General features: G+C 40.0%; 1 protein-coding gene across 1 annotated transcript; it reads right to left on the minus strand.

The window, feature by feature from the left end:
• Positions 1-31,914: 31,914 nt before the first annotated feature.
• AMD1 (adenosylmethionine decarboxylase 1) lies at positions 31,915-55,223 on the minus strand. Its single transcript, XM_027057088.2, has 9 exons — positions 54,792-55,223; positions 38,621-38,707; positions 37,250-37,376; positions 36,577-36,679; positions 35,448-35,490; positions 35,178-35,322; positions 34,756-34,848; positions 34,524-34,679; positions 31,915-34,117 (listed from the first exon to the last, which is right to left on the minus strand). Exons 1-9 carry the CDS (start codon positions 54,899-54,901, stop codon positions 33,977-33,979), a joined length of 1,005 nt encoding a protein of 334 aa, XP_026912889.1. The 5' UTR covers positions 54,902-55,223; the 3' UTR covers positions 31,915-33,976.
• Positions 55,224-62,485: the final 7,262 nt, after the last annotated feature.

Here is a 62,485-nt window from a genome sequence, read left to right on the forward strand (position 1 = left end):
GCCACCCAGGTGCCCCAAACTGAATAACTTCTAAACTTCACCATCAGGTCTAATGCTCAGGTTCATACTTGGAGGTGTTTGTTTTGTCTTACTCACCTTGTACTTTTTTTTTTTTTTTTTTAAGTTTTATTTACTTAATAAATAAAGTCCCCTGACAGGGGCTCAAAAACACGACCTGAAAATTAAGAGTTGCATCGTGTCCTGACTGAGCTGGCCAGGTGCCGCTACTATTCTTATTTTTAATCTCCTTATTCAGACAGTCCCTCTGAGAAATTACTGTCAGTTTTTTAGCTGGAATGTCTTTTGACCTCTCCTCTCATTTCCCTCAGCTGTTGCCCTAATCCACATCTAAACGTCCCACCCTTAGATTTCAACATTTTCTGCGTATGGTGTCTTTTTTCTTTTCTGTAATTAAAAAAAATTTTTTTCATGTTTATTTATTTTTATGTTTATTTATTTTTGAGACAGAGAGAGACAGAGCATGAGTGGGGGAGGGGCAGAGAGAGGGGGAGACAGAATCGGAAGCAGGCCCCAGGCCCTGAGCTGTCAGCCCAGAGCCTGACACAGGGCTTGAATCCACAAACCACGAGATCATGACCTGAGCCGAAGTTGGATGCTTAACCTACTGAGTGACCAAGCACCCCTACGTGTATTAATTTTTGAAGGAGAGAGAGAGAGAGAGACAGAGCGTGAGCGGTGGGAGGGGTAGAGAGAGAGAGGGAGACACAGAATCCCAAGCAGGCTCCAGGCTCTGAGCTGTCAGCACAGAGTCTCACGCAGGAGAGAACACGGGAGCGAACTGTAAATTAATGACCTGAGCCGAAGTCGGACACTTAACCGACTGAGCCACGCAGGTGCCCCTCTGTAATTTTTATGTTTCATATTTTTCATATTGATCTTCTAATTGCATCATCATGCAACACAGGTAGATCTGTGAACAGTAAGGATTCCAGCAACTGTTGGTTAGTGAGGCAGCAACCTAGCCTGGCATTGTCAGTGCCTTAGGACCCCGCTCTGCCTGGATCTTTGATCTCTCTCATCTCGTAAAAGAGGGGCTGAATTGCAATAGATAATCTCTAAGTTTTTTCCATCCAGGACATTGCCTGTACCATTATATTTTGCTTTATCATCTCGATGGCATTTCCCTTTAGCCTATTTACAACATAATACTTAAGTAGCTTGGTCTTATAGAATTAATGTTTTCCTATCAATACGTTTCAAGAAAGGCAGTCAAAGTTCTAAGAACAAAACTGTCATACTTAGGGTGTTACAAGTGTTTCAATTTGTTATGACAGCTGGTTTGGTATCAGAACGTACCATACCTTATCAAACCTCACACTCTTCCTTTCCACCCACCAACTAACCCTTTCGTTCCAACCAAACCAATCTGTTGAAACTCTTACATCCTGCCCCCTTTTTTTTTCTTTTTGCCACAGGGCCTTTGCTAATCATTTGCTCTGCCAGGCTACCCACTGCCCCTTAGTCCATGCCCACTACTCCTCTCACTCCGAGAAACTGGTCCTGCCTAGCTTACTGTAATCTTACATTTATTCCTTAAACATACATTTACTGAGCGCTTAATGTTTGCCAGGTCCTCCTTCCACTTTTCCTATGAGTTTCTGTATGCAACTGTTAAATTTAATTAAACAAGGAGCCCATTAGATTCAGGTGGTTGTAATGAACCCACAACAAGCAAACCAAAATCTAAGCCTGTAAATGCTTCAAGTCTACAAAGTTGAAACCTAAGGACAAGGAAGCACAAAAGCCAAATAGGCTTTAAGCTACAGCCAATCATGGGGCGCCTGGGTGGCTCAGTTAAGCATCCGACTTCGGCTCAAGTCATGATCTAGGGGTTTTGGGGTTTGAGCCCCATGTTGGGCTCTGTGCAGACAGCTCAGAGCCTGGGGCCTGTTCCGGATTTGTGGTTCCCCCTCTCTCTCTCTTCCCCTCCCCCACTCACACTCTGTCTCTCTCAGTCTCTCAATAATAAATGAATGTTACAAAAAAAAAAAATCTTAGGCTGCAGCCAATCAGTGAGTTCCTTGCCGTTCTTCCACCTTCTCTCTCTCTCTCTCTTCCCAGTCCTTGTGGAGCACTCCTAGCCACTTGTGGCTTGGTGTTGTTTGATTCAAATCAATTTTTTGCTCAAATAAACACCTACAAACCTTTAGATGCCTCGGTTTAATATTTCCAAGTTTATTTCTTTTTGAGAGAGAGACAGAGAGAGAGGATCCCAAGCAGGCTCTGCAGTGTCAGCAAGGAGCCCGATGTGGGGCTTGATCATGACCTGAGCCGAAACCGAGAGTCTGACGCTTAACAGACTGAGCCCCCCAGGCGCCCCCTCACATTTAATCTTTTAACACAACTTTAAATCATGTTGTTCACGTTCTGCTTTGCATTTGTTTTGTGTGGGTGGATTTTTTTTCTCCCTCAACTTGATTTTAATTTGGGGGGCTTTTTGGTACGGTATTGTGGGTTCATTAAGATTACTAAATGAATGGATAGATGAATTAAATAATGTAAAACAGCTTTAACTGAGAGGAATTTGAAAGAACTACTTAATTAGAATTTAAAAAGCATTCTAAGTCCAAACAGCTTTGAGGGTTACATTGTAGGTGATTCAGTTGAGTGACCTATCTTTAGACTGTGTCCTCCACCTTAAGCATTTTTTACAGGAATCACTCATTTTTGACTCTTCATCATTCACCATTTATATTATTTCTTCTCTGTCAAAGTTTTAAGTTGAACCAGTGACTAACAAATGTTAAACATTCAGAAGATATTTTAAAAATTTCTTTTTTAATGTTTATTTTTGAGAGAGAGAGAGAGCATGAGAGAGGGAGACACAGAATCTAAGCAGGCTCTAGGCTCTGAGCTCTCAGCACAGAGCCCGACGTGGGGCAAAATCCAGGAGCCATGAGCTCATGACCTGAGCTGAAGTTGGACGCTTAACCAACTGAGCCACCCAGGGGCCCCTGCTGTAAGGATTAAATGAGTCAATACATGTAAGGTGCTTGGGACAGAGCCTGACAGTAGGAATACTGTGTATATGTTGGCCATTATCAGAATTATAAGTATCCACTTTCCAACAAATAGTACATTTCTGTATAAAGCCTGTCTTATTTAAGAAAATCTAACCCACAGAGTTTTTCCTTTCTTTTTCCTGTTCTGTTTTAAGAAAGTAAACATTTCAGGGGCACCTTGGTGGCTCAGTCGGTTAAGCATCTGACTTCAGCTCAGGTCATGATCTCATGGTTCCTAGGTCTGAGCCCCGAGTCAGTCTGTGTGCTGACTGTGTGGACCCTGCCTGGGATTCTCTCTCTCTCTCTCTCTCTCTCTCTCTCTCTGCCCCTCCCCCACTCACACACACTCTCTCTCAAAATAAATAAATAAACTTAAAAAAGAAAAAGAAAAGTAGACACTTCAAGCCAGAATATTGCCTTATTGCAGGGTAAACCTGGACAAAGAAAGCTTAGATCTTTTATCACAGGCTGATGAGCCAGAGATCAGTACTCAGTCTTCTGTCCAGCTTCCCCATAATTAAAATCACGTAAAAAGGGCAGGGATTCAAATGAGTCTGACATGTTTTCTCACTCACCAGAAAGCGTTTGGGTAGCTACAAAGGGCAGCAAAACACAAAGCCTGTTGTAGCAACAATCCCATGGCCAAATCACCTCCTGTCTCAGGTCTGTTGGAGAGCACGTTGACTCCAAGGCTTCTTCTTCCTCTTGTCTCCAGGAGGTTTGCTAGCCTCTGATAGACAGAAAACATTCCCAAGACCGAACCGGAGATTTTATAATTCCCCATTCCCCTCCTTTTATAGAGTGAGATGAGCTTTGGCAACTGATCCCTTGAGGATGGATCCTTGACAGCAGGTGTATCTGGGAAATTTAGGACCACTTTCCACAATGGGCTCCTTGTTGGTGTATATCCAGACTGGATATGATTAATTGACTCGTTTTAAATTAGGCTTTCTTTTTCTCATGTGACTTCTGGAAAGTGAGTTAAAATTTCTATTTTCCCATTTGTAAAAAGGAACTTTTTTTTTTTTTTGAGGGAACTTACATTTAGAATCTTTGTGCTACAAGGAAATATTTTTAAGACAACTAAATATAATTTTTAACTGTTTCTAAAAAAGCTTGATCCAGAGGGGTTGAGGGACTTAAGGTCAAAGAGCTGATAAGTGGTTGGGTCAGGAATAAAGCCTGTAGAAGGTAGATAATTTTGCTACTAACAAAGGGCTAAAATTGAGGAACCACTGAAATCTTTGCTTGAAGCCCAAAAATTTAAATGCCATTGGTATTTTATGTCTTGGTACTAATTATTTCTGACAATTTAGCTCATGAATAAAAACATAAAAAATTATTTTCTAATGTACCTAATGAGAATACAACAGAAGCTTTGCTGTTAAACATAAGATACAGAATTTTCAAAGTTTCTGTAGATACATATTTTTCATAATAATTTGGGATCACAATTTTAATTGATGTTTTAATGAATCAATTAAAAAATTATTTCATTATGGGGCACCTGGCTGGCTCAGTCAGTAGAGCATGCTACTCTTGCTTTCTGGTTGTGAATTCAAGCCCCACGTTGCGTGTAGAGCTCACTTAAAAAAAAAAAAAGAAGAAGAAGTGGGGTGCCTGGGTGGCTCAGTCGGTTGAGCGTCCAACTTCGGCTCAGGTCATGATCTCACGGTTCGTGAGTTCAAGCCCCGCATCAGGCTCTGTGCTGACAGCTCAGAGCCTGAAGCCTGCTTCAGGTTCTGTGTCCCCTTCTCTCTCCGCCCCACCCCTGCTTGTGCTCTGTCTCTGTTTTTCAAAAATGAATAAACATAAAAAAAATTTTTTTAAAGAATAAATTGCAGACATGATGCCCTTCTAACCTTAATTCTTTAGTGGAAAACAATATACCACACCCAGTAACTATAGAGTCATCTCCAGTATCGGTCTTTTCAGCAACACCCACTCAGACAGATCATAATCATTGGTCATACAGCATCATTTTCAATTTGTAGCATCTTCTGACTTGAACAATGGTAGATAAAAATCTAGCTGTAAGAACAATTAATATAGTCTTTGCTCAATAGAAATTTACCAAAGAGTACATCAGCACCCTCGTGGATGAAAGAATAAAACATGTCATATTATGTTCATTTTAGAGATACTGAGCTCAACAAAGATTTCTCTTTCTCTTTGTCTCTCTGCTTTATTTTCCCCTTATACACTGAAGCATTTTCTTTCAGGGTGAGAAGACGATGTAAACTATAAAATTGCATTTGCTTATAGATGAAGGATCAAAACATCAAATCAGAAATCTAAAATGAGCAGTTCTGAACTCTCTAAGAATTAGATGTTGTTTTCAGCACTTTCATTATTGTGTTGGCTGTTTCTGTTTTTGTTGAAGTTGGAATAAAATTGAAGGGTGTCAAACAGGTCTTTAAGAAGTTTCTGTTCTTGCTTCTATTGCACTGTTTTCCAAATTATGTTAACATTCAGTGGATGGTTGTAGTGCTAAGGAAACCTTTTCACCAGTTACCTTGAACACACATTTTAGCCACTTTCCACGTGAATCCCAATTCCCCTGGCATCAACAGGCATAGATTTTGTGAGATCATATTAAGGATACAATGGACAATACAGGTGCCCTTATGTTTAAAACTGCCATAGGAGCTCTGAGTAGCAAAAAGGGGCAGAGGGTCAATAATCATACTTGGCATTTATTTAAGCCCACTGGATTCCAGGGCTATCCTTTGTGAACAAAGCACCCTTGTATTGGAAATTAGTTATCATCACTGTATAGATCAGCATAAATAATCAGAGAGCAAACTGGTCTGCTGTAAGGCAAGCTCACCTCTATGAGTGGAAGAATTTTGTAACACTTTTATTTATGTATTTATTTTTAGCAACAACTAGGCCCTTCTTCTTGGTTTTAAGCACAAACCTTTGGAACACACTTGTTTCTCTTATGTAAGAGGACAAATCTGTGAAAGATGTCTAAGCCTTTATTATAACCTCATCATTCTGTGTACTTGATGAGAAACTAGCAGGGCACCTGGGTGGCTCAGTTGGTTAAGCATCCGTGCTGACATCTCAGAGCCTGGAGCCTGCTTCAGCTTCTATGTCTCCCTCTCTCTCTACCCCTCTCCTGCTCATTCTCTCTCTCTCTCTCTCAAAAATAAATAAACATTAAAAAAAAAAATAGGGGCGCCTGGGTGGCTCAGTCGGTTGGGCGTCCGACTTCGGCTCAGGTCATGATCTCAAGGTTTGTGGGTTCAGGCCCCGCATCGGGCTCTATGCTGACAGCTCAGAGCCTGGAGCCTGCTTTGGATTCTGTGTCTCCCTCTCTCTCTGACCCTCCCTCATTCATGCTCTGTCTCTCTCTGTCTCAAAAATAAATAAACATGAAAAAAAAAATTTAAAAAAAATTTAAAAAAATTAAAAAAATAACAAAATAACAAAATAACAAAAAAATAAATAAACATTAAAAAAAATTGATGTGAAACTAGCTTCTTACCACATTGTGAAGACACGGTCATCTTTCCAGTGCCAATGTGGATTTCGGTGCCAATGTGGATTTTATTAATTAAGGTGTGAAGAAAAATACTTTATAACGTGAACACAAATAAAATGCACTTTGGTCTTGTTGTACTGATAGTCAAGACTACTAGTAAAAATCCCAACTAATCTCATTGCCTGCTGTGGAAATGTAGTGTCAGTAAATATTTATCAAGCACCCTTAGTATATGATACTTCTCTATGTATTCATGTGTGTGGAAATAAAAGGTTGATGATGCAATTTTGATTAGATTGCACTATGATTTATGAGGCTGTGCTTTTTCCACCAAGATAATGTATTTTTTTCCTACTTTGAGTGACACAGGATAGCAATTAGTTAAGGATAAGAGCATCCAACATCAAACAAAAATCTTTCAGGTTACTTTAAAAAAAGAACGTGATTAAGTAGTTGGCATTGGATCTTCCTCTTTGTTTGATCTTCCATCTTTGTTTCACTTCATTCTTTGTTTTTTGTTTTTTGTTTTTTTTTCCTTTTCATTCTTTGTTTAAATGGTGTTTTTAGAAGTGCCCAGGTGGCTCAGCTGGTTAGGCGTCCGACTTTGGCTTGGGTCATGATCTCACGGCTCATGATTTCAAACCCCGTGTCGGGCTCTGTGCTGACAGCTTGGATTCTGTGCCTCCCTCTCTCTCTGCCCCACCCCTGCTCACGCTCTGTATCTCTCTGTCTCTCAAAAATAAATAAATATAAACATTTTTTTTAATAAATAAATAAATGACATTTTTAGGGGCACCTGGCTGGCTCAGTTGGTAGAGCATGTGACCCTTGATCTCAGGGTCATGAGTTCAAGCCCCACATTGGGCATAGAGCTTTCTTTAAGAAAAAAATAAATGGGGGACCTGGGTGGCTCAGTCAGTTAAGTGTCCGACTTCAGTTCAGGTCATGATCTCATGGTTTGTGAGTTGGAGCCCAATGTCAGGCTCTGTACTGACATCTCAGAGCCTGGAGCCTGCTTCGAATTCTGTGTCTCCCTCTTTCTCTTTTCCCTCCCCCGCTAGCACTCTGTCTCTGTCTCTCTCAAAAATGAATAAACATTAAAAAAATTAATAAAAAATTAAAAAATAAATAATAAACATATTTTTTAAAATAATAAAATAGGGGCACCTGGGTGGCTTAGTCGGTTAAGCGTCCAACTTCGGCTCAGGTCATGATCTCACAGTTCGTGGGTTCGAGCCCCACGTCGGGCTCTGTGCTGACAGCTCGGAGCCTGGAGCCTGCTTCAGATTCTGTGTCTCCTTCTCTCTGCCCTTCCCCCTGCTAATGCTCTATCTCCCTCTGTCTCTCAAAAATAAATAAAAGTTAAAAAAAATATATGGCCATTTTATCTTCAAAACATGGGTCATGTCCTCTCTTTTGGAGTAAAAATGGTTCTCAGGATTTAAATGAAGATGCTTTATATTTTAAAATAAGGAGCAAGTAGACTTAAGTAAAAAGAACTGAATTTTAATGTTATTTAAGATTAAGTATACAGAAAGCATCCTGCTCTGAAATTGCTGTTCTTTTCTACAATGACAATTTCATAGAATTAAAAGGGGGTCATTAGCAGCCTGAGAATAGTTGTTTGACGTTCATGGAGTAATTTTTGTGCTGATGATCATAGGTCATAGCAGATCAGCTGTTTTCTCAATCCTGTCCCAAGTATCAACTTCCTGAGCTTTCCTTATATGAGTTGCAAAGGTTCATTAGAAGATAAGAGATCTGTGTTTATTGAGTTCACCACTGAATCCCTACTCTGTGACATACACAGGTACTAATAAATACCTGTTAAATACAAAAACTGAACAAAGAATTTTAAGGCCATCCATAATCTTATCTAACTTCTCACTTTTCCAAAGCAATACTGACCAAGGGTTTATATGCCCTGGAAATCTGAGGGGAATTAAAACATTTAGGAGTGACCTCATATACAACTTTACGATGTTCATGGGCTATAAACAGAAATACTTGAGCATAAGGATATGTTGCTGTCAGCAGCAAGCCCCAAACTAAAGTAGGTGCAAAACATAATCCAAGATGAATATCCAGTATCCATCTTAAAAAAGTGTTAAGGAAAAATGAAATTATGTTCTAAGCATTTAATATGTGTATTAAATCGTCAGGAAGAATATGTCTCATGTTGAAACAGTTCAATAATTTTTTTTTCTCAAATTCCTAGTTTTTCCTCTCCCACTTAGAACTATCTAGTATCTTTGAACACTATTAAGGAATTTTAAAAACAGTTTTAGCTTTAAAAAAGGATTATGTCAAATAAAACACGTGTAGAAAAGGCCTAGAAGGTAGAACCCACTCAGATAAAGAGGGAGGATGTGGCAAGCATTCAGGTGCCCGGACACAAGCCCCTCCCTTCTAAGAAGCCACCATTATCATGGTAGTTAAAGTAATCATCTCCTTCCATTATAAAAAATAGTTTTATCACCCAAATATGCATTCCCTAGACACTTCAGTTCAGTCTTATGCATTTTAAAAACAGGAGGTCTTGTAAGTCTCGTTTTTAAACTATGGGCTCCTCTTTTGGCCCTTCACTTTCTTATAATTTATTTGTGGAAGAATCCAGGCCATCTGACGTGTAGTTTCCCACAGTCTGGAACTTCTTATTGCACACTCACGGGGCAATTCCACATGCTGCTTTGTCTCTGTGTTCTCTTCCAATCTCCTTACAAGACTATGGATAGAGGCTAGCAAAATCGTAAGAGGCACATAATGTCTGGTTATTGCTCTTCTGAAGATCTTAGTTATTTAATGGTGGTTGTAAAATAGTGATATTCTAATTCTTTTTTCATTTAGTAGTTGGAATACTATCATCAAGAAATATCTCCCCTCATATATAAATTTTGCTTATTCAGGTATACAGTTCATATAGGAAAGGTAAGACAAATAATTGTTTCTCCTTTACTAGTTTATAAAATAAATTGCTTCCCTATCAGTTTCCAAAAGTGACCATTTAAAAAATATATATTAACTCACGTATCTGAAGAATTTTAATCTACTGTATAACTATTGTTGAAGCTAAAATTGTCACATCTTAGTGTCTTCAAGTTGGCTCCTATATCTTTTTTTTTTTTAATGTTTATTTTTGAGAAAGAGCACATACACAAGCGGGGGAGGGGCAAAGTGAGAGGGGGACAGATGATCCAAAGCGGGCTCCCCACTGACAGCAGAGAACCTGATGCAGAACTTGAATGCGTGAACCGCATGATCATGACCTGAGCCAAAGTTGGATGCTTAACCAACTGAGCCCTCCAGGCACCTCAGCTCCCAAGTCTTTTTTGACACGACTCAAGTAGTTTTTGATAGTTTTTCTGCTATTTCATATATTCTAGACTCATTCTTGTACATTTCGTGTCCTAGATCTAGAATCTGCGTTTCTCCAAGAAGTCCTGTATTATTTTCATGAGCAATGATCTATCAAGAGATAGCTTTACATACACAAAGTACCTCTTGAGTTCCTGTTGATATCTCCAATTCAAATTCAGGACTACAAAGCTCCTACTTAACTGCTTTCCTGTTTTACCTGTGTCTCCTTTCTTCCACACATAAAATCCTGGCTGTCAAAGACACAAGGCGCGACAATTAAAATATACCATAAATACCTGGTTTGGTTTTTTTTTGACTGTACATTATACGCATAACAGTCTTTGAGTACTAACATTATTCATTGTTACTAACACTAATGACCTGATTGTTGAAAGCATTACAATTTTAATATATGCTCTTCCAGTTTTCCCCCTCTTTTAAAAAAGAGTTGTGCTGTATTTGCCTCATCAGAGCATATGGCTTTTACACAATGCACTCTTTCTAAGCCCTTAGTTTTAGTTCTACAGATACATTTACATTTAACATTTCCCACCAGTCCTTAATTTGATATCTCACCAGTCATTTCAGTTGTCAGAAGTTCATACTCTAGATTTCTCTGAAAGGGGTAAGAACATATTCCCCAAGTTCTTACAAGTTATTAATAGTTCCTATGTGATCTTTTTATATGAAGGCCAGTTTGGCTGTATATAAAGTTAGTATAGTCTGGGGCGCCCGGGTGGCTCAGCCAGTCAAGTGTCCAATTTCGGCTCAGGTCATGATCTCATGCTTCATGAGTTTGAGCCCCACATCAGGCTCTGTGCTGACAGCTCAGAGCCTGGAGCCTGCTTCCGATTCTGTCTCCCTCTCTCTCTGCCCCTCCCCCACTCGTGTTCATTTTCTCTCTCTCTCTTAAAAATAAACATTAAAAAAAATAATAAAGTTAGTATAGTCTGAAGACACGCAAGCAAGGGTATACTAAACACGTTACTCCATCCTTCCCCCTCGCATTACAACATTGCTGTCAAAAAGTCTGATGCTAATCTAATTTTTACTTCTCAGAAGTAAAAAATTTCACAGAGGTGACTTTTTTTTTAAAGGTGTCCCTGTCCCAAGGTTTTTTGTTTTTTTTCTTTAGAAGCCAGTAATTCTACTAGGATTTTCCTTGATATTGCTCATTCTAGGACCCTGTCCTTAGAGAAGTGCTGTGGTCATGTAATATATAGTTTCAAATAATCTAATTTCAGGACAATAAAGAAGTTTCTTGAATTACAGATTTTAGTATTTGTTCGATTCCCTTGTTTTGGTTTTCCTCTTCACAGATTCCTACTGTCCATATATCAGTCGCCTTTCTTCTCTTCAATATTTGACACTATCTCTTGAATTTGTTTTACTTGTTTTCTTTTGGGTTTTAAACTTTTTCCTATTTGCACATTCTATTTCTATTTACGGCAGCATTATGGATTGTGTTTGATGCTACTGAATTCCTTCTAGTTTAGTCTTCGTTGTTAAATAATTTTTTGGTTTATTTTTACATTTTTTCCCCAAGTTTTTCCAAGTCTGTTTTGTTTGTTTTTTCGTGTCTTGTACATTTTTAATTTTTTAAACCTGTTTTGAAATTGTAGGCTATATTTGGGGCGCTTGGCTGGCACAGTTTGGTAGAGCGTAGGACTCTTAATCTCAGGGTTGTGAGTTCAAGTCCCACATTAGATGTGGAGTCTACTTAAAAAAAAATTAGAAATCATAGGTTACATTTGATCTGTCCTGTGGGTATATTTTCTGATGTGCTGTTATCATCTGCAGATATGTTCTTCTATTCCTTATTCTCATAATAACTTTGTATGAGATCAAACCTTGATACTTTCCTATTACTGTTTTTATTTAATTAAATTTTTTTTGTTATGGGGCACCTAGGTGCCTCAGTCAGTTAAGCATGCTACTTCAGCTCAGGTCATGACTTCATAGTTTGTGGGTTCAAGCCCTGCCTCAGATTCTGTGCTGACAGCTCAGAGCCTGGAGCCTGCTTCAGATTCTGTGTCACCCTCTCTCTCTGCCCCGCCCCTGCTCACGCTCTGTATCTCTCTGTCTCTCAAAAATAAATAAATATAAACATTTTTTTTTTAATAAATAAACAAATGACATTTTTAGGGGCACCTGGCTGGCTCAGTTGGTAGAGCATGTGACCCTTGATCTCAGGGTCATGAGTTCAAGCCCCACATTGGGCATAGAGCTTTCTTTAAGAAAAAAATAAATGGGGGACCTGGGTGGCTCAGTCAGTTAAGTGTCCGACTTCGGTTCAGGTCATGATCTCATGGTTTGTGAGTTGGAGCCCAATGTCAGGCTCTGTACTGACATCTCAGAGCCTGGAGCCTGCTTCGAATTCTGTGTCTCCCTCTCTCTCTTTCCCCTCCACCGCTAGCACTCTGTCTCTGTCTCTCTCAAAAATGAATAAACATTAAAAAAATTTAATAAAAAATTAAAAAAATAAATAATAAACATATTTAAAAAAATAATAAAATAGGGGTGCCTGGGTGGCTCAGTCAGTTAAGTGTCAGACTTTGGCTCAGGTCATGATCTCACGGTTTGTGGGTTCGAGCCCCGCATCAGGCTCTGTGCTGACAGCTCAGAGCCTGGAGATTGCTTTGAAGTCTGCATCTCCCTCTCTCTCTGCCCCCCCATGGCTCGTGCTCTGTCTCTCTTTCTCAAAAATAAATAAACATTGAAAAAATAAAAGATTTAAAAAAATAAAATGATAAAATAAATAAAATAAAATGACATCTTGGGGAGCCTAGGTGACTCAGTTGGTTAAACATCTGACTCTTGATTTTGGCTCAGGTCATGATCTCAGGGTTTATGAGATTGACTCCCATGTTGGGGCTCTGTGCTGACAGCACAGAGCCTGCTTGGGATTCTCCTTCTCTCTCTGCCCCTCTTCTCTGCTCTCTCTCTCAAAATAAATAAGTAAACTTAAAAAAATAAAATAAAATGACATGTTTACTATATGCAAGGAATACCACTAAATACTGTCTTAACTTTTTTTTTTTTTTTAGTTTGCTTGTTTGTTTTAGAGAGAGAGTATGAGCAGGGGAGAGGGGCAGAGGGAGAGAGAGAGATTCTTTAGCAGGCACTATGCTCAGCATTGAGCCTGACTCAGGGCTCAATCCCACGACTCTGAGATCATGACCTGAGCCAAAATTAAGTCGGTCAGTGGATGCTCAACCGACTTAGCCACCTAGGTGCCCCGTACTGTCTTACCCTCTTAAGTGAATTCTCTCATGCTCTGTTTTTCAGTTTATATTTATTTTCTCAGATGTTATACACCTGGGTTTTCTCTTTTTTCTTTTTTTTAAATCATTTGTTATTTTTAAGGAGGGAGGTGCTTGCTTCAATACTATAGAACTCCTACAATGATTCCTCACATAATTTTCTATGTAGAGGTCACTCTAGTAGGTTGGGATTGAGCATCACCAGTGGCTTTTCAGATGTCCTTGATAACTTTAGACAGAGCTTTAGGAAGAAGAAAGAATACTGCACTCACATTACACCAAGTTAACAGCATCTATTTATCCTTCATGAACTTGTGTTCCATGAAACACTGTCCAGAAGCTGGTAAACGATTTGAGAGTAAGAGGGCATGTGTCACTTACTATCATGTCCTTCTGGGTCAAGCTTAAAACAGCATACAGTGTAGGATATTGATATACACTTGATGAAATGAAGCAATTCATCATAAAATGCTGGTGTGTACATAAAAATTCAGTACATGAGGGTAAAAAAGGATCAACTTGGGGAAACAAAGTGACCTTAGGTATTCTAATGTTCCTAACAAAAACCGCATAGATTTCTTTCAGAAATATGTTACCAAATCCAACTGGGTGTCATCTAAAGTTGAAGTTTGGGAAAAAATATAAAAATAGAATAAAAACTGAGCCTGGGTGGCTTGGTCAGTTAAACATCAGACTCTTGATCTTGGCTCAGGTCATGATCTCTCGGCTCCTGGAATCAAGTCCCTTGTAAGGCTCCGTGTGTTGACAGAGAGGAGCCTGCTTAGGATTCTCTCTCTCTCTCTTTCTCTCTCTCAAAATAAATAAATAAACTTAAAAACATACATATATATATGGGTGCCTGGGTGGTTCCGTTGGTTAAGCATCCAACTTTGGCGCAGGTCATGATCTCGTGGTCCGTGGGGTCGAGCCCTACGTTGAGCTCTGTGCTGACAGCTCAGAGCCTGGAGCCTGTTTCTCCCTCTCTCTCTGGCCCTCCCCCGTTCATGCTCTGTCTCTCTCTGTCTCAAAAATAAATAAACGTTAAAAAAATAATAAAATAAACATTCAAAAAATTTAAAAAATATATAACAAAAACTAATTTCAAATTTCTTGTGTATTGTTGTGTTTGATATTGTTGATGTTCTCTTGGAGGGATAACAAAGGTTCTTTTCTGACTGGCAGGGAAAGAAAGTATTGCAATGCTTGTAGGGACCCAAGGATGGGCAGCAGAAGTTGCTTAGAGCACTTAATCATGTTGGTGCTAACTTCCTTTTTGCCTTTTTTTTTTAGTGCTAACTTTCTGTCACAGACGACACATCCTGGAGATAGGAAGTTTAAGATATGTCCAAAAACGACAAATTATAGTATAAAACTTAAATATAAGTGTCTTTATCATTAAGGAAATGAATAAAAGAAAAAGCCTCGGGGCGCTTAAGCAGTTCTTTGACAGATGTCAGCTCCCTCCTTTATAAAATGAGAAAACTGGGAGGCGCAGTTGGTTAAGTGTCGACTCTTGATCTCAGCTCAGGTCGGATCTCACAGTTTGTGGGCTCGAGCCCCACATCCGGCTCTGTGCTGACAATGTGGAGCCTTCTTGGGATTGTCTCTCCTTCTCTCTGCCCCCTCCCCTCCTTGTGTGCGCTCTCTCTTTCTCTCTCTCAAAATAAATAAATGTTTTAAAAAATAAAATAAAATGAGAAAATAGGGAGGTGTCTGGCTGGCTCACTTGGAAGAGCATGTGACTCTTGATCTCGGGGTCGGGAGTTCGCGTCCCACCTTGGGTGTAGAGATTACTAAAAAAAAAAAAAAAAAAAAAGCAACTTAAAAAAAAAAAGTTAGATAATACTAAGATCCCTTCTACACAGCTTGCATTTTAATGCTTTTTCAGGAACCAAAGTTCTAGTGGCTGAGACAAGGAACTGACAAAAAACAGTTAACAATAAGAATGATGATGAGGATGATCGAGTAATACATAGTATCACGCTTGAGTAGTGCAAATCAGTGGACTTGTGTAACACTGGACCAGACACTCTGTTATTCACCTGATGTTATCCATGATTACAACATTTTGCCAACATTTAGCATTAAAGGGGCCTGCTGTGCTCTAGAGATAGACTGCCCAACAAGTGTGGTGGTCAAGAAATCTTTGTTCCAGTCTTGTGGTTCCAGTTTTCTTCCTTTCTTTCTTTTTTTTTCCTAAAGGATTGGAACCCTTCATGGTTCCAGTTTTCTGATCCTCCTTCATTCTGCAAGTTGTTGGGCATTTACAAGTTGGTATTCTCCATTGTATTGTAATCTCCTGTGGGACAGGAATCACACCCTATTCATGTCTAAATCCCATTTTACTTTGCCTGTCCTTTGTAGATAGTAGATACTCAATAAATGTCGTTTGAATGATCTGTTTACAAAATAATTTTGAAACTGAGTTTTTAAATGGCATTTCATATTAAAGAATAGCATATTCATATAGTGCCTACCACCTCAAATATTTGCTTTGCCTTATGCTCATTAAATGTTTGACCCTTCTTCAAGGGTTAGATCAGGTTCACCTTTTTCTATGAAGCACTCATTGTTTGTTTACAGCCCTTGAGTATGACTCCTTATTTTTTGTACCACTCAGGTGGCTTAGCATATTGGGTCTAAATCACATTAGATTTTTAGTTTATCACAGGAAAGAATCATTCAGTGTCTCCTTGTATCTTGTAAGCATGGTACTTTCACAACAAAAGTGCAAAATAAATATTTGATAATGATCACAGTGATCATAATGACCGAGAATAAGTGACTTACTGTTAAGGGTTCAGATCAGTTGCTTATAGCAAATTCAAAAAAAAACTTCGACGACATGTTTTGTAGGAGGAGAGTGCTTTGGGAGTAGTGGCTTTGCCATGGTGTTCTTTAGTATAGGCCTTCTTCCCAGACCCCTGAAGCCTGCCTCAACTCATACCCAGGCATAACCTTCTCCATATTTTATTGCTTTAGTTTTTCTGGAATCCAAGGAATATGGAGGAAGATCAAATGTTTAAAAAAAGAAAGAAAAAGAAAATAAAAATGTTTGTCCATGAGTTAATTGTGAACATATTATACAAAGGGTAACAAAGAACAGACATTGTAGACATTTGAATTCACTGTAATCTAATGGGATAATCTGGATACACACTGACAATATGTAACAATGGGGGTGCCTGAGTGGCTCAGTTGGTTAAGCATCTGACTCTTGGTTTCAGCTCAGGTCATTGATCTCACGGTTTGTGGGTTTGAGCCCTGCATCAAGCTCAGTGCTGATGGCGAGGAGCCTCCTTAGGATTCTCTCTCTCCCTCTCTCTCTGCCCCTCCCTTGCTCATGCTCTCTCTCTCAAAATAAATAAATAAGCTTAAAAAAAGAGAAATATGTAAGAATGCAGAGTATAGAAATATAAATGTACTATATCATACATATATAATTGTATCTCTATACGTAGAGGCAGAACTAGTCAAAGACCAGACAGAAGCAGGGAGACAGGAAGAGAGGAAGGAAAACAGGAAGAAGAGGCAAGATGAACATGGCTACTAGGAGGGAGGCATGGTGCTAAGCGAGGCTTTGGGGGGAGTGTGCATGACTTTTGTGTGGTATACGTTTCTGGAATGGAGCTCACACTCAGCAGGTTAAAAAGCTGGTTAAGTAAGGAGGAAAAGTAAATTGAAAGGGTGCCTTAAGACTCAGTGTAAATAACAGACAGTTTCTGAGATGCTTATGATCATCAAAAGCATCATTAATATAAACATTATACAAAATTTGCATGCATTCAAAACAGTGATTGAGAAAGATGGATTGTGCTATACTAATATTAGCAAACATTTATCGGACACTTACTGTTGGTCAGATGTATACATGCAAGTGCTTCATGTATTAGCCCATGGTATCTTACAACCACCTTATGTAGGAGGCACTGTTACTTCCATTGTACAGGCAAGGGAAGTGAGACAATGATCTGTTAAAGTGACATTTCCCAAGGTCGCATTGCTACTGAGTCGCATTGCAGACCTGGAATATTATGAACATGGGCAGTCCTACTCAGAAACTGGTGTTCCCACAGTGAACCAATTAGGCAAAGTCCCTGCCCTTATGGAACGTGCAAGGTTGTGTTATTAGTAAACACACACACGCACGCGCACACGCACACACGCACAAAATAAAACAAAAAAGTTACATATACATAGACCATGTCTAGAAGGAAATAGAACAAACTGGTAACACGAGTTGTTCAGGAGGAGCATGGAAGCAGAGGCACGGATAGCAGGAAAACTTCAGTAGTATGCCTATTGAGTTTTAACATGTTATCTATTTGAAAGTCGTTATTTTTTTAAAACTGAGATAAGACGACTATGTGCTGTGTACCAAGACATATGGGTAAATGTGTATACAGGCAAATATATTGACAAATGTATGTTTGCCTATATGTGCATAGACTGACAGTTCATAGAAGGAAGCGGCAAAACTGGATGTTTCTGGCGAGGCAATTGGGTAAGTAAGTAGGAGAAGGAGAGTGACTTCACTCTATACCCTTTTGTACCATTTACATTAAAAAATTTTTTAATTTTTTTTTAACGTTTATTTATTTTTGAGACAGAGAGAGACAGAGCACGAACGGGGGAGGGGCAGAGAGAGAGGGAGACACAGAATCAGAAGCAGGCTCCAGGCTCTGCGCCATCAGCCCAGAGCCCGATGCGGGGCTCAAACTCACGGGACCACGAGTTCGTGACCCGGGCTGAAGTCGGACGCTTAACCGACTGAGCCACCCAGGCGTCCCTAAAAAAAAATTTTTTTTAATGTTTATTTATTTTTGAGAGAGAGAGAGAGACAGAGCACAAGTGGGGGAGGGACAGAGAAAGACAGAGACACAGAATCCAAAGTAGGCTGTCAGCACAGAGCCCGACACAGGGCTCAAACCCGGGAACCTTAAGATCATGACCTTAGCCGAAGTCACACGCTCATCTACTGAGCCACCCAGGAGCCCCTGTACCATTTGCATTTTTTATAAATTGTTATTGATTACATACAAGTCTTAATTAAAATTTGAGTTTTGAAATTAGCAGAACCCTAGGAATAGAGGTTTTATATAGAATGTAAATCACACAAGTTTTTCATTTTTGTTTTTGTTTTTTTTTTTAGTATAGTTGACACACAAAATGTCACCTTATTTCAGGGGCACAGCATAGGGATTCAACATCTCTGTACATTATGCTGTGCTCACAAGTGTGGCTCTCATCTGTCACCATACAACCCTATTACAGTATCACGGACTATATTCCCCATGCTGTGCCTTTTATTCCCATGACTTACTCATTCTGTTAATGGAAGCCTGTATCTCCCACTCCCCTTCACCCATTTTGCCCATCCCCCCACCCCTAACAATTGTACAAATTTTTAATGTTTTATATACTGGTGTGCTTTCTCTAAGTTGTAGCTTTCACCTAATTTCACAAAGAAAAACTGTGTGTGTGTGTGTGTGTGTGTGTGTGCCCACATGCAGTCTAGGGGGACCCCCTCCCCCCAAGAAAGTTGGTGCTTGTGAAAATAAGAGGATTGAAATATTTTGGCCTTTGGCTAATGTGGGAAAAACTCCTCAGTTATCAAAATTCACTAGATAAGCTTTCAAAAAATGCCCAAGGCGGTTTCACTTCATACAATAGACACACTGTTGAAACAGGTTCGGCGGGTGGCCAACCTCCACCCATAGGCTTCAGGGTTTTGTGCTTTCTTCTAGAACTAACTAAGCCTGACAAGATAGCTTATACTGACTTTAAATCTGAATCAATTCACTCAGTCTTCACCAAACTTTGGACCGTGAAACCCCTTAATCTTTCACAGATGTAGGATGGTGAATTTTGGTGAAATCATGAATAGAAGATGTAGTTTTGTTGCTGATATTACAACTGTCAGGGTTTTTAACAGCTTTATTGTGGTGTAGTTGACATACAATAAATTGCACATACTGAATGTGTTCAACTTGATCAATTTTGACATGGGTATAGCTATACCACCACAATCGAGATAATGAACATAGGCATCACCTCTAAGAATTTCCTCCTGCCCTTTTATAATCCTTCTCTTCTGCCCTACCCTTCCAGACACTTTCCCCTCCCTGGGCAACCATGGGTCTGCTTTCTATCAACAGTAGTTTGCATTCTATAGAGAATTTTATATAAATGGAATAATATAGTCTGTACTGTTTTTTTCTGCTTCTTACACTCAGCATAATTATTTAGAGATTCATCTGTATATGTACCGAGAATTCTTTAAGATTTATTTATTTATTTTAGAGAGAGAAAGAGAGAGAGAGAGCAAGCAGGGGAGAGAGGCAGAAGGAGAGAGAGCAAGAGAGAATCTCAAGCAGATTCCACACTCAGTGTGGAGCCCAATGCAGGGCTCCATCCCATGACTTTGGCCTGAGCCAAAACAAGAGTCCGATGCTCAACTGACTGAGTCACCCAGGTGCCCCTTTTTATTTAAGTCATTTCTACACACAACGTGGGGCTCAAACTTAGGACCCCTAGATCTAAAGTTACATGCTCTTCTGAATGAGCCAGCTAGGCGTCCCTATGTACCAAGAAATTTTTTTAAGTTTCATTATTTATTTTTGAGAGAAAGAGAGACCACACTTGCATGCAAATGAGGGAGGTACAGAGAGAAAGAGAGAGAGAGGGAGGGAGAGATTGGGAGAGTATCCCAAGCAGATTCCCAGCTATCAGCACATGGAGCCCGGGGCTCCATCTCGGGAACCATGAGATTGTGACCAGAAATCGAGAGTTGGTTGCTTAACCAACTGAGCCACCCAGGCGCCCCTATATCAAGAATATTTTAATTAAAATTTGAGATTATAGGTCCACATGTGGTTGTAAGAAATAATACAGAGAGATCTTGTGTAGCCTTTACAAAGTTTCCCCCAGTGGTAACTTCTTGTAAAACTATAGTGTAATTGGGGAGCCAGGCTGACTCTGTCAGTAAAGCAGGCGACTCTTGATCTTAGGGTCAAACAGTGAGTTCAAGCTCCGCATTAGGCCTAGAGCTTACTTCAAAAACAAAACAAAACAAAACAAAACAAAACAAAACAAAACAAAACAAAACAAAAGAACAACAAAAAACATGGTGCGCCTGGGATGGCTCAGTTGGTTAAGAATCCGACTTCGGTTCAGGTCATGGTCTCACAGTTTGTGGGTTCGAGCCCTGCGTCAGGCTCTTTGCTGACAGGTCAGAGCCTGGAGCCTGCTTTGCATTCTGTGTCTCCTTCTTCCAGCTCCTCCCCCACTGGCACTCTGTCTCTATATCTCAAAAATAAAGAAACATTAAAAAAAAAGTTAAAGGAAAAAAAAACCCAAATACAAAAAGACAGACAAAACGATAGTATAATATCACAGCCAGGGGGCGCCTGGGTGGTTCAGCCTCTGACTTCGGCTCAGGCCATGACCTCACGGTTTGTGAGTTTGAGCCCCCCATTTGGGCTTGCGGCTATCAGCGCAGAGCCTGTTTCTTTCTTACTTTTCTTTCTTTTTCTTTTCCTTCCTTCCTTCCTTCCTTCCTTCCTTCCTTCCTTCCTTCCTTCCTTCCCCTTTTTCTCTTTCTTTTTCTTTTTCTTGTTTCTTTTAATGTTTACTTATTTTTGAGAGAGACAGAGACGGATATGAGCGGAGCAAGGGCAGAGAGAAAGAGAGATAGAATCCAGAGCAGGCTCCAGGCTCTGAGCAAGCTGTCAGCAAAGAGCCTGACGCGGGGCTTGAACCCACAAACTGCGAGATCATGACCTGAGCTGAAGTTGGACGCTTAACCAACTGAGCCACCCAGGTGCCCCAGAGAGCCTGTTTCTGATCTTCTGTCCCCCTCTCCTTCTCTGCTCCTTCCCACCTTGTGCTTTCTCTCAAAAAGTAAATAAGTCTTAAAAAATATATATATCACAGCCAGGATATAGACATTGATACAATGTACTAATCTTACTGTCTTTGGAGTGCATTTAATTCTGTATAATTTTATCACATGTAGGTTCACGTTTCCAGCACCACCTTCAAGATACAAAAGAGTTTTATCACTGCAAGTTTCTCATGTTACCCTCACTAACCTCCCAACCACACTTCTCACATCAGTGTATTCTATTTTATTGCTGAGTAGTATTCTGTTGTATGAATATGCCACAATTTATTTATTCATTTACCTACTGATGGACATTTGGGTTGTTTCCAGACTTTGACTATTACAAATAAGGCTATGATAGGGGTGCTGGGGTGGCTCAGTCGGTTGGGTGGCCGACTACCACTCAGGTCATGATCTTGTGGTCTGTGAGTTTGAGCCCCGGATCCGGCTCTGTGCTGACAGCTCAGAGCCTGGAGCCTGCTTTGGATTCTGTGCCTCCCTCTCTCTCTGTCCCTTCCCTGTTTGGTCTCTGTCTCTGTCTCTCTCTCTCAAAAATAATAAACATTAAAAAAATTTTTTTAAACAAATAAGGCTATTATAAACATTCATGTACAAGACTTTTTTTTTTTTTTTTTTCAGTAAGCTCTATGTGGGACTTGAACTCATGGCTCCCCAGATCAAGAGTTGTGTGCTCTGGGGACTGAGTCAGCCAGATGCCCCCATGTACCAGTCTTTATATGAACATATGCTTTCACTTTCTTGTTGAAATATATAAGAATGGAACAGCTGATTCTTTTGGTTCTTTATTTTTTTAATGTTTGTTTATTTTAGAGGGGGGGAGGGGCAGAGGGAGGGAGACAGAGTATCCAAAGTGAGCTCAGGGAAGAACCGGATGCAGAGCTCGAACTCATGAATGTGAGATCATGACCTGAGCTGAAGTCAGATGCTCAGCCAACTGAGCCATCTAGGCACGCCTGACAGACTTTTACAAAGTATTTGTTTGTACCCATCAGCAGGGTATGGGAGTACCAGCTGCCACACATTCTCTCCAACACGCCAACCTTTTTAAAAAATATAGCTCTGAGATATAATTCGCATGCCATACAATTCACCCATTTAAAGTGTACAATTACAGGGGCACCTGGCCGGCTTAGTTGGTGGAGCACGTGGCTCTTGATCTCAGAGTTGTGGGTTCAAGCCTCACGTTGGGTGTAGGAATTTCTTAAAAGCAAAATCACTAAAAAAATAAAAAATAGTGGGGCGCCTGGGTGGCTCAGTGGTTGAGCGGCCGACTTTGGCTCAGGTCACGATCTCGCGGTCCGTGAGTTCGAGCCCCACGTCGGGCTCCGTGCTGACAGCTCGGAGCCTGGAGCCTGTTTCAGATTCTGTGTCTCCCTCTCTCTGACCCTCCCCCATTCATGCTCTGTCTCTCTCTGTCTCAAAAATAAATAAACGTTAAAAAAATTAAAAAAATAAATAAATAAAAGAAAAAATAAAAAAATAAAAAATAGAAAGTGTACAATTACACTTTCTGCTAAGTGACAATAATCCTAATATTGATGAAAGTCAGGTTACTTCTGGCAGTTTTGTTCTTTCCTCTAATATTTATTAAGTGGTGACTATGTGCTGGGCATATAGTTCCAGACACTCGGTATTTTAGCTATCACTTACAATGTAACTAATTACACCAGAATTTAGTAGCTTAAAACAATAAACTTTATCTCTCACAATCTCAGTACATTTGAAATTTGGGAGCACCTTAACTGGTTCTGGGTTAGAACGTCATAAGGTTGCAGAAAAGATGTTGGCCAGGACCGTGGTCATCTAAAGGCTCTACTGGGTTTAGGGCATTTCTTCCTAAGATGCCATTTAAAACCCTTCTTTTGAAGTCGCACTTGATAATTTCCATAGCATCCTGTTGGCTACTTAAGTCAGCTCTATCAATGTGAGAACCTCTTGGAACCTGGCCTCCACCATTTGGGAAATAAAGAAATGAAACAGACATATTATCTCTGCCCTCAAATCTTACATTCTAGTGGAGGTAGCTGGATAATAAATAATAAACATGACAAATTACTTAGCATCTAATGGAAAAAATGAATAAGGATTAAGGAACAAGGGTGCCTGAGTGGCTCAGCTGGCAGTGCATGTGACTCTTGATCTTGGGGCTGTAAGTTTGAGCCCCATGTTGGGTGTAGAGATTACTTAAAAATAAAAGCTTAAAGAGCAAGCAATGTTAAGATTGCTTTGGGATCAAGCTACAATTTAAAACAGGTTATCTGTAAACTTAAAAAAGAAAAAAACATTAAAGGGGTGCCTGCCTGGGTGACTCAGCTGAGTGTCTGACTCTTGATTTCGGCTCAGGTCATGATCTGACAGTTTGTGGGTTCAAGTCCCATGTGGAGTTCTGCACTGACAGCACTGAGCCTGCTTGGGATTCTCTCTCCCTCTCTCTCTGCCCCGCCCCGGCTCATGCGTGCACGTGCGCTCTCTCTCTCTCTCTCTCTCTCTCAAAAATAAACTTAAAAAAATTTTTTAAATAGGATGTTTGAAAAAAGAATAAAATAGGCTGTTTTGGGGCACCTGGCTGGCTTATTCAATATAACATGCAACTCTTGATCTTGAGATAGTGAGTTTGAGCTTCACATTGTAGATAGAGAGATTACTTAAAAATAAAATAAAATAAGAAAATAGGATGTTCCTGGTAGGTCTTATTGAGATGTTATTTAAACAAAATATTTGGTTGGTGAGGGAGTGACCTATGTTGATATCTAAAGGAAGAGCATTCCAGGGCATAGTTGGTGTAAAGGTTCTGGGATAGAATCATGCCTGGTGCGTTCTAAAAAAGCAAGGAACCAGTGTTTCTGGACAGGGGTGAGCAAGGAGAAAGTAGATGAGGTCAGAGAGGAGGAAGGGGACAGATAAATCTATAAGGTAAGAAGTTTGGTTTGCAATTGAGTGAAATAGGGAAGAACTAGAAGGTTTTGAGCAGAGGGTTTTATACTTTTCGTTCCCTCTCACTACGTCATGCACTTCTGTTCAGTAAATATTTGTGGATGGATTTCAGTGGGAGTTGTATGTGAAAATGCTGACTTTAGTAGTTACTAATAGTGACAAGTGTTGGGTGGCCTCAGGGCAGCCAGAGGGGGAGATGTTTTGAGGCACACAAGACATAGCGGAACCTTTGGACTGTATAACACATAGCTAAAAACAATTTAGAAATATGAAGATAATTCACAGACTTTCCAAAAAAACATTTCGTAGCGATTCCCTTAATCTTGACAGCAAGGCTTTGGCATCAAGATTCTCTTCACCAGTTGCCTCCCATACTTCAGTCCTGCTGTCTCACTCATTCTTTTGAATGGAGATAAAGGATTCATTTTGATTACTGATAAAACTTGATGGCCTTTTACATTATGACCAGTGAATAGCACATCATACAGTGCCATTCAGTGACAATGTAGTTTTTAAAAGGAGAATCAAGGGGCGCCTGGGTGGCTCAGTTGGTTAAGCATCCGACTTCAGCTCAGGTCACGATCTCACGGTTCGTGAGTTCGAGCCCCGCGTCAGGCTCTGGGCTGATGGCTCAGAGCCTGGAGCCTGCTTCTGATTCTGTGTCTCCCTCTCTCTCTGACCCTCCCCCGTTCACGCTCTGTCTCTCTCTCTCTCAAAAATAAATAAACGTTAAAAAAAAAATTAAAAAAAAAAAGGAGAATCAACAATGATAACACTTGATAATTTGATAGGAACTGAATGAGATTTCCTTTCAGAGTGTAGAACAATTAGCTACTAGATTAGGGATGTACTGATCATAACTGTCCGGTGCAAGAAAGGTTAGGTTGTGAAGCAATAGTTTTCATTAGGTTCTATAATGTCCTTGAGCAAGTCTTGCCTCCCGGCATAGTAACAACAGGAATGATTATTTGCAATGGGAGGATCTACTTTTCAGCTGTAAGAACTGTTTGTTTTTCTAGGAAATGAGGGGTGTATTTTATATATATTTTAGTACCATGTTCTAAAAGTGTCTAATAAAAATTCTAAAAATTAAGCAGAATTATTCTGCCTTTAGTGTAGAGCTCATTTCCTCAGGACACGTAGCACCAGCAGTCAAATATGTTTTGAATGAACCTAATGAGCGGGGTGGCTGGCCTATGTCCCCAAATGCTAGCTGAATGCTTGCTTTATCTGGGCGGCATTGTGGTAGCGTCCCCTCCCTAAGGAAAAGAAAAAGAAGAAAAAGAAAAAGAAAAAGAGAGAAAGAGAAAGAGAAAGAGAAAGAGAAAGAGAAAGAGAAAGAGAAAGAAAAAAAACAAGAACAAGAAAAAGAAAAAGAAAACCAAAAAACCTCAAGGCAACCTGGCTAGGCACAATCCCTCACGACCTTGTAAGATGAGGCCACTTAATCAGACTGCATGTTTGTTACCATATATGGGAGACAAAGAAGTAGAAAATATATAAAAAAAACTATGCCACGTGGGGTTTGGAGCTCAGTTCTTCCTGTAGGAACCCAAGTGAGCTGTGCTAGCACGAAAGAAGTTGCTTCCTGGAAAGAGAAGCCTCGGTGTCAGGACTCTGTGTGTGAGAATCCTGCTACAGCATGATTTCCACAAAGACAGGAAAATGACCCTCAGCTGTCCCCTTTCTCATTCCTCAGTTTCCACATTCGGAAGTACAGAAAGCTCTAGATCAGTGCTACAAAGTGTGTGGTGCTATCAGCCCCAAACGGCTGCCAGTTTGCAAACAGATAAATACAGAAACTGAGGGCAAGTATTCGGAGTTTTTATAACTATTTGGCAGAGTGATCTTGTCTGCTGAATAATTATTGAAAAAACAAAACAAAACACTGTACCTTTTAGGGGCGCCCGGGTGGCTCAGTCGGTTAAGCGGTTAAGCGTCGTCTTCGACTCAAGTCATGATCTCGCGGGTTCATGAGTTCGAGTCCTGCATCGGGCTCTGTGCTGACAGTTCAGAGCCTGGAGCCTGCTTGGGATTCTGTTTCTCCCTCTCTCTCTGCCCCTCCCTAACTCACGCTGTCTCTGTCAAAAATAAAAAAAACATTAAAAAAAACAAAACAAAACCAAACCACACTGTATCTTTTAAAACAATCCATGTTCATAGTATTTGGCTTTTTGCAGTGTAGTCTTTTAGGCCGTGAGAATTTGGAAATAAAAACTGTTCCAGATGACCCTTTACCTCTGAGGTCAATCAGAAAAATGCCATTGATTCCTGCATGAACCCAGCCTTGTTTTCATGAATGTGTGAATGACGGTGGCCTCAATCTCTCAACCTAGTCTGTGACCTTGGCCTCCATTCCATTTCTGCATCAGGACTGAAAACCAGCGTACGAAGGCCTCCATGGTGGTGTGCCTGCCCAGTGGGAGCTTCTAACTCAGCACTATCCCTGCAGAGTGCAGGTTATGGTAGGAGGCTCAAGGGAATTGGCAGCCAACAGCAGGAAGTTTTTGTTGTTAGATATTATTTACTACTCAAATGGTAAGCCAGTATACCCCTATGGGTTTTGATAGCTACACCGAATTTCATTGTGGGATTGTTTGACCGGGGCCCTACAGGTGCGTAGGTTTGTTTTGCTTATGTGAATCAATCCCTTTAAGTCATCAATAAATTTAATAATTTGAGAATAGGTTAGGCATTCTTTATGAAAGTACGCATAGTCTCACAGCCCCAGTGTAGCAAATTTGGGTTTATCCACCTTTTGGCTCATTAAACATATCCAAAAGCAAACCTATTCTCTTTTAGCCCAATCCTCCTCACCCTCCTTGTCAAGTAGGACCAAACCAGAAAACTCCAGGTTTCCTACTTGTTCTTTGGTGTCTCCTATTTATCATTTTGTTGCTGGGACTTCACCAAGTTAGCAGTCACATTTACCTCTCCTCTTGCAGAGGCTAACTGGTCTCTGGAAATCTAGCCTAACTTCCCCCAATCCATTTGGAAGTTCCTCACAGGATTATCTTTTTGGCCTCTTTAAATTCCCCCCTCCCCCCCCCCCGCCCCAACCCCGTTAAGTTTCTTCAAGTATTTCCCTCATTATACAAAAGTCTTGTATAAACCATTTCTTGAGGGGCTCAGATGTGAGCTGTCCTGGTAAGGAAATCGATGCGTTGGTCCTGGGAGCAGGGGTCAAGGGAAAATGAAATCTAAGTTTACTACCAGAGCACCCACCATCTTAACCACTTCCCCTCCTATTCATTCAGCTCCTCCGCATAAATGGAGATGCTTGCAATTCACCTCCATCTCTTTGAAACAAGATCTTAGAATGCTACATCCTTGCTTTTTAGTGGATTCTCACAGCTGTTTGGCCCAACCTGCCCAGGGAAGAGGCAGACTCTCTTCCATACTCTTGTAACACATGCCTTGATCACAATCATGAGTTTATGCATCTATTTCCTCTACAAGATCCTTGAAGGGGGAATGATTATGGCTCATTTATATATGCTCAGCATCTGGCACTATGGCTCTTAGTTCATAATTTTTGGCTGAACGCATGTTAATTTTACCTGTACAGGAACCTAGTTCTCCTAAAAAGGTTGGGTGAGCATTGTTCAGTATGAACTTTCATTTATTAGCTCCATGCCTTTTCCTTTTTAACGTGTATTTATTGAGAGAGCATGCATGCGAGCAGCAAAGGGGCAGAGAGGGGGAGAGAATCCGAAGCAAGTTTTGCAGTCAGTCCGCAGCCTAACGTGGGACTCAAACCCATGAACCGTGAGATCATGACGTGAGTCGGACCCTCAACTGACTGAGCCATCAGGCGCCCCTCTTTCAAGAATTTAATGTAGGGAGGGGCACCTGGGAGACTCAGTTCTTTGACCATCCGACTTCGACTCAGGTCATGATCTCATGGTTCTTGAGTTTGAGCCCCGCGTCAGGGTCTGTGCTGACGGCTCAGAGCCTGGAGCCTGCTTTGGATTCTGTGTCTTCCTCTCTCTCTGCCCCTCCCCACTCATACTACGTCTCTCTCAAAAAAAAAACAAAAACAAAAACAAAAAAAACAAACAAAAAAAACTTAAAAAAAAAAAAAAGTAACACAGGGGTGTGCCTGGGTGGCTCAGTCGGTTAAGCGACTCACTTTGGCTCGGGTCATGATCTGTATTCGTGGGTTTGAGCCCCACGTCAGGCTCTCTGGCTGTCAGCGCAGTCTGCTTCAGATCCTGTGTCCCTCTCTGCCCTCCCCAGCTCGTCCTCTCAAAAATACTAAAACTTTTTTCAAAAATAAAAATTTAATGTAGCTGCATAGAAATGGCCACATGAACTAACCAGCACCTTAACTTTTGACATCTTGGTTTTTTCTACACACAATTTTGTTTAGGACTATATACACATTTTGAAAAATTTCTTCAAAACAAAAAATGGATTACCAGATTATCCTCCCTAGGAAGTATTTTCCATCATTGGGTTAGTGTTTATTTCCAGAAAGCCTCATCAGTGTTAAGATTTCATTATTTCAACTCATTTTACAGGCTTTCAGTCCTTGCAAAATGATCAGTGCTGGCTGGGAAAGTGGTTGAGGGGCAGATCCAAGGAATCTGCTTGGAGAGCCAGGGTCAAGGACATCAAGGGATTAATGGAGGCCTTTCTAACTTCCAGGGTTCACCTCAACCTCTTACTACTAAAATGCTAAAGATGAAGGCAAAACAGGAAAATGTGCTATCAAGAGTGGGGTATTAATTCTTGAATTGTAAAGTAGGTGAAATAATTCAATTCCCACGTTTTAGGGTAGGCGTGAAAAGGATTATTTTTAAAAGTGGACTGAAATACTGCAGTGACTAAGAAAACAAGTTGGGGGTGGGGTGCCTAGCTGGTTCAGTTGGTCAAGTTGTACTCTTGGTTTGGGTTCAGGTCATGATCGGTCATGAGATCCAGCCCCGCATTTAGGTGCTGACAGTGGATTCTCTCTGCCCCTCCTCTGCTCATCCTCTCAAAATAAACTTAAAAGAGTTGAACACTTATTTCTATTTGTGAAACCTGGAGGAAAGTTACTTTATTTTCTTTTAATGTTTATTTTGAAAGAGAAATGAGAGAACTGGGCAAAGTTATTCAAACAAGACATTTCTGCCCCCAGTATTTGGGAGCCTGTTTTAGACCTAAATTTCCATCACTAAACTCCCCCAAGGACAGGATTATCTTAACAGATAAAGGAGACAAGCCGTATGATCATTCCATGGGTACCAAAAGGGGGAGGAGAGGTCTGATAAAATTCAACACCCATTCCTGAGAAAATCAGAGAATATGTAAAAGGCATCTAACTAGACATCTATACGTAGAAACCAACAGCAAACATTTCTGATGGACTATGCAATGAATGTTTCCTTTCTAAAACTTAAAGGAGAGGACTTTATTTAATGGAGGACCAGGACAAGACTCAGGCAAGCAAAGCCCCCAGGGAGCAAAATGAAAGGATGTACTTATTCTCTCAGAAGACTGCTTGCAACAGTCTGGGAGCCCCTCCTGAATTTTGCCCCCTAGTAGTCTACCCTTACCGCTTAAATTCAACATGTACTAGAGGTCCTAACCAGTGCATTAATGAAGAGCTTAGCAAGGTCCTATAATAAAAGATTTAAAAAATTAAAAATTACAAATCAGAAAATTCAAATGACACTTAGCACCAAGGGCTCGTGAAAATCATACAAAACATCACACAGAACACTCCTGAGAAAAACTTAAATGACAACGGATCCTACCCAGGATACTACCCAATTCTAATTACTCAATCTCAGTCTCTTTTAAAAGTAGAAATTGAAGGTGCCTGACTGGCTCAGTCAGTAGAACATGCAACTCATCATCTTGGGGTTGTGACTTCAAGCCCAACCTTGGGTGTAGAGCTTACTTAAAAAAATAAATTGATGAGTTTTAGTATTTACACAGAAATACAGGTAACCCATGGAACAGTCAAAGCATGGTAACAAACTGGTCCAATAATTTAAAGGTAATTTAAATTCCACCAAAGTAATTCAACTTAAATTATGCCAAAACAAATTATTTTAAAATGGTGAAAGAAAGCACAAATGGTGCCAGAGTTAACTGCACAATCACATGGATTAAAAAGAAACTTCAATCCCTACCTCATACCACACATAGAAATCTGAGGTGGATCATAGATGTAAAAGCCAAAATTATGAAGGTTTCACAAGAAAACAATACCACCACCACCACAATGTGAGGCTATGTAGATTTATTGAGACAGAAAAAGACCCATTCAGAAAGTTGATAAATCAAGACTTGAGATTAAGAACTTCATCAAGTCACTATTAGAAAAACGAAGAAACACCAGACTAGAAAACATTTGCAAAACTTTCTATTCAAAATAAAAAGCCAACCTGATTCAAATGTACAAAAACATTTTCAGAGAATATACTAATGGCGAATAAAGACGAAAACATGTTCAGTACTCCGATACAAGGCAGCCCGAAGCCACAAAAACACTTGTATGCAAATGTTCATAGCAGCTTTATTTGTTTTCCAAAAACTGGAAACCAATGTGTAACAGAATGAATAACAAATCATAGTACATTCATACAATGGATACTACTTGGCAGAAAGGAACACATGGTTCAACCCGTCAAAAACTTTATACCAAATGAAAGCACTGTAGGGAGTATATACCTTATATTTAATATAAAGTTCCAGAGTGGGGCAGGTGGGACCCTATGTTATGGTGGAAAAAAAAAAACTTTTGGAAAAGTGATTAACTTGGGGTGGGGTAGAGTTGCCTAAATAGGGATTAAGTGAACCTTCTGTCCCTACATGGATGGGAGCTAAATAAAGTGTCCATTTTCCTGAATTGTAGTTAAGATCTGCAGATTGCAACTTCTAAATCTTACCTACAAAGATGTGTAGATAGATGTATCAAAGTTGAATTGAGTACTGTTTAAGGTAGGATATGAAGATTCAATATACTATTTTTGTTTACTCTATATATTTGAAAATTCTCCAATTAAAATGTTGAATTACAAATCTCATCTATTTTCTGGTGTTCTAGCTAAACCCTGCAGAGAGCTCAGTTACAAGGTCTCTCAAGGTAGAAGGGACAGATTCCAAAGGAACAGTTTCCATTTTAACACGAATAAAAGGGGGGATGGAAATATCAAGTTTGAAGGTGGGAAGTGAGGAATTGGTGCAAGTTATCTGGCCAGGACAATGAAAATAAGGTTCTTTACCTTTCATAGTGTAATATCATATTTGCAACTTAAGGTGTCTGAATATCATTGCTCACTTACCTGTTCTTGTGAAAGAACCTGGTATTGGAGGTATTACACACATCACATATGTAACAACTAGGATCAACCCCCTTTCTATTCACATTTTAGAAAATGTTCTCTAATATACTTTTCTCTGAAAAAGATCTGAATACACATTTTTATAAGATTCCAATTTTCAGATTATAGACAGGGACTGAAGAACTGAAATTTTGCCAAATAAGTGATCATGAGACATGTACCTACATGGCAAAAATGATCAAGCTTATAACTTTGTTCCAGTTAAGTTTATAGCTTGTTCTCCCTCACCTATTAAGAGCCTATTCTATAAAACCTGGAACATTTCACCTTCAAACTTCTGACTTAACTCCAAACTCACAAACACAATTTTTTATTCTTACCACTTACCTCTTCTACTCTGATATCCTGGTATATATATAGCCCAGCTATTTTTCTTAAGCTTTAGTTATGAAGCCACTAATAAGAAATGTTTAAATCTGAGTATAAACTACTTATTCTCCCAGGAGCTTAAAGATCTTCTGTCTTCATGATTACTCAAACATTGGACAATAACCACCAAATACCAATTTCCTCAAGTTATAAAAATTGCAGATGGCTAGTACTTGGTCTATACTATTTAAAAAATACATCAACAAAAAACTTTTTTGAATGTCACTAGACAATGAATTAAGCAAACTTTTATTGAAGCTTAAATTGTGGTACAGAAATACATTTCAACTGATTTAAGTCCAACACCATGAAGAGAGAAATTATGGCACCAAAATTTTCCCTCCTCCATCATACACACTAGGATTAATTTTGATTACTATTCAATCTACAGTTTTAATTTTTCTAGGCTTTATTCCATACAAATTTGTGCAGTTTTCAACATTAGATAGAAATCTTAAATCTATTAGAAAAAAAAAATCAGACCTCAAGCCAACAAATGTTATCAAATCTACTGGGACACTGTTCAAGAACAAAATCCACTTTGAGCATTGGTCCTCAAAACAGTACAAAACATTAATTAGGTACTGTGTGCTAATTACAGAATCAAACTGATCCACTGACTGAAAGTTTCTTCAATGAAACTTTGAATCAACATGCTTAAAATAAAAGTCAAAATTTGTGTTCCAACCACTTGATTTCAAACCAAGTAGATTTTATGTTTAGAAACACTAAAAAAAGTGTTTCATTTATAAATACGGAAGGAACAAAAAAACATCACTGCAACAATCCAGAAGGAATCAAAAAACTTTGAGGACAAGAATACAAAATTTAGTCAACTTTGCTGTTTTCTCAGCTGCTTATAATCCCAGTATTTGCAAATATACCTAAAAGATGCCAACTCCTCAAAGCCTGTATTTTTAGTCATTTCCCATAGATGTCTGGAATTTTATGTCTTATGGATAGCATTCTGCTTCACTGTATGTCTGAATATCCTGAACAGTTCTCAGTCTGGGAAGTTTCACTTGATCCTATGAAACCATGGTGAAAGAACACCAGGAAGTCAGAACACCATCATAATGCATCACACAAAGTCAAAGAACTTTAAGTCATAACATGGCAAAGACAGACTCCATTTTGAACCAAAGTTTATGATATACTGTGAATGAAAATTACTGGAGATAGCTGCTAAAAGCAAAAGTTAAGGTAAATCATCTGAGATGACTTACTAAATCCAATACAACCTTTATCTTTATTTCCTTGCCAATAAACTTAGCGATAAAAATTCTTTTACACAACCACTTAGCAAGTTAGTAAAGGCATGGTACTCATGAGAAGCTAATCTCATTAATGGGAATACAGAATGGCATACAGTTTCTGGAACAGTTCTGCCAGTATACCCTAATAAAATTTATGTGTCTTCTTTGCTAATCACCATTGTTTATTTTGGTCACTATCTCCCAAAAGAGTCCACGCCAATATAAAAGGAGGACAGACTCCTTTGACCTTTAAATAAAATTAAGCCCAGGGTCCATTCCCCTTCCCCCTCCCGGGTATAAGATTAGTATAAACCCACAGTGTAACAGTATATTGCTTTATTGAGGGGGGGAGGGGTTGGGAGGCAAGACACCATGGCAAGGAATGAAATCAATTAAAGGAAGTACAGGTACAGGAAGCAATAATGTTAAAATAGTAATACACAAAATGGGTAACTGCAATCATTTTCTGAAGAGGACTCGACTCGTGGAAGATAAACTTTAATCACTGTTGCAAAAAACATCTGTATGAAGTAGAAATTGGTTTCAGTACTATTAGTAGAGAATATGTTCTAGAAAGTGGAGGTAACTGGATGTAAAATCCTGGCAGCAATTTAATAGAACAGTCCCAGATGCTTAGGCTGAGGCCAACACCTAATGAGGACGAAAGCCTTGTCTGTGGGGAATTTTGGATGATACCTGGAGAAATATTACATTGTGCGTAAACCAAATTGAATTGTTTTCACAAGTGTTGTAAAGTTTCATATAGTAAAAGGTTTTTTCTACATGCACTTCAATTTCACAGCAAGAGTGGCATAGGATACCTAAACACAGAAGAGAGCATTCATGCAAGATATCTAACTCCTTGATATAATAATGCATACAATTCAAAATGATTACACTATCATTACATCTAGGGCTTTCTGCAGCTACAAGGTGGTGGTTATGGAAAGCACGGCCCCCGGTATCAATATCTAAAAAGCAGCCACCACCTCCTTCTATGTGTGTTCTCTTTTTGCGTTTTTTCTTCATTTTTATTAATCAACTCTGCTGTTGTTGCTGCTTCTTAGCAAAACTGGTAAAAACAAAATTGTAATCATTGAACATAGCGCTCTGGCAATCAAGACGTTTAAAGCCTTCAATCTTCTGGGGCGAAGAAAGCACTGTGCGACATTTAGAACTCTGGGGAAAAGAATTTAAACCAATCATTAGTGCTTCCAATCTGCAGAAGTATTTTCAAACACAACAGTCACTTAAAAAGTATTTAAGACTACTATCTTAAAGAAACTGTGGCATCTGAATACTTTAGCTGTCCTGTGGGTGGATGGAGAGGGGCATCGTCCTACGTTGTCCCCCCACCTCCCCATCTGTCTACAGGGAAAACAGGACAGAAGGAACCCATTAATTGGGCTAGATATAAAACAAGGACCAAGTCTAATCAATAACAAAGCATCGCTTCTACTAATAACCTCACCCAGTGGTACTTCTAGATATCTGCTGTTACATGCCATCTTAGGATACGTTTTATGACATGATTCACTATCCTTATTTCCTGTAAGATTTTATTGTCAGTAATAAAACAAATTACCTGATTTACAAACAGGGTGGTCACAAATTTTCCTGGCTTGAAGACTTCCACAACTTTCCTGATCAGGTCATCATAGGAGGTCTGACTTAAGTTTGTTTCAAAGCTAACATAAGAAAATTCTGGTTCTGGAGTGATGTGAATAGTCCAATAAGTTCCCTTAAAGAAACAGTTTTATGTTAATAATGAAATGGGTACACTTAAATATTTAACAATTAAGCAAAATATTACTTACATCCGATTTCATTCCATTCATCGAATACCCACAAGGATTGAACAGTGTGGCATCAATGACAGAACCTGGTATCAGGTCACGAATTCCACTCTCCTGGGAAAGGAAAGACTGAATTACATACAAATTCGAAAAATACACTTATAGGCCTGGGTGGCTCAGTCGGTTAAACATCCGACTTTGGCTCAGGTCATGCTCTCAGTTTGTGAGTTTCAGCTCACATTGGGCTCTGTGCTGACAGGTCAGAGACTGGAGCCTGCTTCAGATTCTGTGTCTCCCTCTCTCTGCCCCTCCCCTGCTCATATGCGGTCTCTCTCTCTCAAAAATAAAAAATAAACATTAAAAGAAGAAAAAAGAAAAAAGAAAAAAAGAATACACTTTGAGTTAAAATTATTTAGTCCTAAAGAATTCCTGAAAATGCTTACACGAGTGACATCCTTTGCAGTAACACCATCTTTCATGTAGAACTGGTCCATAACTGCTGGGTCAAGCTCACTCATCAGAATTTCCAGGGTTTGATCTGGCTGACTGATTACCCGAGTCTCTGGGAAATCCAAAGTATACAAGTACCTATATAAAAGTTAAAAAAAAAAAAAAAGTTTCTGAAAATGACAAATAGCAATTTAAAATAAATCCTATATAGACAAAAACAAAAAACAAACAAAAAAAAACCCATAAAACTGTGTCCAACATACCAACAGTCAGAATTCATACGTCCCATACAATATGCTGCTCCATCTGTTAAGGGAGGAGAATAAAATAAATTTAACAGCTCCATTTCATAGGATACTTTTGCCTCCACTCTTCCAATAGCTAGGGTGATAGTGCTTCCCTCCCAAGCAGGCAGGATCTCATCATCCCATTAAAAAAAAAAAAAAAAAAATCATTAGAGATACACTTCAGCTAGGGAGTTAGTCTGAGTGCTGAGGAAAGTATGGCTCACCCTCTCCCCCTAAAACTCCATTAAGGAAATGGAATTTGATCACCTGTTTCTCTATACACTCCCAAGTAAATACAAGTCATTTATGTATTATGTTCCTTCCATATTGTTGTTCCAAAGCCTCATTTAACACAGTAAATTAACTGGAAGATATTTACACTAAATTACACTCGGCACTGATACAGCCTTGTATAGTTTCATATTAGATTAAGAACAGGATAGAAATTGAACTTTCTTTTCAAATCATGTCTGTGAGGGAGGAGGGGGGGAATCTTAAATCATGCCTGTGAATGGTTTTGTGCCAAGTTAGTAAAATCATCCTAGGTTTTCAGCCTCTTCTAGGATATAAGTGTATTAAGGGTATTAGATTAGGTAACTTTTAGTTCCCTGACCTTGAAGTTCAAAAAGGATGGCCTATAAATAAAAAGTTAGTAAATGGAAGAAAATCTTGCCAATTTGGTTGAAGTGACACTCTGATCTCACTGTTTATCATTTTTAAGCCAGTTCAATTCCTGAATAGAATGCTAAGCCCAAGTTTCTTATATGGAACAGCATCTTAGCATGGGTTTATGAAGTCACTATACCTTTTTCTGAAGGAAGAGAGCACGGCCTTCATAACCATTAAATTAGATATAAATTAGAGCAACTGGCTAGACAAAGATCATGTCTCCTTCTGGCAAGTTATCAATTCATTTTCTTCTTCCATCCTGTCAACACTGACCTTACCGTGCATATATACACTCTAGAATTTGTAATTAATTAACTTTATTGACATATTTATCCTTAATATATATCCTTGCATACATATGCTTTCACAAATATAAAAAGATCTCTGAAAGGACATAACCTCTAAGGAAACAAGTTTCAATTCTATTTAAACTTACTTGGGAAAATTGCATTAAGAAACTCTATTTCTTCCTGGAAATTCCGGTGTGGGTACCCTTGGTGAGAAGGCTTCATGAAATTCTTACGAGAATAAAAGAAGCTCTGAAAAAGACAGATAACTTCATACACAGAATTCTATCACCTTTCCTAGTCAACTATTTTCTGCATATGCATAACAAAAGCAAATCTATAAATATTTTCTCCAATGAAATTTAACATGTTTTCCCTTTAATAGGTTTAAAAGATAGGTGGTCTTTTGCTGGCCAACAAACAAAAATGAAGGCCCTGGTGTCAGAGCAAGGTTTCAGACCAATATCCATGAATTACTGTCATACAGACCAACTTTATTTAAGCTGGAGAAGAGTATCAACAATGTATTAAGAATGCAGATCACATCTCTGAGTTTCTAGAAACTAAAAAATACCCAATCTATACATGATGGGTCTTAACAGCGGTAGAAACAAGGTACATTATTTCTAGAGCAGTAATTTTGGATCTGAGGTTTTAAATAGGCATGGAAACAATGATTTTTGAGAACATGTATACATTTAGTTTCAAAAAAATTAGTGACTACCCATCACAACTAAGAAGTATACAAAAATTTATTTACTAGGCATATCACAGAACCCTAACATTTGTCTAGAAAAAAGGATTAAATGTTTGATTACTTACTTGAATTGAGTCAAACCCACTGTAATCCCTAGCAAGTTTCAACAGGGGAACCAGTGCTTTCAGCAAGAGGGTGGTACCACATGTCTTCAAAATGAAACGTCTCTTGGAGACAAACATGCTACTCTCACTGCATTTGGAAAAAGTCACAATGTTATAATGACGTTTATGTATTACTGAGATATAATTCATCTACTATTGGATTATCATTTACAATCTAAAATTTGGCTATTAATTTAAAATGTGAGGATCTCAAGGAAGCATAAAATGTACTACAGTGTCCCGCCCTTTCTAGTATACAAAAATGAGTTTAAGGTTCTAGAACCCCACAAACAGGTCTTGAATCAGGTACAAAGCATATTAGCTCATTATACAAATCCCCTTTTACTATACAAAAATGAGTTTAAGGTTCTAGAACCCCACAAACAGGTCTTGAATCAGGTACAAAGCATATTAGCTCATTATACAAATCCCCTTTTACTATTAAACTTTCCTCCTCACCTCACCTATCTTAGGATATTATTTACTAAATTCATGTCTCACCTTGTACTACCCACTCTCACACATATTTCTGTAACCATCTCATTATTTCTTTCACTAGATAATAAGCTCCATGAAGAAAAGGAATGTTTGTTTTTACTCACCATTATATTCTTAGCACATAATAAGCATGTGATAAAAACAAACCAGACACCTTATGTACTTTGTTAATCCAGTAGCCCCAAGGTCCATTATAACATGTATAAGAAATTAGTATTTTCATTGAATAAATTAGCTTTGTACCTATAAACATGTTGAATGGCTTTCTTCTATCATAGCAATTGTATTTACAGGAAGAAGCTAAGTTTTCACTTTGCTCGAAGTTCTGACAGTGAGAGGCATACACTAAACAGGAAGGCCTCTCTATCTGGGGCTGAGGGTAAAAGGACAATGCCACCCACTCTACCACCTTTTACAGATACTTTCTGCTAACTACAAGGAGGTAAAGATGGCAACCATCTTGAAGAGCTATTAGGTAAAAATTCAGAACACACTGGGACATCTAAAGCAAACATTTTAGGGGTGCCTATGTGGCTCAGTTTAAGTGTCCAGACTCTTGGTTTCAACTCAGGTCACGATCTCACAGGGTTCATGGGGTTGAGCTCTGTGTTGGGCTCTGTGCTGACGCATGGAGCCTGCTTGGGATTCTCTCTCTCCCTCACAAGATAAGTAAATAAACAAACAAACAAACAAAACTTTATTTTATACTATATTTCTCAAAGTAAAAATGATTATAGAACTAAAATCCAGAGGAACAATTTGCGATTCCATGTAATGAATGTATGGTTCAGACGGTTATCAGGTAGCTAAAAAGCTGGTTTTTGCAGGACTTACCTGAGTACATAAGCTTCCTGCTTGTCAGTTTTTGTCACACTTATGATTGAACATTGCACATCCTTCAAAAGTATGTCCCACTCGGATCTATTATTTAACACACAAAAAAATGTGATTAAGTCATAACAGCACTTGACTACTTGAATAAAAATTATAAAACTCTCACACTTGAATGTTCTAACAATTTACACAATGGATTTTTTTATGTTGTTACATTCTTGTTCCATCTTCTCTTATGAATAATATTTAGCTTTATTTCTAAAGTCTATCTATAATTGACATATCCACTCAATAACAAAGAGTAAACTGGAAAACTGGAAATTATACACTACTTACAATTTATTAAGAAAAAACAAATGACAAAATGAGTAAGCCATGCACAGAGCAAATTAAAAAGGCCCATAAACCAAGGAAAATCATTACCTTTTCACCAGCAAGCCAGTAAAGAAATTAAGTTAAAATGAGATGTTTTTTGTCTATCAAATTCTTAGATTTTAAGGTTTTTTTTTTTAAAGTTTTTATTTATTCTTGAGATGGAGAGAGACAGAGCATGAGCAGGGAAGGGGCAGAGAGAGAGGGAGACACAGAATCTGAAGCAGGCTCCAGGCTCTGAGCTGTCAGCCCAGAGCCCAACACAGGGCTTGAACTCACAGACTGCGAGATCATGACCTGAGCTGAAGTCGGACGCTCAACTGACTGAGCCACCCAGGCGCCCCTCAAATTCTTAGATTTTTTAAACCTTACTATTGGAATTACAATTTAAAGAGCACCATTTCTTCACTGATTAGCCTGGCAAAAAGATTTAAAGGCCTGACAGCAAGTAAACTGGTACTCAGTGTATAGATACTATTTTCTATCAATTTGGCAGCTGATGATCATAATACCTAGTGGTGTCTGAAGTCTAAGAGCATAAAAAACTTGAAAAATGGCTTTTACTGGCAATTATGGGAACACTACAAGCTCTTTAATAGGATCAGGAAATGCCCATTTCAACAAAGTAGTCTGTTAAGTACAGGTAATAGACAACAAAATGGAAATCAAATAGGCATAACTAAATAAAGTAGTTTTAATTTATCTGAGACCTAAGAAGTGATTCCTTTTTGGGGTGCCCGGGTGGCTTGGTTGGTTAGGTGTCCAACTTCAGCTCAGGTCATGATCTCAAGGCTTGTGGGTTCAAGCCCCGCATCAGGCTCTGTGCTGATAGCTCAGAGCCTGGAACTTGCTTAGATTCTGTGTTTCCCTCTCTCTCTTCTCCTCCCCCCGCCTAAAAAATAATAAACATTAAAAAAAATGTTTTAAAGTGCTTCCTCTTTAACATGCCCACTATAAACAGAAATACATAAAACAGTTCCACAGGACAAACTTAAAATTACCAGTTAAAAAAACATACTAGGAATGTTTTTTTAGTATTTTTAAATTTGTTTTTGAGAGAGAGAGAGAGTGCGCACGCACACGCATGGATGAGCAGGGGAGAGGCGGAGAGTTGGCGGGGGCGGGGCGGGGGGCAGCAGAGGATCTAAAGCAGGCTCTGTGCTGACAGGCTGACAGCAGCTAGCCCATGTGGGGCTTGAGCTCACGAACTGTGAGATCATAACCTGAGCCAGAAGACCAAGGATCAGTGGACTGACCCACCCAGGCGCCCCAAGGCTAGAAATGTTTTTAAGGCTCTTAATGTTTGGCAGATCATTCTTGAATACCCCCCAAAATAGCATATTATGGTTAGTTTTCTTATCCAGTTAAGAATCTTTAAGAAATTCTCAACAGGGGTGCTGGGTGCCACAGTCGTTAAATGTGGAACTCCTGATCTTGGCTCAGGTCATGATCTCGAGGGGTGTGATGGGGCTCTGGACTAATGATGCGGATTATTAGCCTGCTTGGGATTCTGTCTCTCCTTCTCTCTGTCCCTCCCCCGCTTGTGCTCTCTCTCAAAATAAATACAAAAAAAAAAGATACAAAAAAGAAAGAAAGAAATCCTCAACAATACAGCCAGCACAAAAACAGGTGGCACGCCTTGGGTGGCTCAGTTGGTTGAGCATCTGACCTTTGATTTTGCTCAGGTCATGATCTCACGGTTCATGAGATAGAGCTCTGCCTCTGGCTCTGAGCTAACAGCAGCCTACTTAGGATTCTCAGTCTCTGCTTCTGTCGCTTGCTCTCTCTCAAAAATAAACATTAAAAAAATTAAAAAAAAAAAAAATCAAGCACAGTGCCAATCAATCCTACCAGCATTTTGTGCCTGTTTCATCATTTTTAGAAGAGATTATTACTGGCCCAGTGGGCAATTATGTGACCAATAGAGAAGGCAGTAATTACATTAATACGTTGGGTAAATTAGTTAAATTGAACAGTACTGACACCTATCTGAAAAAACTTAAATACACATTAGAGTGGGACATATTTTTGCAGTTTGTTTCAAATTTTTAAAATGGTACAATTTTTTATTTAGGAAAGAAAAAAAGTTGCAATTAAGACGCAGTTCTGAACAATACAAACTGATCATCTGAATCCTCTTATTTTAGGAAGCCAAGCAACAGCTTGGGCTTTCCCATTTCTAAGACTCAAAATTCACTAATGTATGCATTTCAGAACCCACTGTATTCTAAAAAAAATTTTTTTTAATGTTTATTTTTGACAGAGAAAGAGGATCAGCAGGAAAGGGGCAGAGAGAGGGATACACAGAATCTAAAGCAGGCTCCACCCTCTGAGCTGCCTGCGCAGAGCCCAATGCAGGGCTCAAACTCACCAACTGATCTGATCATGACCTGAGCTGAAGTCAGACGTTTAACCAACTGAGCCACCCAGGTGTCTGGAACCCAGTATTCCATAAATAGGCTTTTTTTTTTTCCTCCAGTAGGCCTCATGCCTGGGCTCAAACCTACGACCCTAAAACCCAGAGATCAAGACTAGAGCTGAGATCAAGAGTCAGATGCTCAACTGACTGAGCCACCTAGGTGTCCCAAGGCTTTTTTTTTTTAAATATCTGGTGGGCAATAAGACCTACTTCACATGACTAATAAAGATTAAATTACATAATGCATACAAAATTTACCTATGATAAGAATTCAAATACTGGGGCGCCTGGGTGGCTCAGTCGGTTAAGCATCCGACTTCAGCCCAGGTCATGATCTCAGTTTGTGAGTTCGAGCTCCACGTCGGGCTCTGTGCTGACAGCTCAGAGCCTGGAGCCTGCTTCAGATTCTGTGTCTCCCTCTCTCTCTGCCCCTCCCCAGCTCATGCTAGCACTCTGTCTCTGTCAAAAATAAATAAACTTTAAAAAAATACTGTGTTCAAAATACTGAACACAAAGGTAAATAATGTTAATACAATATTAGTATAAATATTAATTATAATTAATACACTATAAATATAAGAAGCTTTAAGTCGAATTTTGAAGCACAGGGGTCTCTCTTTAGAGCTTATCTAATTTAGATCTTACCTAATGACTTCCCATTAGAATTCAGCTCACCCATTAGAATTCTACACTCACTGGCTATGCTACTGAGTTCTATCACCCCTTCTCAGTTTTTATTCACTATCCATGCTGACTCCCTCACCCCCAGTTTTATAAGTGACATACATATCGTTGTATGTAAGTTTATGGCCTACAGCATAATGGCTTGATTTACATATTGTGAAATGATTACTGCAGTAAGTTTAGCATCCATCTCAGATACAATAAAAAGAGAAAGCAAAAGAAAAAAATTTCCACTATGAGAACTCTTAGGATTTATTCTCTTAACTTTCATGAATCATACAGCAGTGTTAACAGTATGTTAAGACTTTTAATTGTGCTCCATGAACTTCTTCTTTCTTGTATAACTTTGTTTTTCTCTGGATTTAAAAGTTGTCCTGCTTTTTCATTTGGTTTGGTTCTCTGTGCATTAATTTATCCTTAGATCTTCCCCCAACTGTTTCCTTTCAACATTTCTTTTGAGTGTGATTCTTGGCCAAGAATAGGGTACTAAGACTTAGCTAGTCAGAAGGTCTACACACCCGGATGGGGTGTATTTACTGTGGGCCTTTATGCAGGGCACGGTGACTAGGTGGTTTCACTGCGGAACTCCTTCCCTATCACTATTTTTTTTTTAAAGTTCTTTCCTGGGCAAGTCAGATTACCCAAATATTCCATTCTCTTGCCTAAAGAGCATTAAGATTTCTAGTAGGCAAAACAGGGTAAGGGGCTAGGAATCCCAGTCACTATAAGCTTACGTTCTTTATTTTCAGTATAGTCAATCTATCCCTCAACAGTTCCAGGTCCCCTCATTACAGAGTGATCCTTTTTTACACCCAGAGAATAAACTATTATCTAATCTTCATATCTCCTGGCATTCCCCTTCTCATTTGACTCAAAATTTGCAATATAAAGACACTGTATCAGAAGAACAGTTGAAATAAATAAAACACACAGACAAAATATACAGGTAACTAGCTCTATCCCCATTCCCAGTATTTCAGTCACACTGGGCTTTTCCACCAACCATTCCTAGAAATAGGGCACCATAAACTCAATTTGCCCATATCATGCCATGTGGGAGTGAGAGTACTGCTGGAATGGATTTCACCCTACCTAGAACTCCTGTCCTCAGCCCCCTTCTTCTAGTTCAAATCACCTCACTATTCCCACCAGACCAAATGTCATTAAAAGGTTTTTTTACTTTACAGAGAAAAAGAGAGCACGTGCACACATAATGGTGGGGGGCGGGGGCAGAGAGAATCCAAGCAGGTCCCACGCTCAGCACAGAGCCCGACATGGGGTTCAATCCGACAACCCCACTGGGATCATGACCTTAGTCGGACCCTCAACTGACTAAGCCACCCAGGCACCTCAAAGGGTTTTAAAACTCAGAATGCTGGGGCGCCTAGGGTGGCTCAGTCGGTTAAGGGTTCGACTTTGGCTCAGATCATGATCTCGCGGTTTGTGGGTTCGAGCCCCGCATCGGGCTCTGTGCTGACAGCTCAGAGCCTGGAACCCGCTACGGATTCTGTGTCTCCTCCTCTCTCTGCCCCTCCCATGCTCATACTCTGTCTCTCAATAATAAATAAACGTTTAAAAAAAAACAAACTCAGAATGCTTACCTAGTATTTGTGTGGCTATTTTGGTATTCATGCCAATCCCACTACACTCATTCTGTGTAGTTAGGGACTTTGTGTTGTATTGTGTTTATCTCCAGTGCCTAGTCCAGCTCATAGAAGGTCCTCAAATATTTGTTGACTTTGGCAATAAGTAATTATTCTGATGAGATCTTATGGACATTTGGAGAAATAACAGCCTTGAATTTTCATTTATTTTTAAAAAGTAATCCCTATGCCCAACGTGGCACTTGAATCCGTGACTGAGATCAAAAGGTCACATGCTTTACCAAATGAGCCAGGTAGGCCCCCCACTATAGCCCTAAAATTTTTAAATTTAAAATAGTTACATGATCCTTTACTGTTTAAATTTGTCATGCTAATAATTCAGGTATTTAGAGGGCAATTCTTATTAAAAAGGTAAGTTTATCTTGTTAACTAGATCATTCCACTTGAAATGCCATCTTATTTTAATCTACATAAATGGAACTTACTCATTTCACGGCCAAATAATTTAGTTGTAGAATCTACTCATTATAATGAACATAGTTCTGTTTTCAGGTTTTTTCCTGCAACACACCCTTCTCTTTCTGGGTAATCTGCTGATGCAAACATATTAAACTTTTTGGTCTGAACAGAACCTGAGAGACCTTTGGGACATTTCTTCCAATCTTTTCTGTGTTGTTCAACTTGGGTAACTCCTACTGATCTATCTTCAAGTTCAGTCAATCTTCTGTCATCTCCATTCTACTAAAGCCCACCCAATAAACTTTTTATTCCAGTAGTTATTTTCCTGGTTTTTTGTGTTTTTTTTGAGAGTACAAACAGGGGAGAGGTGGGGACAGTGGACCCAAAGGAGGTTCTGCACTAACATCAGTGAGCTCAATGTGGGGCCCGAACTCAAACTGCGAGATCATGACCTGAGCTAAAGTCAGATGCTCAACCTACCGTGCCACCAAGGTGCCCCTTTCCTGCTGTATTTTTAAATTTTTTCTTTTATTTCTCTAAGACTTCGTCTTTCCTTTTAAGAGTATTCATTCTTACTTCAAGGGGCACCTGGGTGGTTCAGCTGGTTGAATGGCTGACTTCAGCTAAGGTCATGGTCTCACGGTTCCTGGGCTCAGGCTCCACATCAGGCTCTGTGCTGACAGCGCAGAGCCTGGAGCCTGCTTTGGATTCTGTGTCTCCCTCTCTCTCTGCCCCTACCCCCCTCAGATTGTCTCTCTCACATACCAAAAAAAAAAAAAAAAAAATTTGCTCTTACTTCTTATGGAATGGTTATGATAGCTGTTTGTAAATCTTGATCTGCATCACCTTGAAGTTGCAGTCTTTTTCCTTTGATGGATGCTGAGAATTTCCTGGTGATTTGTTATTAATTTATGATTGCATCCTTAGCATTTTGATCATGTTATATAATTTTAAATCTTGTTTAAATCCTATGGAGCACGCTGATTTTTAAAAATTGTTTTAGGGGTAACTGAGTGGTTCAGTTAAGCATCTGACTTCAGCTCAGGTCATGATCTCATGGCTTGGGAGTTTGAGCCCCATGTTGGGTTCTGTGCTGACAGCTTGGAGCCTAAAGCCTGCTTAGGATTCTTTGTCTCCCTCTCTTTGCCTCTCCCTTGCTCACACACTCTGTGTCTCCCTCTCTTACTCTCAAAAATAAACAAACATTAAAAAAGTAATTAAAAAAATTGTTTTAGCAGGCAATTGAAATGGTTAAGTTCAGTCTTCAAGTTTTTACCCAACTTCTATGGGTTATATGTTATGATTTCTGTTTAGTTATGAAAGCCCCTGCCATGGTATTCAGATCTGCCCTGCTTGTCACCCAGTGGCCAGACTGGGACTGGGAGGTGACCTATCACTTTTCAAAGCCTTTGATAAATTGTGATCAAATCCATACAGGAGCAGCTCAGTGGTATTCATATAAATCTTTATGGGATCACTTTCTTCATCTTTCTCCTCCCCATATTCAGGGTAAGGGCCCAATTCTTGGTTCTCTCCACTCTGCCTTGACTATCTGTCCCTCTCTAACCAAACAGGGACATGAAAAGAAAAAATATCAACAGGGATATATCCATGATGCTCTTTACTTTTGGGACCACAGTTCTTCTGGCCAAAACACACACACAAAAAGCAAAGCAATACAAAAACAAAAAACATTTTCCCCCACTCTCTTGGACCAGGTTGGCCCTCTTTCGGAGCTCTTTTTGTCTGCACCTAGTGTGCAGCTACCAGCTTCTGGCAGCTTTTCAGACCACCCCAAGAGATAACCAAAGGAAATAAAAAACAGGAAATCATAGCTGTCTCAGTGCTATTTTGAGTTATGGTTTCCTTCTCCAATTCACCTGCTAACATTTACTTTCCAGAATCCTCAGCTGATCCATGCATTCTGTCCAAAGTTTTTAGTAAACGCTAGACAGTGTGCTTATTCCACCTTGAAGGTCACCAGAATGCTCTTGCACTCACTCATTAGTTAATAATTTTTGCAACCAAGCTCTTCCTCATCTAATAGAAACCATCTAGTATTTTTTCAAAGTCACAGTATGAAAGAACACAATTGCTTTAAAAAACTTTAGGGGTGCCTGGGCGGCTCAGTTGGCTGGGCATCTAGACTCTTGGTTTTGGCTCAGGTCATGATCTCCTGGTTCGTGTGTTCGAGCCTATATCAGACTCTGTGCTATCAGGGCAGAGCCTGCTTGGGATTCTCTCTCCTCTCTCTCTGCCCCCTCCCCACTCATGCACAGGTGCTCTCTCAAAATAAATCAACATTACAAAAAACACTTTGGGGTGCCTGGGTGGTTCAGTTGGTTAAGCGTCCAACTTCAGCTCAGGTCATGATCTCATGGTTTGTGGGTTTGAGCCCCACATCGGGCTCTGTACTGACAACTAAGAGCCTGGAGCCTGCTTCGGATTCTGTGTCTCCTTTTCTCTCTCTGCCCCTTCCTTGCTCATGCTCTCTCTCAAAAATAAACATAAAAAATAAACAAATCCACAACACTTGTTAAAACAACTGGATGGTTTATCAACCAAAAAGACAATCTTAGAATAGCCCACAGGCTTTCAAAGAATGAATAAATCAAGGGGCAAGATGTGAGAGAAATAAAACTGAAAATGTCAATACATGTATATGAAAAGAAAGGTGAAAAACCAACACCAACCTAAGGCTCAAACTCAACAACCATGAGATCATGACTTGAGCCAAAGTCGGGCACTCAACCAACTGAGCCACCCAGGCGCCCCAAGCCTCCTTTTGTAAATAAAGCTTTATTGGATCCCAGACAACCAGATCATGTATCACCCCAAAATAGGATACTCTTTACTAGTAACAGTACATGGATTGAATAATCTTAGATCACTATGCCAGAAAAGCAAAATTTTATATTTTATATTTAATTTTTTTTTTTTAGGGACGCCAGGGGGGGCTCAGTCAAACATCCAAATTCAGCTCAAGTCATGAGCTCACAGTTCATGAGTTTGAGCCCAGAGTCCAGCTCTGTGCTGACAGCTCGGATTTGAGTCACTTGCTTCGGTTTCTGAGTCACCCTCTCTCTCTGCCTTTCCCCTGCTCGTGCTTGGTCTGTCCCTCAAAAATAAATAAAATGTTAAAAATAAAGTTTTTTTTAAAAAAAGCTTATTTATTTTTTAAAAGTTTTTTAAATGTTTATTTATTTTTGAGAGAGACAGAGACAGAACACGAGTAGGTTAGGGGCAGAGAGAAAGGGAGACACAGAATTGGAAGCAGGCTCCAGGCTCTGAGCTGTCAGCACAGAACCTGATGCGGGGCTTGAACTCACGAGCTGTGAGATCATGACCTGAGCTGAAGTCGGATGCTCAACTGACTGAGCCACCCAGGCACCCCAAAAGTTTATTTATTGAGAGAGAAAGAGAGAGTGCACTTATGTGCAGGGAGGGACAGAGGGACAGGGAGAGAGAGACAGAATCCCAAGCAGGCTCAGTGCTGATAGTGACCATAAGCGGGACTTCATCTCACTAACCGTGATACCATAACCTGAGCCTAAATCAAGAGTCATGCAACCAACGGAGACACCCAGGCACCCCTATATTTAAAGTTTTCTTAAAGAGTCTGTGATTTAATGAAAACAGAACAAGCCGGAGTGTTTACAACGGAAAAGAAACAACTAAAACAACTTGTTATCTGATTCAACAAGACCCCAAATGGACAACTGACCATACTTTTAAATATAGTAAGTAAATGCCTCAAATGACCTTCAACAAAGGTGCCAAGACTACAAAATTGGGGGTTGGGGGGGGGGGGGAGTCATCTGATGGTGCTAGGAAAACTGGGTGTTTACACAAAATAATAAAGTTGGATCCTTCCTAAGACCATCTACAAAAATTAATTTAAGATAGATTAAAGACAAAAATTAAGACCTAAAGCTACAAAAGTCCTAGAAGACATGGGGAAACGCTTCAGTAGACTGGATCTGTCAGTGCTTTCTTAGATATGACACAAAAAGCACAGACAACAAAGGCAAAAAAAGACAAATGGGACTGTATCAAACTTAACTTTTGCACATCACAGGAAAGCATTCAAAAGAGTGAAAACACAATACAGAATTGGAAAAAATATTTGCAAATCAAATAGGTGATAAAAGGTAAACATTCAGAATATATAAGGAACTTCCACAAGAACAAAAATAAATAACCCAATGCAGCACTTGGCTGGCTCAGTTGGTGGAGTGTGCAACCCTTGAACTCAGGGTGGAGTTCAAGTTCCATGTTGGGTGTACACATCATTTAAAAATATCTTTAAATGTTCCGGACTTCAAGCTGTATTACAAAGCTGTAATCATCAAGACAGTATAGTACTAGCACAAGAACAGACACTCACATCAATGGAACAGAATACAGAACCCAGAAATGGATCCACAAACGTATGACCAACTAATCTTTGACAAAACAGGAAAGAATATCCAACAGTCTCTTCAGCAAGTAGTGCTGGGAAAACTGGACAGTGACATGCAGAAAAATGAACCTGGACCACTTTCTTACACCATACACAAAAATAAACTCAAAATGGATGAGAGACCTAAATGTAAGACAGGAAGCCATCAAAATCCTAGAGGAGAAAGCAGGCAAAAACTCTTTGATCTTGGCCACAGCCAACTTCTCACTCAATATGTCTCCAGAAACAAGGGAAACCAAAGCAACTATTGACACCTCATCAAAACAAAAAGCTTCTTCTGCACAGCAAAGGAAACAATCAGCAAAACTAAAAGCAACCGATGGAATGGGAGAAGATATTTACAAACAACATAGACATATCAGATAAAGGGTTAGTATCTAAAATCTATAAAAACTTATCAAACTTAACACCCAAAAAACATAATCCAGTGAAGAAATGGGTAAAAGACATGAATAGACACTTCTCCAAAGACATCCCGATGGCCAACTGACACATGAAAAAATGCTCAGCATCCTTCATCATCAGGGAAAGACAAATCAAAACCACAATGAGATACCACCTCACACCTGTCAGAATGGCTAACATTAACAACTCAGGCAACAACAGATGTTGGCAAGGATGCAGAGAAAGAGGATCTCTTTGGCACTGCTGGTGGGAATGCAAGCTGGTGCAGCCACTCTGGAAAACAGGATGGAGGTTCCTCAAAAAACTAAAAATAGAACTACCCTATGATCCAGCAATGGCACTACTAGGTATTTATCCAAAGAATACAGGTATGCTGTTTCGAAGGGGCACATGCACCCCAATGTTTACAGCAGCACTATCAGCAATAGCCAAAGTATGGAAAGAGCCCAAAGGTCCACCAAAGGATGGATGAAGATGTGGTATATACACACAAACACACATAATGGAGTATTACTTGGCAAACAAAAAGAATGAAATCCTGCCATTTGCAACTACGTGGATGGAACTAGAGGGTATCATGCTAAGCGAAATCAGTCAGAGAAAGACCAACATCATATGATTTCACTCATATGAGGACTTAAGATACAAAACATATGAACATAAAGGGAAGGGAACAAAAACATGAGACTCTTACATATGGAGAACAAACAGGGTTGCTAATGGGGGTTGTGGAAGGGGGGATGGGATACACAGGTAAGGGGCATTAAAGGATCTACTGAAACCATTGTTGCACCATATGCTAACTTGGATGTAAATTTTAAAAAAATAAGTAAAAATTAAAAAAAAATTGAAATTATAAAAATATTTTTAAATGTTTATTTTTGAGATCGCAGGAGCAGGAAATGCGCAGGGAGACAGGGAGAGAAGATGTGAAGCAGACTCTGGGCTGAGAGCAGAGCCCACTTGGGATCCTCTATTCCACTCTCTCTGCACCCCCCTCACTCTCTCAAAAAAAGAAAATTACAAAAAATGGTTAAAATGGTAAATTTAATGTTAGATGCTTAAAAAAATTTTTTTTTTAATTTATTTACTTTGAGAAAGAGAGCTCAAACGGGAAGAGCAGAGAGAGAGAGAGAATCCCAAGTAGGCTCCATGCTAGCAGTGCAGCAGAGCCTGACATGGGCTCGATCCCACAAAGCATGAAATCATGACCTGAGTTGAAATCAAGAGTCGGACACTTTAACCGACAGAGCCACCCAAGTGCTCCACGTGTTAGATGTTTCTTAATCTCAATTTTACAAAGTAAATGTCTGAAGGAACATAATGCTGCTCGCAGGTGGAAGAAACCCTTCAGAGCAGTTTTATCACTCATGTCACCCAAAGAGTTGGATCCTACTAAGATGCAGTAGATCAGACACTATAAACTACAATTTAATTTTTTGTAAAGGATGAGGGCTGGTTGCAAGGATTCTAAGTCATACCTCAAAATTAACTTTCCCAGAACTCTTGCCTTACTTGACTATATCATTGCACACTATTGCAGAATCAGTAATTTTACATTGAAGGAATTTACAACCCCTACCCAAAAAACCTTTTAGTGTAAAAAGGTTTGAAGTAGAAAAGCTTCCTATTGAAGTAAGCTTCTCTTGTTACCTTTCTCAAAGAAGTTTTGAAAAAGTTTAAACTGCTATCTCCAAGCCACCCTTTTTAAAGTGCACCTGTTGAAAGTAATCAACTGAATGTAGCAGTAATTATACGGATAGTGATTTAAATTGTAGCTTACAAAATTTGAAGGAGAGAAATGGCAGAACATCCCACTTTGTCCTAAATGTTGTTTCCAACATGACCACCATAGATTGTAGTTTTTATAGTTTCACATTAACTGCAAATAATACACCTCTAACCTTCCCATAATTTTTATTCTCTTCACCTCCACTACAATTTCCTATCTGAACCCACTTCATTACTAAGAATAATAGCTCAGGGCTATGAATTCAAAAGCAAAAAACCTTTCCTCTCCTCAAAATTTCTAATTTTCCAACAGACTTCCTCCCCATAGCAGCCATTTCCTATAATATAATGTGTGAAATAAGCCAGTTTTAGAACACATCATCTATTCCTTTATTGATATGGAATACTGCTTTTTAAAAAAATATTTATTTTTGAGAGAGAGAGAGGCAGAGCATGAGCAGGGGGAGGGACAGAGAGAGAGGGGGAGGGACAGTGAGAGAGGGGGAGGGACAGAGAGAGAGGGAGACACAATCAGAAGCAGGCTCCAGGCTCTGAGCTGCCAGCACAGAGCCTGACGCAGGCCTCAAACCCACGAACCGCGAGATCATGACCTAAGCGGAAGACGCCCAACTGACTGAGCCAACCGGGTGCCCCAGAATGCTGCTTTTCTTAAACATACTGTTAAGCGGGGCACCAGGGTGGCTCAGTGGGTTAAATGTCCAACTTCGGCCCAGGTCATGAACTCGCGGTTTGTCAGCTCGAGCCTCACGTTGGGCTCTGTGCTGACAGCTCAGAGCTTGGAGCCTGCTTCAGATTCTGTGTCTCCCTCTCTCTCTCACCCTCCCCTGCTCATGCTGTCTCTCCCTCAAAAATAAACAATAAACATTAAAAAGAAAATGATCTTCTTAAAAAAAAAAAATCCCATATTGTCCATATTGTCAACCAGCATTCTTTAACCCAGTCCAGACAGGATTTTCCTACTTAAAATAACAAAACCAAAAACTGTATAGTGTGCTCCATGTCTCCTTTGAGAAGTTAGTAAAAAGATTCTCCATATCACATACTTTGTTCAGATTATACTTAAGGTGAATTCTACTAAATGGCCTACAGGAGAGTAGGAAATGTTTAACAGAACAGTTCTAGATGAACTTGGGAGTTAAAGCTTGGAAAGATGAGCCAATTTTGCTTCAAGTGCATTGTATTCCCTCATACTATATTAAAAATAAAAATCAATTCCAGATGGAAATGCAGATCTAAATACAAAAAGCAAAACAAAGTTTAGGAGGAAAAAAGAACATCTTCATTAACCTCTAGTGAGTAAAGATATCTTAAATAGGATGCAAACCTGCTAAGTTAAGATCATTAACAGAATGAAAAAATTGTGGTATGTTGACACAAAACACTACACAAAATGTCTGTCTGCATTTTAATGGATGACTGACAGTGGAGATAAGGTCTTTCTGCCTTCAACATTTTTATCATTAAATAAAATTTTATCATTAAATAAAAATAAGGCTACAAAGATAAAATACTTCGTAGAATGTATTATAATGGTGCAATCTAAAACTCCCCAATGACACTATCTCCTCTACTGGAGTCAAAATACATCAAATTGCTAGGACACCCTTTAATATGTAGTCTTTTAGACTACCATCTGACATATTTTCTTCTACAACCTTGTTTGCTTAAAAAGAGGGAAAAGGAAAAAAAATGGCCTTTAAAAAGCAAAAAAAACCCCAAAACCCCAACCCCCCCAACAAAAAACCCCCAAAGATAATAACTTAGAGTGGTTACTATGTGTCAGTTTTTAAAGTAGTGTACCTAAAGTAACCCACTTAATCCTCACAACTACTCCATGAAGGTAGGTACCAGTACTGTCTTCATTTTAGAGATGAAGAGACATCAAACAGCTAGTTATTAAATGCTGAATTCAAATTTAGATATTCCAGAGGCAATTTATTTATGTTTGATTGACAGGTCACAGAGAAAGTTCCTACCAAGGTTGCCAAAAGACGTCTCAGTTAAACAGATTTTCCAGTTCTTACTTGCTCTATCTACAGCAGCTTAAGTGTGGTATAATCTCTCAAGATAGTGATTTAACGAATGTTAAAGGTCTATAAAATTACCGCACCAAATCACGAACAAAACAATATTCTGTCCTTGAAGGTTTAACTTTTGCCATCATTTTAAGAGCCACACTGAGGGAGCAAAACAATTTCTGCTGACCAAAGTACAAAGGAACAGTGGTTCTTACTTACAGAAAGCAAACTGCCCTTTTATAACCCTTTCTCCCTCCTCCTTGACTCAGGGAACTTAAGCAAAAAAGCCCAAGCTTAAATTCTGGCATTTCTGCCTAAGAACTTGGAAGGAAGAAAAGCCCTCTTCCCTTTATTAAGAATGTGTGCTTACAAATAAAGCTTCAGAACATTTAAAGAGTCAGAGCAAAACCATTTGTTAACCACCTTATGAGAGACTTATTCATTAGTTCTTCAATGACACGATTTTCTAGATTATCTGATCACAATTGTTTCACCAGATGCATATTACCACCAGGGAGTTTCCCCCTTTGTGAAATGGAGGAAATACTAAGCTTCCCAGTATTTGTAAGTAACTGCCTCCTATAATACAGTGATTAAAGCTGAACCTGGCACATAGTGAAGGTCTACGTTAGACATTTTAAGTGTCGAACAAAGCTCGAAAAATGAGACCTGTCACATTCTAGCTAACACGACGCTTTTAGCAAGAGGATCCTTCAAGACAGACCTACTGCCTTAAAAGTCCCGGCAGCACGTGTCCGCCTGGATTCCCTTCTCCAGTTGCTTTTTGTCAGGGACTGCAGCGAGCGCAGCCTACATTCCTGAAACGCCCATTGGCCCACACCCTGGGGCCAGGCTCTCGGTCGGGCCCAGAAGCTCATTGGTCGTCGCCTCAACGAGGCAGCCGCGCCGGTTCCTCCGCCGCACCGTCACACTCGCCGCACTTGTGCGCGGAAAGGCAAGGGGTGCCTAGCGGTGTGAGCGCCACGGGAAAGGCCCAGGCACCTTCGCAACCGCCTGTACTTCCATTTGCTCTCTGCTTTCCCAAGACCACGAGAAGACCTCTTCTTTTCTGCGCGATCAGCCCAGCGCTCTCGCGTGACTGCCGGGGGTGGGAGGCTGGGGCCCCAGATTCCTTTGCAGGCTTAGGCATTAAAGGTATTATGTCCTGGCTCGGACGGGCCTCTAGCCCGTAAATTTAGACAAACCTTTCTCCACCCCGCACCTCGCCCGGAACCCGCCGACGCGGTAACAGGTTACACACCCAAGGTCAAGAGTCTCCGGGGCCAGCCTCGGTGGGCTCCGGGGCCGCCCCGAAAAGGATTTTGGTGCAGAGCACGTTAGGGCGGCGGTGGGGCCCAGCCACTGCGACACCACTGCTCCCGCCCAATCCCCGCCGCCCGGGCGCCACATGCTGCCAGCGCCGACCGCGGGCGGGAGGCCTGCGCGCCAGACCCTCAGTCCGAGACCGGGAGAGCCCCCACCTCCCGAAGCACGCTGAGAGAGCGAGCCCGGCTTCAAACCCACTCCCTCCCTCCCCGCTCCCCGAGAGGGGAACGCCCGAAGTAGCGCCTGACTAAGCTCTCTGAGCCACACCTGCCGGGAGGCAGCCCGCGCGGCCCCAAGGCGCCCCCACCCGGGGTCCCGACCGCCAACTCCGGAGGGGAAAGTCGGACGGCGCGGGCCCACAAACCACACCGAGTGGCGCCGCCCGCCGCCCCGCACGCTGCGCGGGGGACGTTACCTGAGCACGCGGCGCGCCGGCCTCCTCCCCCTCCCCCCGGGCAGCGCCCGGTCCGGCAACGGCGGCGGGAGAAGTCGGCTCGGGCCCCGCGTGGACGCGGCCGCTCCCCCCAGCCCCGAGCCCCCCCCCCTCCACGGCAGCCGAAACGAGCCCCGCCCGCGGACCCACCCCCACCTGAAGGCTGCGGGAACCTGGGGCCCCCGACCCCAGTCCGTGGCTGGTGCCTTCCAGGCAGCGACAGTCCCCAGCACCCACCTTGGGATGGTGCGAAGATCCCCAGATCCTTGGTTTGCGTCGGGTTGCTGCCTGGAGAACCAAACCTCCAGCAGCTTCTCGGTCCCTTCGAAAAAATGTGCAGCTTCCATCACCGTGAGACTAGCGAACAACCAACAACCACAGAAAATCAACTAAATTAAATCTCTTCTCCCGCCGCTGCCGCCGCCGCTGCGGATTGTTCCAGCTGTGTTACTAAAGTTCAGGTTCCTTTTTTTTTTTTTTTTGCTATAATTTTATATTAACTTTTTTTAAAAAAAGGATTAATAAAATTTTCCCGGCTTTTTTTTTTTTTTGTGAGCGAAAGTTGAACGTGAGTCTGTTGGAAATAGAGGCAGATACAGTTCAGTCTCTTGTAGTCCGCTGTTTCCCCGTTAGAGAGAGTAGAGCGAGCGCTAGCTAATGTCGCCGGCCATACTGTGGAAGCGAGGGCGCTGCGTGAGCACCGCATTTATATATGCCGTCTCCCCCGAAAGGCCAGGAAGTGACGTAGAGTCCCGCCCCTGAGGCTCATAGGTGTTCCCGCCTGTCAATCAGCAGCCGCCGAGTTGCGGCTGGCTGGCAGCCCGCCTGCCGGGAGCGCGGAGAGCTACCCGCCGCGCTGCGGTTTGGGTTCGCGCTGTCCCTTGGGCGGGAGACGGCGCTGTGTTGTCCGGCTGGCGACTGAGAGCCTGGGGTCGAATGCAGAATGGGTGGGGAGAACGGGAACGGAGTGGGGAAAGGGTGCGCCGCGCTGCGTTAAACTGGTTAGCAGAGAACATGGGTGGATCCTTAGGGTTGGCGGGGTTCGGCGGGGGCGGTGGCCACTGCTGGGATGGCGTGGTGGTTTTGATCCTGTGCAGTTCACCGCGATTGCCGTGGTACTTGGCCATTCTCTAAAGTATGTGTTTCCTCAGGACGAAAGAAGCCACACATTAAAACTCAGTATTTGTCCGTGACGCACATGTTGCCGAGGGTCGGATTAGAAGGCGCTTTAATTCTGCCCCTGCCTTAGCTGATGTTCGAGGAAAAGGAGTTCTCGATCCGTTTACACAATAGCCCGAAGCGTTGTCTGCCTATTTAAAAAGGGAAAAGCAACGTGGCGCCCAGCCTCGGAGGGCTCTACCTACCTCCAACCATGTGGCTCGCCCAGCCTTGGAGTTGGCCGAGCTCAGCGGCTGCCGTGAAGCAACTCCAACGGGTGGGAATTTATTTTCTAAAACTATTTCTAGAAACTGGTTTAATAAATATAATCTGAAATTGTCTGATAATATTTTTTTCAATGTTCTCAAACTGATGAGCTAGTTGAAAGGGGGCCCCCACCTCCAAAATTTACAGTGCTATCATCTCACATGCTTCAAAAGAATTTACATGGAAATTTATATAATAGAGATTTCTGACCTATCATTAGCGGTGATTTAAAGAACCATGAATTTAAAAAATTTTTTAAATAAAGAACCATATATTTAATACTTCAGGAATAATGTAAACTGTAAAATAGTCGTTAAGGTGTAGTCAAACAGTTTAACCTGAGGTGGCAAAATTGTGGTAACAGTTATGACTTTCACTCAAGAATATGGGAGGAAAAAACCCAGCTGGTCATAAAATTACCATTTACAACACAAAAGACTTTTCCCTATCATCCTTAGAGAAAGACTTCCCTCAACCAAAAGTGAAATGAAATCATGTTGTAAGTGTGGAAAACCTAGTGAAAAAGATGTGGTTTGAATTTGCACTCTAGATTCCCTCCAGGGTAGTACTTGTCTTACAAGAATGTGAATTTGTTCACATTTCTCCATGAAAACTGTTGAAAGAGGCTATGTTGTGCGGTAGGTACAGAGAGTACTCTTGCCATGTTTTTAAAAGCATCCAACTCAAACTGGGAATTGGGACAAAAGAGAAATGTTGCTTATTTTATGATAATAACAATTCAACGTGAATGTGGTGGTTATACTTGGAATAAAGATAAAAGAAGTATTTATGTGTTTTACAAGCTATTCAGTTATTTGATGGTTGCTTATTGAAATGAAGAATGTCTACTAAACCACCTCAAACACTAATTGTGGTGTAAACATAATTTGACTTATAATTGCTTATAATTAGTTGCTTTTCAATTACTATTATGCTTTTTCCCAATGCAATTTAAGTTAATATAAAAGTGCCAAGAATCTTGGCAAGGTAAGTTCTTGTTAATTTGACATAGGATAATTTAAATAGTGTCTACCAATTGGATTGGTCATTTGTAAAATATATTATTTTTCTTAAGCATCATTACTAGCGTGAGGCTCAAAGTCCTTTGTACTAATAACTAAGTTGGTCAGTTAATCTTATTCAACTATTTTGCTAAACTTTACATGTCCAAAACATATTTTTGGCCCCCTCAGATGATTTACCAGAGAGCAGTCTGAGTGATTTTTTAAATCATAAATCCAGGGGAAAAAAAGAAAAACAAAAAACCCTAAATCCAGTTATGACACTTCTCTTAATATTTAAAAATACTCCAGTGCTCTCCCCTCATACTTAAAATCAAAATTCCTTATGTTAGTTTTCAAACTCCTACATGATCTGTTCCTAATTCTTCTCCAAGTTCATCTCCCTATGCCCTAGCCATACTGACCTTTCTCTTTTTAGGTCTTTTTCATTTGTCTTAAATGCTCTCTCTCCACTTTATATAGCTTTTTCATTCTTTTCACTTAGCTCTTAGCTTAAATGTCATGTCCCCACCTCTGAGAGGTCACCTGTAGTAGTAGGGCATAGGCTAAGACTACTATAACAGAGATTCTGAAATACAGTAGCTCGAAAAACGATTAAAGTTTATTTCTCTCTCACATAACATCCAGAGGCAGGGAGGTGGTAAAGGATGAGTGGGCAGCTCTGTTCTGGGAGATAGTTCAGGGACCCTGGTTCCTTCTACCTTGTTCTTACCATAGAGTGCAATCTTCACTCACATGATTAAGGCTGGTCCACATATGTCTACATTCCAGCCTGGAAAAAGAAGAAAAAGAGAGAGTGCAGAAAAAAACAATTTCCCTAAGAAAATGAGACCTGGAAATTGCATTATCAGTTCTGTTCACTTAGTCATGTGTTCATACCTAGCTGCAAGAGAGGCTGGGAAGTATGATTCCTACGTGGGTAGCTAGTTGCCTGGTCAAAACTTGGGGGATTCTATGACTTAAGAGGAAGGAGGGAGAGAATGGATGTGAAGGACATTCTACAGGCCTGACATACTTTTCCTTACCTTCTAACCTACAGTAGCCAAGTAGTCACTCCCTAACATACCATTCTGCTTTAATTCTCTGCAAAATTCTTTTTTGTTGTTGTTTATTTATTTTTGAGAGAGAGAGAGAAGCAGAGGAGGGGCAGAGAGAGAGGGAGAGAGAATCCCAAGCAGGCTCCACACTGTCAGCACAGAGCCTGACACGGGGCTCAAACCCATGAACCATGAGATCACGACCTGAGCCGAAATCAAGAGCCAGACGCTTAATCGACTGAGCCACCTAATTCTCTGCATAATTCTTATTATTCTCTTGTATTTACTTACTTGTTGATTGTCATGTGTCTCTCACCCTCAGATTTTAAGCCATGTAACAGCTTGTTTGTCTTTGCTTAAGGTGGATAGCATTGCCCTCAAAAAGTATTTGGCATAATATATTCAATCAGTATTAGTTGAATACGTGAATTTAAAAATTTTTTTAAATGTTTATTTATTTTTGAGAGAGAGAGACAGTGAGAGTGGGGGAGGGGAAGAGAGAGAGGGAGACACAGAATCCAAAGCAGGCTTCAGGCTCTGAGTTGTCAGTACAGAGCCCCATGCGGGGCTTGAACCCACGAACTGGGAGATTGTAACCTGAACCAAAGTTGGACGCTTAACCAACTGAGCCACCCAGGCACCCCAGTTGACTACATGAATTTTTAAGTGCCCTACATGAATTTTTAAGTGCCCTTCTAATAGATCCCACTCTTTCAAACTAGTCTTATCTCCCAACATTCCCTCAAAGCCCTGCGCTCAATTCTTTGCACTCCAAAAATCTTATTCAATTTCTAACACCAGCTATAATTCCACATAACATTCTCTAGGACAGTACTCTGGCACACACTGACTGCATTAGTTATCTCTTGGTGTGTAACAAATTACACAAACTTGGTTGCTTAAAACAGCAAACATTTATTATGTCACTATTTGTGTGGGTCAGGAGTTTGTGCATGGCTCAGCTAAGTCCTCTGCGTCAGGGTCCCTCACAAGGCCACAATCAAGCAAGTCTGTGCTGCAGTCTCCTCTAAAGGTTTGACTAGGAAAGGAGCCGTTTCCATGTTCTCATGGTTGTTGGGAGAATTCAGTTGCTTCAAGCTATTGGACTGAGGGCCTCAGTTCCTCGCTATGCGGGCCTCTCCATAGGTCAGCTCAGAACATAGTAGCTTGCTTCATCACATCCAGAAACAGAGTTCTGCTAGTAAGACATAAGTTACAGTGTGATATAGCAACTGCAGAATGGCATTCCATCAGCTTTACACCACTGTCATATTCCACTGGTTAAGAAAATTAGAATAAAGTCGCAAGTTCTACCCACATTGTAAAGGAGTGGATGCCATAAGGGTGTGAATGCTGGGAGTCAGGGATCGCTGAGTTTAGAACCCACCATCATCACACTCACTACCCTCTGGGAACGTCAAAAACATTTATCATTAAGACTACATGCTTTAACATTTAATAGCTTCATTGTTGATCTAATGTGCCAACTAAATTGGCACATCCATATCTTTTATTTTGATATCTCAATCTCAAAACAAGGCACATATGTAAGTTTTCATATACTTTGGGAATGAATTGAAAGTGCCTGGGTGGTGTGTTGGAGCTGACTTCTTCCTGTTTGCAAGAGCCATTTGTTAAGTTTTCAGGACTTTTAGGAGCCAGTTGACGTAGGTTGAATGGACCAGAATGGGAGTATTTATTTCAAGGAAATTGGCAGACTCTACAATTGGGGTCCTCCATACCTTCTAAGAGTCCATTGTTAAACATTTACCAGTATACCACTGGTTGTCACAAATTTGTCACTTTCATGGTGTTGAAAACATGGATTCCTCTAATGTAAATGTGAATTCCATGACCCGGGGCTGTTGTGGACTTCCTTTGGGATTATAAGTGATAAATGTGGTTTGGAAACTGTAGAACAGCATATATGGCATTATCACTGCAAAATATAGAAGCAAAGGTACTGAGAAAAAGAACAACCTTGAAATACCTGATGTGTTCTACATTAAATTGTGAAACAAAAGTGCCCAGATATAATCTGGCTTAAAAGCCGTTTGACTTCTTTGGTGTGACTAATGTGAATAAGAGAAGATATGCCAAAAGTGAAAAATGCAGTTTTATTTGGAATGATTCCCCTTAAAGTTCTGTGTTGATTTTCAATTAGTGAGACATGGGGGAAAGACAAGTAACATAAAATAAAACTAATAAGAGAGAACAAGAATCTCAGGATATAACAAATTTAGTGATGGTGTTTCCTAGGGTGAATTAAATATTTAACAACAGATATAAAGTTAAAAATAAGAAAAGATAGACAATGACCTTAATGGAATTGGACAGAGCCTTTTATAAACAATGTATTGGCCATCGTGCTGACAAAATATGCTAACATAATTTTCTTATTTATTTTCATTAGTAATTAAATGTTCAGTAAGCAAAGCATTACAGAATTTGTAATGTGTTGTTTGTAAATGTCATGTGGTTCATAAACACCTTGTTTCAGTTTTCAAAAATGTAGGCAGATAGCCTCTTCAAAAGGTTTTTTTTATTTCCTTTTTTTTTTTTTTTTTTTACTGGTTTTGAGCTCCACTTTTGTATTTTCTTTTTCTGTCATGATCTCCACTTGTACTCATTTGTCATCTAAAAGATTAAAAAAGTGTTTTGAATGTGTATGAAGTATAAATTAAATGTTAAAAAATCACAAATTAAAATTCTGTTCAGATACTTCAGAAAGCTATTTTTTCCAAAATGTATAGTTATCTGTTAAAATTAAAGACAATAAATATATGAATTATCACAAATATATGAATTATAATAACAATTCCTAACTTTATACAGATACGTTTTTAAAATTAATTTTTACAAATTTATGAAACATTCAACATTTTCATGAAAATTAAACTATTTGCAATCTCATATAACATGTCCATTTTGCTACTAATGTAAAGAGTCTGTATCACACTTCATGTATGTTATGTCTATACCTACCTATACATAAATTTAAGAATAATATAAAAGTGTTTGGTTTTGTAAAATGGTCTTCAGCCACCATATTGAACTGTCTGAATTTTCACTCTAATTTGTGAGTATCTCCGGTGTCCTGAGACAAGCAAGAAAATGGATACTTGGCACCAGGAAAAGATACTTCATGAGGTCCAAAGCTATTGCATTCACAATAAGAGGAAGAATTTGACAATTATTTTGTCTTTTCTCTTATGCATTTCTGCTATTCAAATCCTCCCCACATTCCAAAGCAAAGTCTTTCTTCTATGTCAACAGCACTATGAACCATAAACCTTTATGACATTTGTCTTCAGTTGGCTTTTGCATTGTGAACATAAGGCAAGACATGTGTAAAAGTATTTCCCTGGGGTCTGATTGGTGTTATTTCCAGGAGTGGAGAATACATTTATGAGCCACACTATGCCAACAATGTGCCTTGGATTTCACATGACAGAGGTACCCATATGTTATTTTATTAAATGCTTTTTGGGGTATGTTCGTAACATGCAGGGTCCAAGGCAGGGCCCTTCTTGCTGGGCGTGAGGTACTGGTCCCAGAGTACAGAATTATTATTTCTGGACTTTAGCTTCTAACAGCTTTTTATAGGGGCTTAAAGCCCCAACCCTCCAACTCTTCCCTAGTGCTTTTATGCCACTAGACATAAAGTTTTCTTAGAGATTTTTAATGTTTTGGGTCCCACCAGCCACTCTATCTCAAAAAAAACCTGTCACGTTGAGATAAAAAAGCCCGGGGACACCGGGGTGGGTCAATCAGTTAAGCTACTGACTCTTGATTTTGGCTTAGGTTATGATCTCACGGTTCATGAGTTCAAGCCCTGCATTGGGCTCTGCACTGTCAGTGCAGAGCCTGCTTGGGATTCTCTCTCTGCCCCTCCCCTACTCATGCTGTCTCTCTCTTTCTCTTCTCTCCCTCTCTCAAAATAAATAAATAAACTTTAAAAAAAATAAAAAAGCTTACATTCACTGAGGGGAAATATTTACAGAAATTCAGTTATTGTGTCTATTGCTTACAGTAAATTCTTAAGTCAAGTATAATGGGAAGTGAGTTCTTTTGAATATTTAATTTTAAGTTCTATGGGAAAATTAGCCCTATTTTCTGCCTCTCTCGGGTCAAACATCTAATTTCAAAAAGCAAATCAAGATTTCTCAAATTTGGAGGCTTCTACTCTGTAGAACCTGAATAGATCTAAATCAAAGATCTCTTCAACATACTCACTTTTGAGGCTCATTTCAAGAGGAAAAAACCTCAACTTGGTCTTTCTGTGGTGAAGCCTTTAAGTTCAGGAGCCAAGAGCTTACAATCTTTTTGGAGTGCTTAAATACTTACAGCCAAGTATCAGATATTTGATGAGAGCCTTCAATATTTAAAGAGAGATCAAAGTAAATAGGAAAGAAAGGAAACCAGAAGAAACAGAAATAGTGTAGAG

The sequence above is a fragment of the Acinonyx jubatus genome, chromosome B2 (genome assembly GCF_027475565.1).
Source record: "Acinonyx jubatus isolate Ajub_Pintada_27869175 chromosome B2, VMU_Ajub_asm_v1.0, whole genome shotgun sequence".
In the NCBI taxonomy this organism is placed as follows: Eukaryota; Metazoa; Chordata; class Mammalia; order Carnivora; family Felidae; genus Acinonyx; species Acinonyx jubatus.

Coding starts and splice junctions, on each gene's coding strand:
- AMD1 (XM_027057088.2), bottom strand. CDS start 54,901: ATGGAAGCTGCACATTTTTTCGAAGGGACCGAGAAGCTGCTGGAGGTT. Junction 36,680..37,249: donor GTGGGTTTGACTCAATTCAA/GTAAGTAATCAA, acceptor TGTCTTTTTCAG/AGCTTCTTTTATTCTCGTAA. Junction 35,323..35,447: donor CGTATGAATTCTGACTGTTG/GTATGTTGGACA, acceptor ACTTTTATATAG/GTACTTGTATACTTTGGATT.